General features: G+C 37.9%; 1 protein-coding gene and 1 long non-coding RNA gene across 4 annotated transcripts in view; one reads left to right on the top strand and one right to left on the bottom strand.

Annotated features, from left to right (window-relative positions):
* Positions 1-20,221: 20,221 nt before the first annotated feature.
* LOC104600903 (uncharacterized protein At4g14342) lies at positions 20,222-46,800 on the bottom strand. Of its 3 annotated transcripts, none has more exons than XM_010264061.3 (5): positions 46,662-46,800; positions 46,345-46,403; positions 36,402-36,487; positions 36,170-36,293; positions 20,222-20,548 (listed from the first exon to the last, which is right to left on the bottom strand). In XM_010264061.3, the coding sequence occupies exons 2-5, from the start codon at positions 46,348-46,350 to the stop codon at positions 20,501-20,503; spliced, it is 264 nt and encodes an 87-aa protein (XP_010262363.1). In that variant the 5' UTR covers positions 46,351-46,403; positions 46,662-46,800; the 3' UTR covers positions 20,222-20,500. The 3 variants fall into 3 exon arrangements, with proteins under 3 accessions (XP_010262363.1, XP_010262364.1, XP_010262365.1); XM_010264062.3 differs by lacking the exon at positions 46,662-46,800 and adding an exon at positions 46,481-46,655; XM_010264063.2 differs by lacking the exons at positions 46,345-46,403; positions 46,662-46,800 and having other exon boundaries at positions 36,402-36,493.
* Positions 46,801-68,122: 21,322 nt separating this feature from the next.
* The window catches only part of LOC148801219 (uncharacterized), a 7,460-nt gene continuing 3,493 nt past the window's right edge, over positions 68,123-72,089 (top strand). Inside the window, exons 1-2 of the long non-coding RNA XR_016083753.1 lie at positions 68,123-68,274; positions 69,140-69,311. This is a non-coding gene — a long non-coding RNA (uncharacterized LOC148801219). The remainder of the gene's footprint in view (positions 68,275-69,139; positions 69,312-72,089) is intronic.

The raw sequence follows: 72,089 nt of genomic DNA, 5'->3' as shown, positions 1-72,089 counted from the left end.
CAAGGGGAAGGTTGTTCGTCTTAATATAAAAGTGAAATTATGTGATCCTATCCCCATGAAAGAGAACTAGTGTAAGAAGAAGGTGGTGCAAATTTTGCTTCAGTTTTTGGGTTGTGAAATTTAAACTGTTAATTAGTGCAAATGAGACAAAAATGCAAATTATCTATCAAGTAGGAGTTACAATCTTAGTTGTAAACAAACGGATGCAAATCTGAACTGACTGTAAAATTCATTCTGCAAACAAAAAGAGCTTGAGGATTTTTTTTTTTGAAAAAAATCCATATTTTATCCTTTCAATCATGGGTGTCAATTGGATTGGATTTGGTCCAATCTGATCCTGTCCAGTGTGAGTCCATTACAAATGGACCAGGTTCAATCCAATCTAATGAATATTTTGGACGATTTTAGATCGATCCAATTCAATGTTTGGACCATCCAATCTGTTCAAATTTGTTTTAATTTATATTGGTTTCAACCCAAACCGGATCCATTGACACCTATATTCGTATCTTATATCAATGGGCCAGATTTTAACTTAATCCAATGCAATCCAATATAAATTTATTACGGACGGACCGAGTCCAGTCCAATCTAATAAATATTTTGGACCGGATTGGTCCAATCCAATATATCTTGTTGGTCTGTCCAATCCATCCAAATTCCATTGACACCCTTACTTTCAATGTTTTACAATTATTTCCCAAGGAAGCAAACACAGAATAGGGGGCCATTTCGTGCAGAGGTAGAATATCTGAGGCCGACAGACATGACAATGCAAGTGGTCACCTTGTGCAGAAAGCGCCAAATTAAGGTTAGGTCTGCATCGAATCCACCCCTCCAAGACCTTGGATAATTGGGACCAACATTAGCTAATCACCACACATTAGATTGCCCTTGACACGTCATAAAAATGAGTTTGTATGTAGGGGCCGTATCATTAGAGCTGCAAGTTGGAAATCTGATTTGAAGAATTTACACCGATTCATCCTGGCCCTTGATTGGACCCCTTCAAATTTTAATAAATTCTCAACCCAAGCCCACCCAAATTGTACCCCTAAACCTAAAGACTTATAAAAAAACCTTCCTTTTATGTTTCATATAAATACTGAAACCTCTCTTCACTTCTCAAATTGGATTAAGACCTCTCTTCTAACAGTCCATTAATATCTGTATAAATGTAACAATAATTTTTTTTTAAATACCTGACTTTACCCCCTTTATTGTCCTTTGGCCATGACTAACAACCTGAAATCTAGGAAATAGGGATATCTGAACCAACAGGGAGATGAGATTGGTACTTGTAAACCTGGTTGAGAGAGAGAGAACAATTCTACCAGGGTTAGAGAGTAAAACTCTGCAATGAGAGATGATTTACTAGAATTTTAGAGGAACTTAATAATATTGAAAATCCTTTGATTTTGTATGTATGTGGGAATTTTTCTCAAAGATCTTAGACCCATTTAGAGTGGGTCCCAGCATTCATTGTCATATGGTAAATAATGGGTGTGATAGCTCTTTGTTACCTTGCATGAATGTATCATTTAATTAGATTTCCACTAAGGTTATGTTTGGCTTGAAGGAAAATTCATAGAAAGGAAGGAATGGTAGGAAAATCTTTACAAACCTTGTATAGGTTTCTTTGTCTTTCCCTTCCTTTCCCTACCTTTTCCTTCAAACCAAACATAGCCTAAAGAGAAAAAAAAACTTTTCAATGATCCCCTTATATATAGGAAATAACTTCACCAAATTTAAAAAGAAAGGAGAGGTTTCAGTAGTATTTACGATGAATATTAGGGGGGGGGGGCTAAGTCCTTTATCTTTTTTATATCACATATTACACATTAGAGAGTAATCAGAGGTGGGGCAGAGTGGGGGTGTGCACCTAAGATCCATTGGCCATACCATGGAAAGCCTATAGAATTTGAACCTATACCTCTTATTTGGATAATGGGATTTCCTGCCCACTTCTCCCTCTCGCCTTAAATTATAGCCACACATTGCCATTTTGTATTATGAAATGTGTGGGTAGGAAATCTGAGTTCCTTGTTAGGAGGGATGCCAAGTGACCATCTCAACAACCGGATCATTGCCTCATCGGGCAATTAATTAAGTAAATCAAACACATACATGTGTAAAAGAAAGCTTGTGCAAGTGCTGCCCACACCCACTTCACATGCTTTCTTGGTTTATATCGGACATAATCAAGCTCTTATCGGCATCATATCTCCCTACCAAAAAAAAAATGCGTCTCTTTGCTTTCATTAGAATATTATTGTACTACTCATAAAAAGCAGTGTTTAGGTAACTAAAATAATAGAGAAAACTAGACAAATAAAGGGTCTTTTCCTTCATTAGGACAGTATTATGGTACTAGAAGCAAGTGGTGTGTTAGCTAATTAAATTAATAGAAACGACTAGCTATGTGATTTGATGTGGTACGTACTAAGTTTATTAATTTACTTTAGAGGTGGATCTGGTCCACTCTTATTACCTTGTTGAGCTGCCTTGTGTCTTTATAATGCTTTATTATTATTATTATTTTATTAATAGATATGATATTAGACAAAACTGAATAGTGAAATAAAATTTATGTAATCGACTTCATATGAATGGAATAAGGCTTAGATGATGATGCTGATGATGATGATTTTTTGATAAATATTAGTGTTGTAAGACTAACTGACTGGTCCGAGCTAAGTCTCACTTCTATTTTACAGTAAAAATGAGATAAATCCTTAAAATAAGAAATGTCAAATGCAGCCTAAAACAACTTCTAAACAGATCAGACTCATAGGATTAAATTTGTTATGTTTAAAATAAAAAGAAAATAAAAGTTTTAACAAACTATTTATTTTTTAACAACAATTGAATGAAGCTATATATATTTTCAATCATACATGAATCTTAATCGGATCTGAATCTAAAGGGATCGATCAAATCCACATATGATCCGATTATTAACCCATGTTGGTTCTAAGATCTGGATCCAAAATAATTGATTCAGATGTCACGTGGGGTTTCAGACTTTTAGAGTCCATTGACAGCCCTACTTGCAAGTCTAAGTCTAGACTGGTCCCTGATGATCCTTGTATTCGAGGCTGGTCCCCAGGCCCCAACGCTTTGTTTGGTTTATCAAAAAATAAGAATGAAGTAAAAAAAATGAAGTTATCCTCTAAGTTAGGCTGACCTAATACCCTCAACTATATATAAACCAATGGAGAAAATCTACAACCGATGAGAGGCTTTGTAAGCATGATAAATACCCACTCTATGAGTGGCTTCACCTAATCTCCTAAAATATTTAGTCTAATGAAATAATTTGATATAATAGTCAGTACTGTTGGATGATTAAAGAAAAAGGAGAAGGTAATGGGGGAATATCCATGCCTACTTGACATTCATTCGGTGGTAGTGCACGTTCTAAGACCATCCATGATTGGTTCTGACCACAAAATATCATCCATTTTTGTCTATAATATAAACAAATATTATATGCATTTCAAATGTTGCATTTTTTATATTTTTAAATTTAATATAGATTTCAAATCCTCAGGGTTAGGGTTAGGGGGAAGGGTTATAGATGTGGGGATGGGCTACCCATGAAGGGAAAAAAATGAATTTACCTCATGAGATGGAGAGCTTGTATCTCTTGCAAGTGAAAACTCGGCATAGACAGCATCTAGCCACATATTAGGAATATATCTCGTAGATAATACTAGTAATTAGGCAAGTGTATTGCATGCGAAAGTTTTAAATTACAATAACAACAACAATAATAATAATTATTATTATTATTAAATTTGTATTCCATTTCTGTTATAAATAAAAATAAAATTTTAACAATTATTTTTATTTAATATGATGAATATATAACATTAGAAATTGATGGAGGGTGATTTGGCTCGACCTCGTAGCACGGGTACACGTGGGCATGACCTTGCTCAAGCGATGACTCGGCGTGACAGCACAGCAAGCGCAACTGCAACTCGGTGGAAAGGGCTCACCGAGTTTAGTCTGGCAACTCGGCGGGTTAGGTTACTCGCCGAGAGCCGCCTAGCTTGCACCTCCTTCCCAAGGCTGAGGCACTCCGAACTACCTCCGAGTTCGGGGCTCTCTGACATTTCCTAATGCTCGAGCTCCTCCCAGTGGATTTTAGGCCACTCCCAAACGGGAACACCACGATCCGCCTCTAGATACCCCCGAGGTAGAGACACCTCGAGCCAGACAGCTCAGTGTAGCTTGCCACTTGCAGGGTAGCTCGGTACAGGGTAGCTCGCAGAAGAGCAGTTCGGCACATCACAGGAAGGCCTCCTACCCGACCACCGTATCCGACAAACCTGGAGACTACAACCACATCTCTCGTCAAACAATGTCGTGCCCGCCACCTTTAGAAGGTGTCTTACACCTGACAGGTACGTACCCTACAAGGACGGCCCCGCACGTGCCACCTCAGCCCTGGCTGTAACGGCTGCGGCAGGATGACAGTGGCGATTATACCTGCCCTGACAGAGGCAGGTGGGCTTGATTCGACAGAGTTCTATTATAAGTAGCCCAATCCCAAAGGACAGAGGTAACTTTCTGATACTCGCGCTATCTGCACTCTTAGCTTTCTTCCTCTCTTTGCATCTTTCACAGAACTCTAACTTAAGCGTCGGAGTGTTCCCGCCGGGCAAGCCCCCGGGGATTCCTCATCTTCTCCATCTCAGGTACCTTTCAGGAGCCATGCAAGTGCCAGTTAGGAGTGACCGGATTGCGCACCATCATTTGGCGTCGTCTGTGGGAACGCTTCTAAAAGCCTTCCTCTATGCTCTCACCATTCCTTCTTTTCTGAAAACTCAGCATCCATGGCTTCTTCAAGCAATGACGGGCGTAACATGGAGATGGACATTGCCAGGGAACAACCCCAGGTCCTCGTGGTCTACATTGGGCAGTTCACCATTCCCCTTTTGGTGGACGGAGTCCCCAGCCTGAACGTGTTGCGAGCAGTGGCACCTGTGAGTGTTCCCCTTCCCCCCTATGTTGAGACAACCTTTGCTGAACCAATTGTTGTCCCTCCGGCAACAAGCCAGAGCCAACTCGACAACTTGGTGCAGTCCATGCGGGCCATGCAAGCCCAGATGCAGCAGTTTCAGCAGTTCTAGCTCTACCAGCAGCAGGTGTTGCACCAAGTCTCTCAATATCATTATCAACAGCAGTTTCCTCAGCTGCCTCAGCCTCAGCCTTAGCCTCAGCTCCCTCCTCGACACTCGGCCTCGCGACAAGCTAGGTCTCACCGCTAGGATGAACGCCCTTCTCGCTAAGAAGAGGCTTCTTAGAACCCCCCTAAGAGCCAAGCCTCCTCTTGCGGCAAAAAGGAAAGACCAGCCACTCCGGTCTTGCTGCGGGCAGTCAGGTCGGAAGGACCCCCAGCTCGCCAGGTCTACGTTACCCCAGCAATCGAAGTTCGAAGCCCCATTTCTGGAGAACCAGTTTGAGATCCTAGCTACAGACTCTAAGCAGAACCCCTCTGTCTGCAGCCATCACCAGTAGCCCGAGTTGCTTCCTATGCATACTATTCCTGACAGTACGGAGGTGAGTAGCACCAACGCGGAGCCTGCCAAAAAGTAAAGACGCCGCCGCCGAACTCACTGAACTACTACCCACAACTAGCCCGAACTCGGAGGCAGGGAAGAGGTAAACTCGGGTGATGTAAAAGCTCCCCTCCTTTCTGTTCCATCCCCCCTCTCTCCCGAGCTCCTGGCTGTTTCAATGCCCAAAGACTTCAAGCTCCCCCCTCTTGATAAGTATGACGGGTCGTTCGACCCAAATGATCATGTAGACGTTTTCTAGTCACAGAAGCACCTGACCAAGGTCAGTGATTCTTGCATGTGTGTGGCATTCTCCACCACTTTCAGAGGAGCGGCCCGCACGTGGTATCGGAACCTAGCACCAGGATCTATAAGAAGTTGGGCACAGTTCGCGCAAACCTTCACGTCCTACTTCGTCACCAGCAAGCGGTGCCCGTGGACTGAGGAAAGTCTTCTCAGCATAGTCCAGAGAGAGGGAGAGTCCATCCAGGGCTATATCAAGTGGTTCAATGATGCATGCATGTAGATACCGCGCCTGGACCCCGCAATGTGCCTTGCAGCAGCCAAGAAGGGCGTGACGCACAAGGAATTCAAGTGGCACATGGTTGTCAACCAGCCGACGACCATAACAGAATTCCTCAAGCTCGCAGATAGGATCATAGCCACGGAGGAAGAGATCAATCAGAAGGGCGAGAGCGCGCCCGAGAAGAGAAAGAAAGAAGGAGAACTTTCCAGTCAAGGAGACAGCCGAAAGAAGAAGGACATAGCTCGGGGGGCAAAGTCGGGTCAGTCGTTCCGACCCCCTGTAGCGGACCGAACTGACTATACCCCACTAAATGCTAAGCGGGCCGAAATCCTGATGGCAATCAAGGATGCCCTGTACGTGAAGTGGCCACCCCGCCTGAGAGGGAATCCTAATGAAAGGAATAAAAACTTATATTGTAGCTTTCATAGAGACCACGATCGTAGTACTGAGAATTGTAAGAATCTCCACGACGAGATATAGGAACTCATTCGTCGCGGATATCTAAGGAATTTTGTACAGAATAACAACAATAATAATAATAAAGCAGGTAGGCAAGGGGAGCACGGTAAGGATGCTCCCGAGTCCAGCAGCCAGCCGGCAGAGCAGTCACAGAGGCAGCCTCCGGAAGAGAGGCCAGTTCGGGGCACCATCCACATGATAGTTGGAAGCTCGATCATTGCAAGCTGTACCTCGGCGGCAGCTCAGACATCAGTTCGCAAGGCTGCCAGAGAAGAGCAGAATCCTCCTAAGCGGTCGAAGACAGAGGAACCGATCTTCTTTATGGAGGACGACGTGCGCGGGGTTCACTACCCCCACGATGGCGTGCTCGTCATAAAAGTAAGGATCAATGATTTCGAGGTCAGGTGCGTCCTCGTTGACTCGGGTAGCTCGACGGATATCCTGTTCAAAGCCGTGTTCGACCAGCTTCAATTGTAGGGAAGTGACTTGAGGCCCGCTAGTACTCCCTTGGTGGGCTTCAGTGGAGAAGAAGTCAGGCCCCTCGAAAAATAACAGTACTTGTGGAAGTCGGAACATGGCCCAACATAATCAGACCCAACCATGACTTCTTGGTGGTTGCGACCCCCTCCCCGTACAACGCAATAATAGGCCGACTGATCACCCATGTCCTACGGGCGGTGGTCTTCACTTATCATTTGACAATGAAGTTCCCTAAGACTTCAAAGTAGGGATAGTGCGGGGCGACCAGCTTGAGTCTCGCAAGTGCTATGTCGCCGCCCTCGAGGGAAAGACCAAGGTGGCTGACAACCACGAACTAGAGCGACCTACGAAGCAAGACGAAGAACGAGCTGCACCCACGGAAGAAACAGTTGCCATTCCGACTTTAGCAGAAGACCTAGCTTGAACACTTCAGATCGGTGCTTCAGTCCAAGAACCCTTGCAATCCGAACTAGTAAGTTTCCTACTTCAAAACTTAGATGTTTTTGCATGGTCTGCGGCAGAGATGCCCGATACAAACCCTAGTCTTATAACTCACAAGCTCAATACTGATCCTGTAGTTAGGCCCGTTAGACAGAAGAAACGCAACCTAGCCTCGGAGCGATGGAAAGCAGTCGACAAGGAGGTCGCGAAACTCCTTGTAACTGACTTCATAAGAGAAGTCCATTACCCGAGCTGGGTAGCCAACCCCGTTCTGGTAAAGAAGGCTAACGGCAAGTGGCGCATGTGCGTCGACTACACCGACCTAAACCGAGCCTGCCCAAAAGACTGCTTCCCACTCCCCAGAATTGATCGCCTGGTGGACGTGACCTCAGGGCACGAGTTGCTGAGTTTCTTAGACGCCTATTCGGGCTATAACCAAATCAGGATTAACCCGACGGACGAAGAAAAAATTGCCTTCATCATAGAGTTCGGTCTATATTGTTACAAGGTTATGCCCTTCGGGTTGAAAAATGCTGGGGCAACCTTTCAAAGGCTTGTAAATAAAATATTTGAGCCATTAATTGACAGAAAAATAGAGTTTTATGTAGACGACATGGTCGTCAAAACTCAATTCTCACACGAATTAATACAAGACCTGCATTCTGTCTTTCAAATTCTACGACAATTTAACATGAAACTAAATCCAAACAAGTGTGCCTTCGATGTCACCTCGGGCAAATTCCTAGAATGCATTGTTAACCAGCGCGACATTGAGGCCAACCTGGACAAGATTAAGGCCATCTTAGATATGAGACCACCTCGGAAAGTGAAGGAGGTTCAGAGGTTGAACGACAGAATAGCCACTCTAAGCCGCTTCATGTCCAAATCGGCAGACCGTTGTCTGCCTTTTTTTAAGGCAATTAAAAGCAAAGGGTTCGAATGGACCCAAGACTGCCAGCTCACGTTTAACAAGCTCAAAAAATACCTCGCTAGTGTGCCAATCTTAACACGGCCCGAAGAGGGCAATGTTTTAGAGCTGTACCTCTTGGCAAGTGACAAAGTGGTCAGCTCGGTACTGATAAAGGAAGTAGATCGGGTCCAACGACCCATCTATTATGTTAGTAAAGTATTGTAGGGAGCAGAGACGAGATATCCAGAGATAGAGAAGCTAGCCTATGCACTGGTCATCGTAGCTCGGAAGCTCCGTCCGTACTTCCAGGCTCATACTGTTATCGTCCTCACTGACAAACCTCTGAGGCAAGTCTTACTTAAGCCCGAGGTCTCTGGTCGATTGACGAAGTGGGCCATTGAGCTCAGCGAGTACGACCTCCAATACAAGTCGTGAACTGCTATTAAGGCCCAAGCCTTAGCAGATTTCATTGCCGAGTGCACTTTCAACTCCAAAGTCCCCAGGCCGGTTGAGCACGAGGCCCCCAGTCCGAGCGAGCCCGGAGCTCCCAGGCCAGTTGAGTCCGGGCCCCGTGAGATAGCAGCCAATGTAGCATCTCTCCTAGTTAGGCCAAGCGCGAACTGAGATGAGGAGCCCTGAATCCTTCACGTAGATGGCTCCTCAAACCAGCAGGGCAGCGGAGCCGGAATAGTTCTGCACGGCCCAAGTGGCATGAAATTGGAGTACGCATTATGCTTCGAGTTCGCGGCATCCAACAATGAAGCGGAATACGAAGCGTTGATAGTTGGACTAGCTTTAGCCAGAGAAGTAAAAGCCAAGCACATCATCATCCGCAGCGATTCCCAGCTCGTAGTCAACCAAGTCACAGTAGATTATGAAGCTCGCGAACCAACCATGGTTGCTTACTTAGCCAAAGTAAAAGAGGCTCTGCTCAATTTCCAGTCACACTTCATCAGAAAAATCCCGAGGTTGGAGAACGCTGAGGCTAATGCCCTGTCCCGGTTAGCCATCACCAGCGATATCACCATGAGAACCGTGGTCATAGAGGACTTGCCTCGACCTAGCTTTCTCGAGGGGGTAGAGGAGGTCGCTCCCGTCATTCAAGCAGAGCCGAGTTGGATTGACCCGCTCGCGAGCTTCTTGCTACACGGGACCCTCCTTGCAGATCGCAATGCGACCAAAAGGGTAGAGCGCCAAGCAGCCAAATACGTCATAATAGACGAATGGCTGTACCGAAGATCCTACACGCTCCCTTACTTGCGTTGCTTGCAACCTACCGAAGCCGAGCTCGTACTGCGCGACACTCATGAGGGTCTATGCGGCAAACACTTGGGGGGCAGTGCCCCCGCCCAAAAAGCACTACAATAGGGGTATTATTGGCCAACAATGAAAATAGATGCCATCAAGCTCGTCAGAAAATGTGACAAATGCCAAAAGCATGCCAATATTCACCATCAGTCTGCTGCCAACCTCAAGTATCTCACCAGCCCGTGGCCTTTCGCACAATGGGGCATCGACAAACTTGGACCATTCCCGCCAGCGGCAGGCTAGAGGAAGTTCTTAGTAGTAGCAGTGGATTACTTCACCAAGTGGGTAGAAGCTGAACCTCTTGTAACGATCACAGCCCGGAACGTCCAAAACTTCTTTTGGAAGAACATCGTGTGCCGCTTCGGGCTACCTCGAGTACTAATTTCTGACAATGGCAAGCAGTTCGAGGACATCAAATTCCAGAATTGGTGCCAAGATATGGGGATACGGCAGAAATTCACTTCGGTCACACACCCTCAAGCAAACGGTCAAGCAGAAGTCACAAACAGAGCCACCCTCCGCGGACTGAAGGCATGTTTGGACCGAGCTAAAGGATTGTGGGAAGACGAGCTACCCAGTGTTCTATGGGCTTACCAAACCATGGAGAAAACTGCCACAAGAGAGACTCCCTTCAATCTCACCTATGACTCCGAAACAGTTATCCCAGCAGAGATCGAAGTGCCTATGCTGTGACTGGAAGCATATAATGACAAGACAAATGAAGATGAACTACGTACCAACCTCGATCTACTGGACGAAGTAAGGGACCTCGCGTACAACAGGACTGCAGCTTACCAGCAAAGAGTAGCTCGGTACTATAACGCCAATGTCAAGAAATGGAACCGCCGCGTCGGTGACTTGGTCCTTCGTAAAGTTATGGTATCTGAGCCCGACGCTGGCAAGTTCGGGTCCAACTGGGAAGGACCTTACCGAGTGAAACGAGTGCTCGGGGAAGGAACATATGAGCTCGAAACCCTTGAAGGGAGACAGGTACATCGGGCATGGAATATTATCAACTTAAGACAGTATTACCTGTAACAACTGAGTAGACTACGAGTCACTCTCAGAGCCTAAGGGCCAGAATGCCGAGCTAACATGACCTCGGCACTATATGACCCCGTTGCCTCTTCGGCATGGGTGAACTCTAGGAGAGCGAACTATAAGCCGCTTCCCCAGCCTAAGGGCTAAAGCGTCGAGCTAATGAAAGACCTCAGCACCATATAAGACCTAGTCGCCTCATCGGCATAGGCTAAGTACTTGTAATGCCTAAGGTACAGGCAACTCGGGTACGAACCTTGTGATGCATAGCCCACCCCAGCATACAACAGATTGAACCCGTTAGGGACAACCGATGTCAACTTAACCCGGGTGCAGACAGGTCGGGCATATACCCTACTATGTTGCTCACCTCGGTGTACATAAGGTTACCCCTGCTAAGTACTGGGAGACAGTTCAGGGTGATGACAGTCGAGAAACCCCCGCTTCGGGTATTTAGCTCGATAACTTAACAGTTCGGGGTAAAATAATCACTTCAGCAAATAAAGTAAATTGCACAACACTTAGCAAAGTGTATTTTCATTACAAATATTTCATTATAAAAAGTTTGTTACAAGAGGGGAAAAAAGATCAAGCTCGCAGGTATAGGGGCTGAACTACTTCGAAGGCTCATCGCCTTTGCTAGATACCTCCTCAGGGGCATTAACCGGACCGGTGGCCTCTGCATTGTCATCGAGGCCTTCGTCCTCGGAGTCCTGATCATCCGCTGACTGACGCACTATGTCATTAGTGATCCGTGAAGTGGTGATGACACTCGTATCAAGACCGAGGTAGATGTGCCTAATTAACCACCAGTTGAGCTTGAAACCCTTGCGGTAGGCCTCGGTCATCACGTCGTCGAACCTCGAAGACTTAACGTAGTCAATGACAGCTTGAACCTTGGTTTCCTTGAGGGAATCCTCGAAGATTTCGGTCTTCTCTTTTATGTCGCCTCGGAGGTACTCCACCTCGTGCTCCAACTTCACTTTTGCTTCCTTGAGGACATGCACCTCGAGCTTCAGGGCATCCCGGTCTGCCTTGAGACTGTCCGCCTCGAGCCTCAATGCCTCTTGGCCAACCTTGAACTCGTTCACCTCGGCCCTCAATCTATCATTGTCTTGGGTAGCTCACTCTTCTCCGCCAGCAGCACCTCGATGAAGCTCTTCTGAGCTGAGGCATCATTCTACAAGCGGTGGATCTGACCGCGAGCTGCTCTACAGTTCGGTATGGGCTGCATAGGATGAGTTCTCAGCTTCCAAAGCCCATCTCAGATGCCAATCAGATTGAACAGTCAAGGCACGCACAACTGAGTTCACCTACAAAAAGGAGACCAGTCAAAAAAAAAAGAGAAGAGAAAGAAAGAAAGAGAATCTTTCACAGGGAACTCACCACCATGGTATGAGAAGCAGCTCAAGCACCGAGCTGACCAGGAGTGAGATTGGCCCATTCTGTTACCTCCTCCAGGTATGCAGCCTCCTTACTCTTCTGAAGGCTGCAATGGGGGTTCAGAATGCTTTGACCCTCCTAACTCCCCGAGCTAGATACTGACATCTCTGCCGTATGGGTGGACTCCTTGGAAGCTTCAGCGGTGACGCCCACAGGACAAGCCCCGGCTGTAGCCTCTGCAGGGCGAGCCTCAGCGGCAACTTCAGTGGCGTCCCTGGCAACAGTCTCGACAGGCTCGGTGGTGGGCTCTGCCGCCATCTTGGGGCTCTGAGGCGCCATGTCTCCCTCCAAGTCGATGACAGGTTGAGCGCTAGGGTGCTCGGGCTCTGAAGCCGGGGCCTGTGGAGGCTGAACCTCGGCAGAGGCCTACAGGGACTCGACACGCGCCTTCTTGGCTACGTGCTTCTTCCTCTTCATCAGGCGGAAGAGCCTCTGACCGTCTATCTTTTCCGCCTCCATTGGACCTGCAGCGAAGCTCGGCGTTAGTAACCCTGAAGTAAGTATGCGAACAAAAAAGTCGAAGTAAAGACAAGACCTACCCGGGCTCAAGCTAGCCTGGATGAGCTTCTCCTCAACTGTGAAGTCCTTGTAATTCAACCCGAGCTGAGCCCACGACTGAAGTGACTTCTTAGTCTTCCCATCAAGGATAACACCGGAGTCTTGAACGGCCACCCTCCAGTCAGTGGGGAAGGGCCACCCTGTGCTGCTCTGAACTACGAAGTAGTCCCATTTCCAGGCCAGGACTTTACTCAGGAGCTTGTGCATTAATTTAAAACCCGGGCTGGGAGACAGATAATAAGCCCTTCTGTGCCTGGGGAGAGCGCCCGAAGCACTCTTCTTTATTGCCAAGATAGAACAGAGGATATCTAGGTCGATGGAGAAGGCACGATCGAAGCAGAGGGAAATGGTCCCATCCACGTTCCGTATGGAATTCAGGTGAAGCTGGTCCAAGGTAATGTTAAAGTGCACCAGCACCTCAACAATCAGGGGGTGAAGAGGGAGACGGAGTCCAGTGACCAGTTGCTCCCTGAAAACCACGATCTCATCGGGACCGTGCTCCCATGGAAAACTACCGGTAGGAAGGTTGTAAGAGTACTCCCTAGGAAGGTGGAACCTCTGTATGAGATCCTGAAGTCTCTCCAGAGTCATGGTGGAAGGGCCGAACTGATCTGGCACCCGACCTCGGCGGGAGGTGGATGCCAGATGACCCTGAGCCACCCGTACATCGGATGGCTGGGTGGCAAAAGAGCCACCCTGAGCCGAGGTACCCACCTCGGGCTCGTCAATAAGGCTATCTACGCTAGACGACATGAAAGCACGAAAAGAAAGGAAAGTTTAGAAAAGAAAAGGAAGCTCGGGAACTCACCTTAGAAATCGCAAACCGAACTAGGGAAATAACAGAACTAGAAAACCAAGCTAGGAACCTCAGACGCGAGCTCAATACTGACGCTGAAGACTTTGTGGCGAAGAAATGACCAAGGGTCCCCCACTATTTATAGCCATTGCATCCAAGCGCTAACGGTCATGATTGAGATGATCCAACGACTCTCAAAGAAACCGGCTACGGGTTCCTTGAGGTGAAATTAGTTTAGCGCATTTTTTGGCGTCCGCGAAGTCCAAATCGCATGACTGCGCATAAACCGAATGCGACCCGGGTTTCTTTTGATCGAGTCAGGCACTGAACCGGTCCAGCTAGGCGAAGCGCACGACGGAGTGGCATGAGTACCGAAGCCAAATCCACCTGATGCATCATGAACTCCCCGCATTGGGTCAACACCGCCAGCACAGGGAGTGGGGGCAATTGATGGAGAGTGATTTGGCCCAACCTCGTAGAATGGGTACACGTGGGCATGACCTTGCTCAAGCGATGACTCAGTGTGACAGCACAGCAAGCGCAACCGCAACTCGGTGGGAAGGGCTCACCGAGTTTAGTCTAGCAACTCGATGGGTTAGGCTACTCGCCGAGAGCCGCCTAGCTTGCACCTCCTTCCCAAGGCTGAGGCACTCCGAGCTCGGGGCCCCCTAACCTTTCCTAATGCCAGAGCTCCTCCCAGTGGATTTTAGGTCACTCCCAAACAGGAACACCACGATCCACCTCTAGATACCCCCAAGGTAGAGACACCTCGGGTCAGACAACTCGGTGTAGCTTGTCACAGGTAGCTCGCCACTTGCAGGGTAGCTCGCGGAAGAGCAATTCGGCACATCACAGGAAGGCCTCCTGCCAGACCACCGTACCCGACAAACTTGGAGACTGCAACCACATCTCTCGTCAGACAGTGTCGTGTCCGCCACCTTTAGAAAGTGTCTTACACCTGACAGGTACGTACCCTACAAGGACGGCCCCGCACGTGCCACCTTAGCCCTGGTTGTAACAGCTGCGGCAGGACGACAGTGGCGGTTATACCTGCCCTGTCAGAGACAGGTGGGTCTGATTCGACAGAGTTCTGTTATAAGTAGCCCAATCTCAAAGGACAAAGGTAACTTTCTGATACTCGCGCTATCTGCACTCTTAGCTTTCTTCCTCTCTTTGCATCTTTCACAGAACTCTAACTTAAGCGTCGGAGTGTTCCCGTCGAGCAAGCCCCCGGGGATTCCTCATCTTCTCCATCTCATGTACCTTTCAGGAGCTACGCAAGTGCCAGTTAGGAGTGACCGGATTGCGCACCATCAGAAATGTTCCCAATTTTTTTGACAAAATTTTGTACTTTTTCATTTTGTGTTCTATATTTTTTAATATTTATTATTCAATTATGACATCAGTTTTAAATTATATATGCATCTAAATTATATAAATAACTTTTACTTATCACGCTTAATTTTTGTTTGATATAATCAATATATCATTTTTTATATATTCTTTTGATTACTTGTAATTTATTTATCTTTTAAAGATTTGTTATTTAACTATCATATCATTGATTAATCCATTTGAACTAACCCACTGCCCAAAAAGAAAAATAGTTTTATTTTTATGTTAATATTAAATTTTGTATTACATTTCCATCATTGATAAAATTATTTCTTATGTATAATACTTATTTTTGTTCAATATAATGAATGTATAATATTATAGATGTACCCAATATTTTATTTTTTATAAATAAATAACATTAGATATGTGCCCAAATTTTTCTCTACTTTTTTATTTTTGTGATTCTTTGTATTTTTTATTTTAAAAAAATTATTATTTGACTATGACACCATTTCATCTCCAGGTTGATTTTACATTTGCTTTCATCATTAATTAAAATATTTCTTACATTTCATACTTATTTTTGTTTAATGTAATGAATATACAATATTATGCCTAATTCTTTTTTTGTATTATATATTTTATTTATTTTTACTTTTATTATTTAATTATGGCATTATTTATTAACCCATTTGATCCCAAATGGTTGAATTGCTTACCCACCACTAGGAAGTAAGAAAATGGTTTTGTTTCCAAATTACTTTTCAAAATATTTATTTTTATATTACTAAAATTAATATTGTGGATATAATTAGTAGAATTTAATGATGAGAAAAATGTATCTTAAATACAGTATTTAATGAGAGAATATACTTTAGATATGGTATTTAATGATAGAGAATAAGAAAATAGTTTTATTTCTAATTGGTTTTAAATTTTACATTCCATTTTCATCATTAATAAAAACATTTCTTATTTATCATACTTATTATTATTTAATATGCCAAATATGTGATGTTAAAAATGTTTCCAATTTTTTTAATTTCTATATTTTTTTTGCATTTTTATCTATTTTTGTATTTTATTATTTAATTGTAACAACATGGATTGACCCATTTGACCCAAAATGGTTTAATCTTTTACCACCACCTAGATGACAACACTATTTTTTTTGTAGGTAGATTTTAAAAGTATAAGTTTTTATGTTATTGGAATTATTAGTTTGTTATGTATGAATTTAATTAATAGAATTTAATGATGGAAAGAAACAAAAAAAAAACTTAAATATATGATTCAATAAAGGTGAATGCAAGTTAATACCTTGAGGCCATGTTTGGTTTGAAGGAAAAGGTAGGGAAAGGAAGGGAAAGACAGGAGAACCTATACAAGGTTTGTAAAAGTTTCCCTACCTTTCCCTTCCTTGCATTTTCTTTCAAACCAAACATAGCCTAAATGTTGGATTTAATGAGATGGAATTGAATACATTGAATATCTTAAAATTACCTCTTTTTAACTCATTTAATATCAATAACCCATCATCCTATTTGCCTTCATTTTTTATCAATACATTTAAATATGAAGGGATAATTTTTGTCTACAAAAAATTCCAGAAATATTTTTAAGGGTATTCATGCTTTTTAAAGGGGCGTGTGTGTGTGTGACATATTCCCAATATGTGATTGGAAGCCCTTGCTTTGAGTGTGTGCAAAGTTTTTGTTTGTAGCCTTGTAGGGAGATCCGGTCACCATAGATGTGGTATCATTCAAAACATTTAGATTCAACTACACCAAAGTGAGCCTTGTGGATTCAACCACACCACTCCTTTTAAGAGATTATAATGCCAAATAACCCTTTATATCATTTGAAATTTGGATCATTATGGATTGGTTCTGTCAGTTTAGGCTAATGGCATGTTCATTTGCATTAAAATCTAACATTTGAATGTCTCTAAAATTTTAATAATTACTTTTAGAGGTGTATTGGAGTTGTTGAGCCTTTCTTGGCTTGAACTTTGAATGTAGAGAATATTATTCTGAAAATTGAATGCTAAGTTTTGAAAAATAACAATTGACTTATTTAACAAACTAATTACCAATTAATAAAATGGACATAAAATGATTTATAAATAATGTAATTGATAAAAATATAAATAATTAAATAGTTTTGAAGAATAAAATAATTTTAATTAATTAATAAATATTTGAAACAAATAATTACAAAATTAATAATTAATTAATTATGCAACTAATTATTCATTATCTAATTCACAATAACAACAAAAACAACAATAATAAATATATTGATAATTAATTAACTAATATATTAAAATAATTGTTATTTACTTTCGTAATTAATTATATAAGTTAATTAATAACTAACAATTATGTATTGCATAATTAGTTAATTAATTTTTAACTTGTAATCATTAAATAATTTAATAAATATTACTGTATACTAAAATAATTAAATAGATAACTAAGCAATACATGGATAATTAATAAAATAATAATAATTTTTAAATATTACTTTTACTATTATTATATAGGATTTTCAAATTGTAGCATACTTAAAGGAGAAACACGAAAGCTTTTGGGAGTACTTTTTGGAAAATAAGAACTGGTGTCATAGGAAAATGAAAGATGGATGAGACATTAAGGCTGAACTGAAATGCAGAAGTGGAATCAAACGTTCTGGTTGCCTCTGAAAACGTATGAATGCTTTTCGGCGTTCAGTGTTAAGAGGCAACGAATGGGGCCCTAAGTCTGGCTACGAATCAAATTTGATCGTGAAGAATCAAAGAGACCCTAAAATATAATAATCCATCTCTAGTCCATGTTTCGTTCTAGCATCCCATATAAATCAGGATCTCCCTCGTTTAATGTCCTAGACAAAAATTCAGATTCATGAAACAGACAGACAAAAAGAACTGCTTAAATTTGACAACCTACGTTGTTAACAGGGTTCTTCTCAAATGACACATTAGTTCACACAAACTCCATAAAACAGTAACAATAATGGATGCATTCTTGGGTGAACTAAGTATCGTGCAAAGAGAACCCTATTAACAGCCCAGGCTGTTGAATATAGGCAGCCAAAGTTTTTTCTATAAAGCACAGGCATACTATCAATAGAATTAAAAAGCAGTCCAGTGGAACTTTGACCCACAAACACTATAGCCACACATTAGGAACATCTTTGTGACTAACATCAGGTGGAACTTGGATATGCTATCCACATATACCCACAAAACACTATAATTTCCTGAGATGTTCCTGATGTGCAGCCGTGTTTCATTGGAGGGCCACGAGGGAGTGTTGCAACCACCGATGTGCTATGGAGGTTGGAACCCCTGAACATGACTCACAAAAGTTGTAAAAAAGCAAGGCTTGGGGATTAAGGTTTCACTAAAAAAGAGTAAAGGGTTTAAACATACCTTAAATTTTCATCAATTTACTTGAGCATTCCCTAAGTTTTGAAATAAATTTAAGTATACCTTGGGGGCTAACCCCATTGGGCTTAAATGTGCCCTCCTTTGATAAAATGTTAGGCCTTTTTTAATATTTTAAAAATCCTATTTTTCCCATTAAAAGAATTGACCTCCTGCAAGGCAACGAAACCTGATCACCCTTTGTACCAGCATTGGTTCCTGTGATATTGAACAGCTGAGATGTCTAGGTTGTCGGATTTACATTTGCCATGATTTTGAGGATTTGGTCCATTGTTTTTTTTCTCTTTTCCTGCAAAGACAAACTCAGAACCTATGTAAAGAAAAAAAAAGAAAGAGACTACATCATGAGGAGACCCTTTCAACACTTGGAGAGCAATACCATTTAACAATCTAGGAACATAATTAACAGAGATCCCAGCAAGACAGTCAATAAGGTCTCACATCATACTCCAAATTTTCCAAGGGACCAAAACCCTAGGCTTCAGCAACAACTGGTTCATCCCCATTTACAGGTCCTGAGAAAGCCTTTATGAACTAACCTGAGCTTGATAAAGTAATATAAGCCATCCCAGGCCTTGCTTTTTTAAAAGTACCATCAAAATAAACCGAGGCTCCACAATCAAGGTTCTAAATGTTAATACTGGCCGTCAGAACGGGCCGTTTGTTCGAATCAAACAGTCAGACCATTGACCCGAAAACCAATGCCCAGAACAGTTCCATTTTCGGGTCATTTTTTAAAACATTGGTTTAAAGGCCAGCTACCCTCTGAACCAGTGACTGACCCGATACAACCCCCTGTAGGGGCGTATCAGAAAACCACCGGCATGATACGTATCAATTGATACGGGCCGATACATATCGATACTTTGAACCTTGTCCACGACTCAAAACTTGAGAAGATGACAAAGAAGAATCAGCCATCGTCAGCATCTCCAAATGACTAATTGCAGCAAAAAATACATCATGAAAAATCTATTCACTGCCCAAATGACTTCATCAGGGGTCAAACGTTCTATTTTCGAACACCTTGGATTCCTTGCCCGCCACAACTTCCAAAGAGCACAATACTAGTATTGGAAGAGCTCTACCTCAGCATCATCCTTGGTATTTAGAGTGGAAATACAAGATCAAAACCATTAAAGCAAACTTATAGACTGAAAGCCAATAGTGCACATGTGGGCCAAACCAAAAAACCCTTTAAAAGAGATGCTCAATGTCCACCTCCAAGCAACCAAATACCCTAAGTTTTCAAAAATCTATCGGTGCCTTGGAACAAAACATGGACTGAAGGGTAAAAGTAAAACCATTGAATAAAAGTTTAAGCCATTCCATCCTTCCCCAAGACAAAGAATAGGCCTACAGAAAAATCCATACAAAAAAGTTAATATAAAATGGGCAAGTGAAGGTTGGATGGAGATGAATGTCAGAGTTTTATTTATTTTAATTTTATCTCTTCTTTGGTTTTCATTGAAAATTTAAAGAATGATCAAGGACAAAAAAGTCTTTCAGTTGATTCCATCAAATGTAGCGACAAGTATATTTTAAATCAGTTTTCAAGAAATCAAGTATGTTAAAATCCATTTATGAAAACTCAAGGTATGTTTAAGTCTTGAAACACATGCAGTGGCTCACTGACAACACTAAGGCTGTATTTCGCTTGAAAGAAAAGAAAGCGCAAGGCGCCTGCCTATACCAGCAGCATTCTCCACAAATAAAGGGATGCCGAGCGACCAACTGAACTACTGGTTCATCACTCAATATAGTCCCAATGTCGATCCACCCACCAAACCTACTCTCTGCACCACAGCACTCTATGTAGTCTGTACCACAGAGATTGCCCTTTACTTTTTTTTTTTTTTTTTTTGCAAAGGCAGATATCGCCCTTTATTAAATTTCATGGAATTAATCAACTACTATTAACTTCATCGCCTCAATAAATTCAGATTCAGTAAAAATTACCAATGTCAACTACTCAAGGTTCAGTAAAGTTTGCAATATCAGCTAATCCTGATACAGTTTAACAGAAACCCCAGAGGCTGAACTTCACCAATTCCCTATCTGCTGCTCCTCAAAGCAACTGTACTGAGGACAAGAAAAATATCTTACATATTAAAAAAAAAAAAGAAAGTTCCCTACTAGAAAGAAATCAAAATCTACTAGATGCCTAATTTCAAGATGCAGCCACTACTCAATCTTCTTCTCTTTCGGGGGGAAGACCACAAGGCAATAGCATTTTCTGCACAAAGATAAAACCAAAAGCATTATATGTTTCTTGAATCTGGTTCACATTAAGCTAGGATAACATCCATATATAGACAAACATCCACATATCAAACAGACCAAGAATTTGTTGGCTCAGTTTGGAAGGAGTACAAATACAAACATGTAGAGTGCAAAACCTTACATTTTGTATGTATTTGTACTGTACATATTTGTACTTGTACTCTTTTCAAACTAAACCTGATGTATCAGCCATAGTATTAGCAGTCCTTTTAACCCATTTCACTCTCGTTTTCACATCTTTTTTATTTTTGAAGGATAAAAGGAAATTTCATTAAACTGGAAAACACAGTACATCTCAAAATGCTGGTTGTCTAGTTGACAAACCAACTTCAAAACAGAGATTACAAGAAATAATTTCTTGGAGAAGAACCACCTCTGGTTTGGTACTTCGAGACAATTCCTCACTAACGTCCTCTCCTTCCATTCCTTATACCCCTTACAGATCAACTAAGAATCCTTATCTTCCCTCCCCCATTCCGTCTTCCCCTGCCCCCCAATTCACTCAATCTCGTCCATCCCCTCCTCTTCTCCTCCTTCCTCGTCCCACCCCTTTCCTTTTTCTAAGTATTCTTCCCTCTTCTTTTTCTCTTCTCTTTTCTTCTTTTCAAACTTCTCAAATGTTATTTTTGTGAAACCTTCCCCTCCCCAAAAAACTAGGCCGAGAGACTTCCCAACCTCCACCTCCCTCTCCACCAGTTTATTAATATTTGCTTTCCCATTTTGAACTATTTCCTTGATTTCTTGATCCTTTTGTGTCTGTTCTGCTCTATCTCTCTCTCTGTCCCTATCCCCAGTCTCTGAACTTCTTCCCCTTGTTTCTCTTCTTCTGAACTCTGAGTAGTGCCTACAGGCCTTCTTTTTCTCTTGGAAATCCTATTTTGTGCTCCGCCCCCTCCCTCCTCCACTCGAAGTCTTCCTTTTTCTGTTATTTTCTCTCCTATCTCTTCTTCTAATCTTTTTTCTTCTTTGCCCTCCCTGTTGTTTGGAGTTTCAAGCGCTAGAATGCTCTACGAGCCAGACTGACTCACCTCCTCACGTCTGTGCAAAGCCACCAGGTTGCTTGGATCATATCGTACAAATATTCTTTCTTTTCTTCCTTCTGTTGCCTCTGCTATATTCTCTGTAGAGCTTAAAACTTGGCTGCCCAGAGCTCTCTTTCGTCCTTGAACATACAACCTCCCCCAAGACCCCAACTCTTCTTCACTGGCTTCTTGAGAGAATCCATCCTTATTGCTTTCTGTCTTTGAGTTAGAGTTGGAATCCCCTTCTTTCAGCTTGTTGGAATTATCTTTTTCGAATTTCTGGGCTTCTGCTTCTTTATTTCTCTCTCCATCCGCAATCTTCTCTTCTATGTCAATTCTTAGCAAATCTCCTTCCATTGTCAAGCATATCACCGTCCTTTTGTCTCTCTCTCCTCCCAGGATCTCGACCTTTCTTCCATTCTCGTATTTGGTCACCACCCAAATCCAATCTTCTTCCTTATCCCCTCTGCAGACTTGTTTCCTGGAACTCAGGTAAACTATCTTCTTCAAAGAAGAGAATGTTCTTCCGACTTTACCCCTCTTGTTCACCGCTAACCTGTTTAAGCGGTAGACTCTTTTCACATCTTGCTCCTTGTCCTCAACTGGTGACGGTTCCATTCCCCTTCTAATCGCCCCTGCCCCCTTTTTGAAACAATCTCCTCCTTATGGTCCAGACCCATCAACCTCAAGTGTCCCTTCTCCGAGAAAACTATACGTGGAGAGTGCATCTCCTCCAGGTCCTTTCTCGGTGAACTAAAAGCTTTCTCGAAAACAACCCCCTGTTTAAAGACTCCCCCCACATCTTCCTTTGCAAAACAAGACCCTTCAGTTCCCAGCTGTGAAACTACCTTTTATCCCACCCCCCCCCGGTTTTTCCCGTGTCTCCCCTCTCTCTTTCTCTTGTCCTTCCGACTCCCCGACCTTTTGCTTTCCATCGTCTTTCTCCTCCCGACTTGCGTTCTCAGATTTGCAGGGTAATCTATCTCCTGGATTCGGTCAGGCAAGACCATTGAATCCTCCTGAATCCAACGAAATGGGATGCAGCCTTCAATAACCAACCTCAAATCGTACCACTCTCCAGCAAAGTTTAACGCCAAACTCAGGGGTATAAGATGTATGTTCTCTACTTCGACCAAAATTCTTGCTGCTTTGGGCGTCCACTCTTCTAAAGCAGCCACAGGCATTTCCGACAGCACGAGAAGACAAGACTCTTGCTACCCACTTCTCTAATTGCCCCCACTAGTGGATTCCATCTAACCAACCTGAGCTTTAATGATTCTCTACTCAGAATTTTGTCCGCCTCCTTGCTACGAAAGATGAAGAGAAAGAAACCTGCATTTAACTTTCTCACTTGCACTTCTTCTTTTGAACTCCATTCCAAATTGACCCATTTCGCTTTCACATCTTTTGTCAACCAGGCCTGAACATAGAGCAATTATTTGGCCTTCTCCATCTTTAATACACCGCCTATCCCTGTCAACCCTAGATTCTATACAGAAACCATTAATATTAAGCTTAATGGGCCTATTTAGCAAGTCTTTTCAGAAGATCTTTTGGGCTTTTCAAAGACTGCTAGACCAAAACATGATCTTTTTTACCATTTGGCAACAAAAGACGAGAAGCCAAAAAGACCTACATCCCAGAAAGCTCATAGAAGCCTGAAATGGCTGAAAATCAGGAAGCTTCTCATCTTTCCATGCCTAAAATCTTTGTTTTGACAGCCTGGTAGACCACAGTAGACCAGGATACTTACCAAACGATCTTGATCTTTAAAGACGAGCTTAAAAGCTCAGTATGTCTTTTGGCCATCCAGGCTGTCGGAAGATCTTCCTAAAAAGACTTGCCAAATGACACTGAAGTTTCTTCTAGCTGAGACTAACAAGTAAAAGTGATAGCCTTGTTAGAGTCGGCTGTACAAGGGTAGTACAGTCCTTTTATGTTTAGTTATATATGTACTGCTCAGCTGATGTGGCTCACTTAAGTGAGGGCACAATGGTAATCCTTGTATATCTTAGAAGAGTATAAATAAAAGAAGGGCCGACTAGAGGGTTTTGATTTTTCTCTCTAGTTCGGCTGACTTTTCTCCTTTTTCTTCAAACCTCCTCCTCTCTCTTTTCCTTCTCTTTCTTCTGATCTGAACCTATACAAACATCTAATCTGAGTGTTATCATGGTATTAGAGCCACAATAATCAGTTCATATCAGTTGTCTCCTTTTCTCTCTGTTCTGTGCATTTCTCTCTAGGGTTTTGCAGAATTCTCGTTGATATTTAGAGAGTTTTCCAGAAAGAAAGAAAAGGACTGGTCGTTTTCTCCTTTTGGGGGTTTCCATGCCTCCAATGAGTGCAGTCATTGTGGTTTTGTGTGGTTGGTAGAAAACCCTCTACTCACAATTCGAAGAGGGCTGGTTTTGTGATAGTGACAGTGCAGACTTGGTACCCTCTACTCGACAGGCACATGATCTTCGAACTAAGTTGTGGTATGTAGCAAATTTCTTTTATATGTTGCAAAACTGAAAATATTATTCGTGAGGTGTGTTGTGAGGGTTTCTAGTGCTGACAGTAAACGGCAACAGTAGTGCTGTTGCTAAAAGTGGTGAACAGTTGTGAATATTGTTGTTGAAACAGTGGTGAAGAGTTGTGAGTGTTGCTGTTGAAACCTGGTACTAGGAACCCTAGTGGTGTTCAGTCATTCGTGTGGAGTGTAGTGATTTATTAGGGCAGTAGGGTAACAATTTAGTGGTACAACTTCCCACTGTTTTTTTGTGCAGTTATGGGAGACAACAGTGAATGCAAATCAAGTGTGATGGTGCCTTCTGATAATCTGAATGTGCAAATGACCTCTATAAAACTGAATGGTGAGAATTATGTCCCTTGAGCTAAGTCTGTTGAAGTTTTCCTGAAAGCCAAAAAGAAAGTGAAACATGTGAGGGAAGATAAACCCTCAATTGATTCTCTGGGATATGATGAATGGGAGCAGGAGGATGCTCAAATTATGACTTGGCTATGGAACAGCATGGAGTCCAAAATTAGTATGAACTTCATGTTTTTAGATACAACCAAGGAAGTCTGGGATCATGCAAGAAAACTATATTCTGGACAAGATAACACTACTAGGGTTTACCAACTGTACCAAGAGTACTTCAATCTGCAACAAGGGAATCAGAGTCTTGAGGACTATTATGCCAGTATGAGAAATTTACAAAATGAGTTGAATGTTTATCATCCTCTTGCACCTGATGTCAAAATTCAGCAATAGAGAGAGCAGTTGGATGTGACCAGATTTTTAGTAGGGCTGAAATCTGAGTATGAACCCGTAAGGGCACAAATATTAGGTGGATATGCTCTCCCCTCTCTTGAGGAAGTGTTTGCTTGTCTTCGAAGGATTTCAACTGGATCCACAAAGACTTCCACTATGTCAAATAGGTTTGCATTTGCAATTACGAGAGGGGGAGGTCGTGGTGGTAGAGGAGGTCAGCATGGTCGTGGTAGTGGTGGTGGACCCATGTATGGTCGTGGTGGTGGTGGAATGTATAATCGTGGTGGTGGTCGTGTTGGAGGACAAGACTCAGGGGGAGCCCGTGATAGGGGACATGGTAATACTCAGAGAAGGTGTACTCATTGTGGTATGGAGGGACATACTATCAACTTTTGCTACGATCTCCATGGCCCACCTTCAACCGGGGCGAATCATGCAATTGTAAATGGTGGCAACTCAAGATAAGAATCTCAAGTCACTGATCAGATCCCCACTACATCTACAAATGCTTCCAGAAAGGAGATGGCGAGTGTTTCACGGGATGAGTATGAGCGGTTCATTCAGGGTACATCCCAACAGAACACAGCTACCCTTGCACACACAAGGTACGACTTGTCTAGCATCCACATCTTCCCATTGGATTATAGATTCTGGAGCTTCCGATCATATGACTGGAACTCCAGGTGTATTTTCATCCATTTCTCCGTCCTCCACTCCCCAATCTGTTACTCTTGCCAATGGCTCTACATCAGCCATATGTGGTGTTGGTAATGTTGAAACCGACTCATTATCCCTCTCCTCAGTTTTATATGTTCCCAAGTTTCCCTTTAATCTGATGTCTGTTAGTAAATTGACTCGGTCTCTTAATTGCTCAATAACTTTTTACCCTTCCTCTTGTGTGTTTCAGGATCTCAAGACGGGGATGAATATTGGTGGAGGGCATGAAACTAGCGGACTGTATTATCTTGATGGAGGTGGTTCGGCAATAGCTCTTCAGTCATCTCTCTCCCCTCATCAGTGGCATTGCAGACTTGGTCATACGTCTCTTAGAGCTCTTCAGTTACTTGTTCCGTCATTGCGTCGTCTTTCTAATTTAAATTGTGAGTCGTGTTAGTTTGGGAAACACCATTGTGTCTCCTTTAGTCCTAGAGTTGATAGTCGTACATTGAGTCCTTTTTCTTTAGTTCATTCGGACATCTGGGGTCCAAACAGAGTAGTGTCTTATAATGGTTACAAGTACTTTGTAATTTTTGTTGATGATTATTCAAGGATGACATGGCTTTACCTTATGAAAGAAAATAGTGAATTGTTCTCTATCTTCCAGAAATTTTATGCTGAAATTCGCAATCAATTTGGTGTACATATTAAAATTCTTCGTTCTGATAATGGCCGCGAGTATTTTTACACACATTTTCAAGAATATTTGGAACAACATGGCATTATCCATCAAACCTCATGTACCTACACTCCTCAACAAAATGGGGTGGTTGAAAGAAAGAACCGTCACCTTTTGGAAACTACCCGGTCCCTCTTACATCAGATGAATGTCCCCAAACCCTTTTGGAGTAATGTTATACTTATATCTTGCTTTCTTATTAACCACATGTCCTTGCCTATCCTTGAAGGTCAGTCTCCTTTCTCTGTTATGTTTCCCACGTTATCTCCTTTAACCCTTACTCCCAGAGTTTTTGGATGCGTGTCTTTCGTTCATAATCTTGGGCCTGGAATGGACAAGTTAGATGCTAGATTCACTAAGTGTGTCTTTCTTGGCTATTCCAGGACTCAAAAAGGGTATAAGTGTTATAACCCTCGTTCTCGGCGTTCTTTTGTGTGTTCTGATGTTACATTTTTTAGTCTGTTCCTTTCCTCTCCAAGTCGGATACTTCCTTCTCCTCTGTTGCCATCACCCCCTCTTCCAGTTCTTGTTGAGGATCCCATTCCTCTTGTTCCGATCGTGACCCAGTCTTCGCCTCCAGTGCAGCTACCTGAGAGAGGACCACCTATCCGACAAGTGTATACACATCGTCAGGCATCGGCTCCTCCTGGTAAGCATGTGGTTGGTTGTAAGTGGGTGTACACGGTTAAATACTTACCTGATGGAAGTGTTGAATAGTTGAAAGCTCGATTAGTTGCCAAAGGTTATTCACAGCAGTACAGTATTTATTACACTGACACCTTCTCTCCGGTTGCCAAAATTGGGTCAGTTCGTGTTCTGATTTCTCTTGCTGCTATGTTTGATTGGCCCTTGTTTCAGCTTGACATCAAGAATGCTTTTTTACATGGTGATCTTCTTGAGGAAGTGTACATGGAGCAACCACCAGGGTTTGTTGCTCAGGGAGAGGGTGAGAAGGTCTATAGACTTAAGAAGGCTATTTATGGACTTAAACAATCTCGCCGTGCATGGTTTGGGAGATTTAGTGAAGTGGTGAAGAAGCTTGGAATGAAACAATGTCAGGTTGACCATTCCATATTCAGCTATGAATCAAATGCTGGGAAGATTCTCTTGGTAGTATATGTAGATGACATTGTTATCACAAGCAGTGACAGACCAGGAATTGACAGGTTGAAGACTTACTTGCATGATCACTTCCAGAGAAAGGATCTTGGCAAATTAAGATACTTCCTAGAGATAGAGGTTGCAAGGTCCAAGAATGGTATTAATTTGTGCCAGAGGAAATATGTTATTGATTTGCTAGAAGAAACAGGGTTGTTGGGTGTCAAACCAGCTGAAACACCTATGGAACTGAATGCTAGATTGGGTAGTGATACAGGCGAGGAACTTGAGGATCCGAAAAGGTACAGAAGGCTGGTGGGTAAGTTTAATTACCTAACCATCACTCAACCTGATATCTCATTTGCGGTCAGTGTAGTGAGTCAATTTATGTAGAATCCTAGAATCCCACACTAGGAGGCAGTCTTAAGGATTGTGAGATATTTGAAGGGTGCTCCAGGTTGTGGTTTGTTGTATAAGAGTGGAGGAAGTCTTGAAATAGAGGGATACACGGATGCTGATTGGGTCGGGTCCATATCTGACAGAAGGTCCACTACAGGGTATTGCACTTTTCTTGGTGGGAACTTAGTGACATGGAAAAGTAAGAAGCAGACAGTGGTAGCAAGAAGCAGTGCAGAAGCTGAATATAGAGTTATGGCTCACACAACATGTGAACTGGTGTGGTTGAAGCATCTACTAGAGGAGATGGGATACTTGATTGACACTCCTATGAAGCTATACTATGATAACCAAGTTGCAGTTCATATCTCCTCTAATCTAGTGTTTCACAAAAGGACGAAGCACATAGAAGTGGATTGCCACTTTGTACGTGAGAAGGTGCTTAGTGGAGTGATAAGTACAACATATGTGAACACAGGAAATCAATGGGCAGATCTGTTTACCAAAGGGTTGAATCGAGGAAGAGTGGATTACATATGTAACAAGCTGAGACTATATGACATATACTCACCAGCTTGAGGGGGAGTGTTAGGGTCAGTTGTATAAGGGTAGTACAGTCCTTTTATGTTTAGTTATATATGTACTGTTGAGCTGATGTGGCTCTCACTTAAGTGAGAGTAATCCTTGTATATCTTAGAAGAGTATAAATAAAAGAAGGGCCGACTAGAGGGTTTTGATTTTTCTCTCGGGTTCTGCTGTGACTTTTCTCCTTTTTCTTCTCTTTCTTCTCCTTTTCTCTCTCTTTTCCTTCTCTTTCTTCTGATCTGAACCTATACGAACATCTAATGTGAGTGTTATCAAGCCTTATTTGTGGAAGTACTTGCTTTCCAGAATAATGTCCAAGTTGGTTTATAAAACATTGAAATGAAGTGAAGCAACTGTTGAAATAACTTAGTTTATTTTAAGTTTAGTGCCGCAAGGGCACCTTTGTAACTTTAGCTTTTCTTTTTTCTGTATGGTCACCCTAGTATATATACTATATAAATTGGTGCCGCCAGTTGACTTTTTGCCTCTTTCAATTCTGTCTCTCTTCTCTTTTCTCTCTTCTCCCTTCTCCTTCTCTTCTCTCTGTTCTGGAATCACACCATCTCAGCACCAAGAAAACATGGTATCAAAGCGGCAGATCCAATCTTAGGACCAAGGTGACACTTCTTTCCTTTTTTGTCTATTGGTGATGGAACCAAAGAACAAGATCTCTGGTGGACATGTGAGGAAGCTCACTGCAAGACTGTTCCTCTTTCTTGGTCGTGAGCCCAGAAACTATCAAAAAAAAAATCGAATGCTGTGAGTTTTTTTTTAGTTTTTCCATCCTCAGTTTGTGGATTGAACTGATCCTTTTTTTTGTACCTAGATGTGTGGATTATGTGGGTCTAATGACCTGCGGCTGGTGTGAGAGTGTTTTCTCTCATTTTACGTGGATCGAGTGATCTTTGTTATGCCCCAAAAGGTGTTATATACTTCAAGACTACAGATCTGTAACTGCTGTGACAGCAGTTTATTTCCTTCTTCTATTCATATTGAACCTAAGTTACCGTGTGAAAGCTGTTTTGTTGCTGGAGGGAATGGTCAGATCTGTTCTTTGATATTCCTTACACATCTGAAATGGTGTGTGATCAGTCTGAAAGGGTTCAGTAGGGCCGAAATCTGAGAATAGTAATGGTGTGGGACCAGCTGTGATTTCCTTGTGTGAGAACAAGTTCTCTTTGTGTCCAGAAGTGTAGCTGAACTGAAAACTTGATCAGATTGCTGCAACCTGTTTTTTTACTGTAATGTGGATCTAAACTGAACTGAAAACTTGTTCTCTAGCTGGTTTGTGACTAATCAGATTTAGCTTCTATGTCTTTAGAAGATTCTGGTATGTTTGGTGTTACCTCTAGTCAGAGTAGGATGAGTGGAGGTTTTGACATGAGTTTTCCCATGGCAGTGATTCCCTTTGATGGCCTTAATTACTTAGAATGGTCAAGGGGAATCAATCTTTACATAACTGCAAGGGGAAAAACAGGGTATATCAATGGCAGAATTAAAGAACCCCAGTTTAGTGGCATGGAACATGATAGGTGGGACCAGGAAAACAGAATGGTGATGTCATGGCTGTTGTTGTCTATGCTGCCACAAGTGAGATAAGACCTTCATGTGGGCAGAAACAGCTCAGGAGATATGGGAGCAGACACAGTCTACATACTCCGAACAACATTATGCTAAAATATATCATTTGCAGGCTGCCTCCTCAACTTGTAAACAGGGGGAGAGGAGTCTCTCCGTCTACTATTCAGACCTGACTTTTGTTTGGAAGGAACTCAATCACTATCAGAATATAGACTGGAAGTGTGATGCAGATGCCAAAGCATACAAGTCTTTGGTTTCACAGCAACGAGTCTTTGCCTTTCCCTTAGGGCTGAATCCCATATATGAATCTATCAGGGTTCAGATATCGGGGGGTAAAGACCTCACATCCGTACAAGAAGTATATGCTTTAGTGTAGTCAGAAGAGAGCAGACAAAATGTGATGAATAATCCTGAGGGAGAGAATGTGGCTTTAGCAGCTAAAGGGAGTGTTGCTACAGGTGGTGGAAATTCCTTCTCAAGAAGGGTGACTTCCAGAAGAAAGGTGATGACAGATAAATTATGGTGTGCACACTATCAAAAGTCGAGGCATACTCGAGAGACATGTTGGGAGCTTCACGGGAAGCCAAAGTGGGCTCAGGAAATGAGTAAAAAGCTGGATCAGAATAAGAAGCCAAGACAGCAAGGTCAGATAAAGTTGAATGCAACACATTTAGCTTCTCAAGAGCCCCAATCATCTACCACCACTATGAGTCCTTCTGGGACTGATCCGAGGGAAGATATCATTAATTCTTTCCGTGACCATTTAAGGTTGTATGGGAGGGCAATTCGCCAGATGGATTCTACTTCTCCACCCTCGACTTCCTTTGCATCTACATCAAGTAACGGCAATTCTGCCACAGCTTTCCATGTGTCCTCTCATCCCTCAGACTCCCCTTGGATAATAGATTCTGGAGCCTCGAACCATATGACGAGTAAGTTCAATTGTTTTTAATCTTATCATCTATTATCTGGTCGGGACAAGGTGAGACTTGCTGATGGTTCTTTCTCCACCATAGCTGGTCAATGAACCATCTCCCTTCCTCTTGGACTCACCCTCTTTGATGTTCTACATGTTCCTAAACTGCCCATAAATTTGTTCTCTGTTAGTAGTATAACAAATTCGTTGAACTGCCCAGTAACCTTTTTTTCCTTCCTTTTGTATGATACAGGATTTGGCCTCGGGAAAGATGATTGGTAAAGGTCATATGGTAGGTGGTCTTTACATGCTTGAGAATAAAGCTTGTCTTGCAGCTATCGAGTCTAAGAGTTTGTCTAATAAGAGTCAAGTCCTTTTATGGCACAGTTGTTTGGGTCATTTATCTTTTGAGTCATTGAAAGTTTTGTTATCGTATTTATTTAAATCAGTGTCAGTGTCGGATTTCACATGTCAAACTTGTCAGTTGAGCAAACATTATAGAAATCACTTTACTTCAAGAAATAATAAATCTGATTTTCCTTTCCACATTGTGTATTCTAATGTTTGGGGCACTATTACTTTAACAACCTATTCTGACTATAGATATTTCTTTACACTTATTGATGACTACTCTCGATATACATGGGTGTGCCCTATGCGGTCCAGAGACGAAGTACCAAAAATCATTAAAGATTTCCAACGCTTGATATTCACTCAATTTCAAACGGAAATCCAAATTTTCCAATCAGACAATACCAAAGAATATTTCCATAGTGATCTCACGGAGTTCTTTGCTTCATGCGGATCTATACACCGTAGCTCTTGCGCTAGAACCCCCAACAAAATGGTGGTGTTGAAAGAAAGAACCCCCAACACATGAATGTTCCTAAACGTTTCTGGTTGGATGTTGTGTTATGTGATGCCTATCTCATCGACCGTATGCCATCTCGCTTGTTAGGGTACAAGGCCCCCCATCAGCTTCTTTTTCCCAAGGCTCCACTCTTCTTTATTCCTATCTGTGTGTTTCGTTGTCATTTCATTCAGGACCTTTCTCTTACTTGTGGAAAACTTGATCCTCGTACCATTCCTTGTGTCTTCTTGGGTTATCCTTCTTCCCAAAAGGGCTATCGATGTTTTGACCCCATTTCCAAGAAGTACTATGTCTCTATGGATGTGTCTTTCTTTGAAGGTGATCCTTTTTCCCCAATTTCTCCTCAAGGGGAGAGTAAGGTGGAGGAAAAATCAGTTCAGGTTTAGGTTCAAGTCTTCCTCCTTTGCCTGACCCTCCTCCATTCCGTGTTTTTCGTCGTCACAAGGGCCAGCTAAATTCGAGAGCTGTGAAGCAACTTGCCATAGAAATTCCATTTGGTGATGACCTTGACATTCCTATTGCAAAAAGGAAGGGAGTTAGGTCTTGTACCACCAAGTATCCTATTACCCATTTTGTTACCTATGAGAACATCTTACCCTCCTTTCGTGCTTTCATTTCTTCCATTGACAGTGTCCTTATCCCAAAAAATGTGGCAGAAGCTCTCTTAGTACCTGAATGGACAAATGTAGTGAAATAAGAGATAAATGCCCTACATAAAATTGTACGTGGGAATTAGTGGATCTTCCTGAGGGTAAGGAACCGGTAGGGTGCAAGTGGGTGTTCACAGTGAAACACAAGGCTGATGGCACAATAGAAAGGTACAAGGCTAGGTTGGTGACAAAAGGGTTTATCCAGGTATATGGTGTAAATTATGCAGAGACATTTGCCCCAATAGCCAAGATGAACTCCATTAGAGTCATTTTCTCCCTTGTGGCAAATCTTGATTGGGATCTTCACCAGCTAGACATTAAAAACGCCTTTTTGAATGGAGGCCTTGAGGAAGAGGTATACATGGTTCAACCTCCTGGCTTTAGTGCCCTAGGCAAAGAGCAGAAAGTGTGCAGACTAAAGAAGTCTTTGTATGGTCCAAAGCAATCACCGAGAGCCTGGTTCAACAAGTTTCATCTGGCTATACAACAGATTGGCTGCAAACAATGTCAGACTGACCATACTCTATTTGTGAAAAGAGAGGAAGGAAAAATTGCAGCCTTGATAGTGTATGTTGATGACATAGTGATCACAGGTGACTGGAAGGCTGAAATTCAGAGACTAAAAGATTTTTTAGCCACTCAATTTGAGGTGAAGGATCTAGATCCCCTTTCATATTTCCTTGGAATTGAAGTGGCCCACTCTCAAAAAGGGATCTTCATTTCTTAGAAGAAATACATCCTAGATCTGTTACAGGATACAAGAAAACTAGGGGTTAATCCAGCCAATTCTCCCATTTATCCAAATCACAGACTGGGTGTCTGTTGTGGTGAAGTTGTCAAAGATGTAAAACAATTCCAGAGGCTTGTGGGAAGGCTCCTATATTTGTCCATGACCAGGCCAGACATTGCTTATGCAGTAGGTGTTCTTAGTCAGTTTATGCATGCTCCTAAGATCACACACTTAGAGGCAACAGAAAGAATACTCAGATACCTAAAGAGGTTTCCTAGAGCTGGTTTGTTACACCAAAAGAATGGTCATTTGAAGATTGAAGTATATACAGATGTTGATTGGCCTGGACCAGTTGATGACAAAAAGTCTACTAGTGGGTATTGTTCCTTTGTGGGAGGAAACCTAGTCACAAGGAGAAGCAAAAAACAAAATGTGGTGGCTAGGTCTAGTTCTGAAACTGAATATAGAGCAATGTCCCATGGGGTGGCTGAAGGCATGTGGATAAAGAATTTGTTGAACGAACTAGGTTTTCCTGTTGATGGCCCTATGTCCTTGTATTGTGATAACAAGGTTGCCATTAATATTACAGCCAACCCAGTTCTTCATGATAGAACTAAGCATATAGAGGTTGACAAACACTTCATTAGAGAGAAAATTGTTAATGGGGAAGTGTGCACCCCATATGTGAGTTCCAAAGCGCAATTGGCAGATATATTTACAAAAGGCTTACATCACTCGCGGCACGATGATTTATGTGACAAGTTGGGCATGATTGATATCTACGTCCCAACTTGAGGGGGAGTGTTGAAATAACTTAGTTTATTTTAAGTTTAGTGTCGTAAGGGCACCTTTGTAATTTTATCTTTTCCTTTTTTTTTTATGGTCGCCCTAGTATATATACTAAATAAACTGGCGCCGCCAATCGACTTTTTGCCTCTTTCAATTCTGTCTCTCTTCTCCCTTCTCCTTCTTCTCCTCTCTCTATTCTGGAATCACACCATCTCAGCACCAAGAAAATAGCAACCATGAAGGGAAAGTGTCATGTCAAGGTTTTAAATTCTGATTTCTTTTCTACAAGGTTTCAAAATTGGAGTTTCAGGTATTTCCATACTAAGGTAATGACAAAAATATTTGGTATTTGTGATCTCAGTTCCTAATTTTTTGGATTTTCCACTATTTCATCACCATCTTCTAAGTTTGACATATATTTTTCTCTGTTTCCATCAAATTTTGTGGGATAATATTCTCCACAGATCTCCAGAATCCTCAATTCCCAAAATTTTTCTTTTTAAGCTTTAAGTCTTGGTCATTTCTCATTTTCCATCATCTAAAAAGAACATTACCCAATGTTAGTCCTAGCTATCTGGGGTCACAACAGAATGGGTAATGCACTCGAGGATAATTGTTTCTTGGGCCAATAACAGAATGGGCTTGTGGAAACACAGAGATATGTTGATAACCACTCTGTCATTGGGAGAGGAGATCAGCTAATGGGCTGGCAGACCTAGCAAAGCAAGGGGTGCATAGGGATCAATTATTTTTGGCTCAATTGCAATTCTGCTTTGCTTTTGAGGCAGCATCTCGCACCTCTTTGTGGGAAACTTTGAGCTGTATCCTTTGATAGTTTGAGACTAACCTTAATAAATTAGTTATTTTTACTTATCAAAAAAATTGGAGTCCAATTTAGGTGGATTCCTAGATCAGCAAACTACCTTGCTTATGGGGTAACTAGAAAGCAAATGTTTTGGGGAACTAACCATCAACCCCACCCACAGATACTGACATGAATCTGAATGCAAATACAGCAGGTTCAGGAATGCACATGCACATGTACACACACACATCCAAAACAAGAAGAACCAGCAGTACAGGGCATGAACCTATTTTAGCAATTTTTTCCTGGGACCTTTAGGAGTGGGAGACTCCATAAGAGCTGAATTGCTAGCTGTTCTACAAAAATTAGGGCTGGGAAAATCACTGAGACTAAGAAACCTAGTGGTGGAAGTAGATTCAAAGGTTGTAGTCATCTGGTTAAGGAATAACAACCAGGATTCATGGTAATACTGACATGTCCTGAGGGTAATCAAGTGTTTCTCTGGAGAATTGCCTACTACTGTTCCATGGGTGCTAAGATCAACAAACAGCTTGTCTAATGCAATGGCTAAGGAGTCGATAGAACAGAGTTCTTTTGGGGAAATTTAGTACAGTAATGTAAATGAATTTTGGGCTTGTGTAGCCATGGCTAGCCCAACTGGAAATTCAAGCAATCTGTTTTAAATATAACTATTTTTTGTTCAAAATAATAAAATTCCCAACTGTCATCAATAAATTAACAGCAGAAATAGTAGAATACCATGGACATGTGAGGAATGTATGTATCATAAAATGCATATAGAACAACTCTTAGGGGCTGTTCGATAATTGGATGAAGTTGCTGAACGGAAAGAATTATTGCTTTGCCTTTTAGTGGATAAGATAATTAAGTAATAAAATATTCAAAGGTATATTAGTCTACCCAACTTCAGCTTCAGGCTTCAGCCATTAAGGAGCCCATAACCTCCTTCAAGACTTGTTCACTATGGCTGTGTTTGGTGAGAGCACAAATGCAGAACCAAAGCAAATTTGCTCTCCAGTTCAGTTTTGCAGGCGTTTCGTAAGATAAGAATACATATTTTTTTACTGAAAATGAAAGTGAATTTGTTTTTTCAACTGTTTTTTCATTCAAAATGAGAGCAAAGTTGCTTCCAAAACTTTCCACTGAAAATTGGTAAATGTAAAATAGGTTGGATCCAGCCTTGAGATTCGTGCTTTCACTCTCACATCCAAATAACAAACTGTAAATTTATGTGTGCAAAATCAAAACAGGTTTACATCTTTCTGAACAAATTTTCATTCACATCAGTGCATTCACTTTTTGCACTCTTACCAAACACAGCCAATAGCAATAAGCTTTCCAGTTCAGCCACTTCAGCTGTTATCAAATGACCTCTTAATAAATAAGCATGAGCATGAAGTAATAGCAGATTAGCAATGAAAATAAACAAGTTGTTTTATTCATGATAAGAACAGGTACCTGCATAAAATTGTAGCGTTCTCTTCCTATTGATTCATTTTCTGCAATTGCAAAATAAGCAAGTATAGGATAATGACCAATATATGATGCATAGCTGTCACGTTGGATGTTCACTGCCCACTCACTATAACCAAAAATATAACAGAGAAAAGAATCATAAAAAGAAACAGACTTAAAAAATTTCCCAAAAAAGAGAAGCAAAAGAAACAAGTTTTCAGCATTATGAACTTACAATCTATTCAAGTCAGCATGCCCAGTTCCAACATATTTAGCTTGGAGATGCTCTAGCTGGGAATTAATGTTAAACCTATCACTGGCCTGCATCAAAATAAATATAAGCAATCAATAAACAAAAAAGGGGGAAAAAGGAGAAAGTAGCAAGCTAAATCCTGCAGCAATGAAATTGTAAGCTCCAAAAGTATAATCAAAGAAATTCAGAATGTACTAAGTAAGAACAAACTAATCAGTACATTCAAATTTGACAAAAAGTAAATCCATATTAAAACTAGTGTAAGAGCATGTGATATACACATGTTGCAAGTAACCATCAGCCATATATGATATATGGTATTGAGATTTAACTTTTATGACCTGCACTGAAACCAAGGCAAGTATCCACTTTATATAGTACAGAAGATGAAAGCCACCATTGCCAAATTTACACTGGAGAATTATGTTACTTAAGATGACAAAAACACAAACAAAGGATTAAAACAATATCACATCCACAAGTAGATGACGGAGTGTGTCACAAAGTTTTACCAATAGTAAAACTTAAACTTGTCAAAAGAATAGGTAAAATTTACACTGGAACATAAAATCAAGTCAATCAACAAACAAACAAACAAATGACAAATATGCATCAGCATCAATGATAGTGTGCCACAAAGTTTAGGCTTTAATGTGCCAAATCATTATTAGCTCAATTACGCTGCATTTGGGTTATATTTTTCATTAACATAGGATAAAAGAAGCTAACCTATATACATAATTACATGGTGTAGTAGTAGCATATTAGAGGACTCAAAAGTTGATATCCTATAGGTGCTTGAACTTGAATCCTCTAATTTTTTTTTCTTTCATTAAGAAAGACATACAATAGATGAGAACAATATGAACTACTAAAGTTCAGGACCAAAGAAAGAATATCCTTGCAATTTTGCTGATTCCATTCCAAGGACAACTATTCCTCACAGAAAATGCAGTATAAGCACTCCGTGCATGAATTCTAGCATGCCATGAAAGGGGATAAATCGAGAAAATATATCCACCGTTGCTAAAACCTCTTATTTGGAAATTGACTAGAACAACCAAACAGCCTCACAAAGTAAATCAATACTTTCACCCTCATAATAAACCAAGCGATGAGAGATTGATCTTTTTTTTAATTCTCACACAGAGCACGAGTTGACTACATTTCTCCAAATTGAATGTTCTATCTTCCGATTATCCACTACACCATATGCTTTCCACCTAATGATGAGTTATCTTGCAGGAGAAAACCAATTGAACTGTCAGGGCCTTTGAGGAGAATGAATTCCAGGAAATGATTCATAGAATGAACATAGATAAAGCCCCAGATCCCATTAAATTCACTTAAGGATTCTTCCAAGATTCTTGAGATATGATCTTGGTTGACTAGGTTGGATACCCTAAAAATATCAAGACGAAGTTATTAACAAAACTATGAAGGCACCTTAACTGCACTTATCCCCAAAAAGGACAAAGCCACCTTAATTGCACCTGGTTTTTTATTGGAATAGTTGCACCTGAATTTGATTAGAAGTATATATAGATTCTTTCCAATAATCGCAATCAATAGGCTTAACATGTTTATCTTTACTGCTTAAGGTGCCTTTTATTAAGGGTAAATGGATTCTAGATCAAATTCTCATTGCTAACGAGTGTTAACATCTAGAGGGTACCCTACAAAAGATAAATTAATGATCAATATAAATATACTCTACCTTTTCTCCAAAAAAAAATGGTATTAATGTAATGATCAATATAAATTTACTTTACCTTTTCTCAAAAAAAATGGTATTAATGATCAATATAAATATACTTTACCTTTTCTCAAAAAAAAAAAAAAAAGATTGAGTATCATCTATTGGCATCAAATTAATTGGTCTTCGAAAGGATTCTTTCTACCCAATAGAGTTTTTTTTTTTGGATAATTGAAATAATTTTATTAATCAGCAATAGACAATAGTACAAAGTCCCCAAGGAAAGGCACGAGTTGCAACCTCTCTAGGCTAGTTAAGTACAGATTTCCAGATTCATAACAACTTACAAAGAAGCACAAAAAAGGTCTTCCCTAGAAACCCCCTGTTTGGCTAAAGCATCAGCCATAGAATTAGCAGACCTACTAACCCATTTTACCTCAACTCTCATATTGCTGGTTAACCACTTTACTTTTTTGACGAGATCTTTGTAGCCCCAAATGGTGGTATCCGGGTTTAGAAGCCACCTTGTCACCACCTGAGAATCCCCTTCAACTAGGAGATGCTTCCACCCCAAGCTGGTTAGCGATCTGAATTCCTTGTACTGCAGCAAGGATTTCTGCCCTTGTGGAGTCCCTCACTCCCACCGGTCCTGAGAATAAAGAAATTATGTTGCTGTCATTATTTCTCAGGATACCCCCTATACCTGAAGGCCCGGGGTTGCCTTGGCTGCTTCCATCAAAGTTCAGCTTGATGACACCTTCCAAAGGCGGAACCCATTCTGACAGAATTCTATTCTTCTTTTTTTGATAAATGAGAATTCTATTCTTCTTTTTTTGATAAATGAGAATTCTATTCTTCTTTTTTTGATAAATGAGAATTCTATTCTTCTTTGTTGAAGTGTTAGCTATTACTAGCCAATTCCTCTTCAAGTCGTCAAAGGAGAAATCATCAAAAATATCCACGGTTTTCAGCCAATGGATTGCTCTTGTTAGGATGCAGTCCTTCACTTCATCTAATCCTCTTTCATTCTCTAAGAAAATTCTTGCATTCCTTTCCCCCCAAAGAGTCCACAAAGTGACTGCCCTGACACATTTCCACTAGAAGAAAATTCTTCTAGTGTGCCAAACAAAAACAGATGGGTTGAATAACGAGCTTAAATCAGAAGGCATAGCACACCTACCTCCAAATAAACAAAAGCTCCAACTCCATATAGTTGTAGCAAAGGAACAGGAGATCAACAAATGGAAACAGTCCTCATTCTCGGCCTTACACAAGGAACACCAATTTGGGGAAAGACAAAGAGAGGGTCTCTTTTTCTGTAAGTTTTCCAAAGTATTGATTTTCCCATAGAAGACTTCCCAGCAGAATACAGCAATATTTGGGGAAATAGGTGACTTTCTTTCCATGTTCCTCTGTTAATTAGCATTAGTAGGGCATTTGATCACCCCCATAAGGCTAACAGAATTGGCTGACTCAGGGATTTCGGATTGAAAAGAGAGAAGGTCATTGTCTCACATGTATAAGTTGCTGATTATACCATAATTTTTTACAAGAACCAAGGCAATTAGGATATGGTCCCCTCTAAATATCTTACTATGCTATTGGGAGGCCATAACTCAAAGTCTATATAAGAGCCGATCATTGAAAGATTTGATAAAAGACTGAAGGCTGAGAAGACCAAGTAATTATTCAGGGCTGGCATGGTTAAGTTGTTACAAACTGACACTGTAATCTCAAGTTTAATGACTTATTTTCTTTCCTTATTTCCTATACTGGCCAAGGTAGCAGATACTTTGGAAAAATCTATGAGGGATCGCTTGTGAAAAGCATGGAAGGAGGAGCTTAAAATGGATATGGTCAACGGGAATAGGATTTGCTTACAAAAAGCATAACATGATTCAATAACTATTAACACTTCCCTCTTAGGAAATGGTTTGGAGGTTTACAGAGGAAAATGGAAGTTCATGGAGGAATATAGTATAAGATAAATAGTCTTAGATCCAACAAATGAGACCAGAGAATTTAGACAGACTTATAGCTGTTTGGTGTGGTATGACATTGAAAAGGCCTGTGCCCACTTTCCCAAAGGGATTAAACACAAAGTAGGTGATGACCAATGGGTCAGATTATGGATAAACACATGGTGCACAGACTGATCCCTTATGGAAGTGTTTTCAGTTCTTTGCTTTAAGCCCCCAACTATAACAACTAATAGAATGGATACGATTATCAGGGATTTGCTCCTGGATTTTGGGGATTCCAACGGCAACCTTTTTATGAACAGAAGAAGGAGATCAAATTCAAATAAGGGGACTAAGGGATTGCAGGAGTGATACAGAAGAATCTATTTCTCCTTGGGATATAGTTGTTAAAATTCCTGAAGGAGCATTTTTTTTCGAGAAAAGATAAATATTCTTTTGAAATTGGGAAAGCTGGGTTTTTTGTTTATAGAGTTCTACTGTATTCTCATGTTAGCCAGATAATAATATCCTGCAAGTTTGGCTTATAATAGCAACAAAATTCCAAACAATAATAACACAAATCCACTGATAGACATACATGATGTGAGCAAACAGCAAGTTTTGCTTATCTCCTGCAAAATTTCACCTTACAAACATGGTAGGACCTATAAACAGAGTAGCTAGTAAGACAAATTGCCTAACTAGAATTTGTCTTTTCTACCACTGTCACCAAGAGATTGACATTGAAAGGAGCCAAATCCAAACTAATTAGCACCCATCACAATATAGCCAAATCCAAAAGAGCTTCACATTGACACCCATTGGTCCTTTTGATTTCTTTAGTTTTGCTTAAGAGGGAATGGTATTCAACTATAACAAAGAATATTTAGGTACATTGCTAGGTACAAACCAATGTTTTAAAACACAGAGGTGTGATGCGAAGCGTTCTACTACCTAGAGGCATGAGGTGTAGTTTAGAATGCAAGAGGCGTAAGCCTCCCGAGCACAAGCCTCCTTAAGAGGAGTGGGGTTAGGAGGAGGAAGGGGAGGAGGATGAAGAGGAAGGGGGGATTTTATTTTTTCTTTATTTTTAATAAAAATCTTTTATATTAAGAAGAATAAAGATGCATAACATTAGTTGAAAGGGGGGGTCTTATCGAAGCGGAGGTGAAAGAGTGAAATTCAGACTTCTCTTCAGGGCTGCATACCTTATGGTACACAATAATCAAAACAGGTATAGCATACACTGCAACAATGAGATGGAAGACCTATCAATAGAGTCACCCTTTTGCCCTTAGAACCCATTAAGTTGTAGCCACCTCACTTTTCTGTTTTGTTTAATTATAACAAAAAAAAAGAGGAAAAAGATTATGTAATAGAAGGTAGAGTGTTGAGATAACACTCAAATCATAAAGCCTCAACATCTTACATAACCAAAAAAAAAAAAACATAATTGCTGGAGCACTGAAGAGACCTTTTTCTCCTTGGGATTGAACCCCAGGCTACCACCGATATCCTTCTTCATTTAACGAAGTTCTCTCTAGCAGTTGCTCCCATCACCATTACGACTGAAGGTAAGAAGGGATTTTTGTTGCCAATCTTCATTTTAGCATTATTTAGTTGACAAGGGATCTGGGTTAGATAAGAGAATGACATCAGAGTAGCCTTCTAGGCTCTAGCAAGTAGCAACAGAGATAATCTTTAAGGAAATAACACTTGGAGAGGCTTCCAACGATAGAGTGAGAGCCCATTATCACTGATAATCATCACCTGTAACAAAGATTAGCTAGACACAGATGGAAAGAAAGGAGCTGGTAGGTTTTAATATATTTCAGATCAAACAAACGAAAAAGCTATTAGAGAATGAAGAGAGTGGAAGCCAAGATTCTTGAAAGATAATTCAAGAAAAGATGGGTCCAAGTTCATTCAAATCCCTAACTAGCAGGATTATGCAATTGGAAGCATCCAAAATTGGGCTCTACAATAGTAAATGGGTAAGATATAGCAAAAAGTTATAAGTAGCTTGGTGAGATCTTTTATCATCTTAATATTTAGCCTTTTCCTGTTCTCTTTTCTTTTCTGATTGTATTCTTTGGTTAAATTTCTTAAAATATTGTTAGCTTCATTTATCGTCTTTATTTGATTTGCTGTATTTGATCCCTTGTAGCCTTGTAGTCAGTGATTTAAAAGGTGCGCCTAGGCGCATTTTGGGGTATGCGTCTCACCCAGGTCCTAGGCGCACCCCTTTCAAAAGGCGCACGCCTGGTGCACCTCAGCCCAGGCATGCGCCTTTTTAAATTTTTGCGCTTTTTTGCTGTTTTTTGAGTCTAACGGCTGAGCTGTGGGCTCTGCCCCCGAACCCCCAACCACGCCCCTCGAGGCAAACCCAAACAAGTCTATGTTAGGGTCTGAAATTCTTATTTCTCACATAAAAAATAATGATTTTATAACTATCATTATTTTTTATGTGAGAAATAAGAATTTCAGAGCCTACCATAGACTTGTTAGGGCTTGCCTCGAGGGGCGTGGTACAAAGGCGACTCATAGAATCAAGATTGCAATATGTTTTACATCACATTAGCTACTTGAAGCAATGCAATTAAGGAGAAAAAGATATTGTGAGTTTTACATGCTTGAAAATGCTTTATATGTTTGCTTTTATTTTTAAATTTTCATTTGAATAGGCTTTACATGTTATGTTTATGTATTTTAATTTTAGATAATAGGTTTTTTAAAACATTTATTTTAAAATTTAAGTTTATATTTTTTATTAACATTGTTTAATATTTTTTGCAATTTTTTTAATTTTTGGCATTTTTTAATTTTCTGACTTTTTTTAATTTTTTAGCTTTTTTTGTAATTTTGCGCCTTTCTTAAAAAGGCACGCGCCTCGCCTTGCGCCTCAGGCACAAATTGGCCCTTGCGCTTTTAAAACACTGACCCTACTTCAAGGTCTAAAGATGGTATCTCAGCAAATAGGAATAACAGACTTAGAAATAGAAGGAGACTCACTACTGGTCATTTCTTGGGCAAAAAACATCACATCAGTACCTTGGAAGCTCAAATTTATCTTCAAAGAAATTGACATACTTACATGGAGGATCAACTCTCAGTTTGGTTGGGTCAAACGGAGTGCAAATGGGATGGTGGATACCCTAGCAAAACAGGGGGCAAATAGATCTACATTGTATTGGGCAGTACTGTAGCTGATTGTATGTGGGTGCAGATTAGATTAATGCTTTTCTGCTACCTATTACTTTTGTAACTGATTGTAACCTTTTCTATTTTATTAATTAAAAAGTTTCTTGCTGATAAAAAAAAAGACAGGAAAAATAGATATCTTCAACAACAATATTAAGGGTACACCAAAAATTTGATGCAAACTACATTCTTCCATGTCATCAAATTCTGGACAAACCAAAACCAAATCTAGGATAAGATTTTGCAAAAGATGGCCATGTAGAAAATATATCATGAGGATTTAAAGGCTTGAAAACTAGTTTTCCAAAAGGAGAAAAGTGACAAAATGAAATCCACAACCTACAAGAAATAAATTAAAAAAAAAAAGATATTTTTTATATTGTAATTTGATTAGACAATATTCTTTACCATTCCACCAAAAGGAAAGAGAAAAAAAAAGATGTCTAACATCTTTTTCAGTCTTATTCAAGGTTCAAATTTTCATCATTTATCAATTGATGTATCATATCATATTGGTGGGTCACTGATACGCCAAAATTTGAAGCTTTAGTATTTTGACCTATTTCAGGGGGCAGAGAAGCCTTAGACTGACACCTCTGAACAGGTTTCAGGGAAAAAATAAAAGGGGGGGATCTATGGGGTTGAAACACCCAATATGCCCCATCCAGCATATCGGGGTGTATCAATATTTGGAACCTTGCTCTTCTTATACAGGAAGCAAAGGCTGGTAATCCTGGAACCCCTACTCTTCAAGTAATCAATTGTAAATATGCTGTCAAGAGCAAGCAACCAAGCAAATCTTGACCCTTGGAAAAATAGGACTGTTCCAAATGCCTTTAATATCATAATGCTCCAACTTGTTTCTAACTATTGCATTATAATATGACTTTACATAGAAACATCTATTACTGCTGCTGCAGTCTTTCCACCATCTTGAATCTGGAGCAGAGGGATAAACATTTTCAGCTCCTAACTTGCTAAATGTTGGATGTGTTGCTTCAATTCTTTATCCAATAAAGGTCTTCTGAATGTTGGATACCAATACCATGCAACTTAATCATTTCTGATCTCAAAACATTGTCTACTTGTAATGTCCACGAGCTGAGTTAATGAAGTGAGGGACAGGTATCACATAGTTTCTCAATGCCAGTCCTCTTTATGATGATTTCTTCTTTATTGTTTTGTAGCATCATAGCAGCTTTGGCAAATGCATTATTTTTTGGGGATTTGAACACACTGAAGTGGAGAGTGAAGCCAAGGTGGTCATAAAGGGAAGCAAGAACCCTAGGTATCTAGAGTAGACACCATTCCACCAGATCCCTATGTCTGTAAACTTGTAAGCCTCGTCAGGATGAAATCAAGAGAAGTGAGCAACATAATGGTTTTTGTTCCCTTGATAATATTATTTCTTGTTTCCTCTTTATAGGCATTGTTTTCCTTTCCATGATGTTACCTCTTACTTGATTGGTACCCTGTTACACTTTGTCTTTGAATCTGTAGTTTTCAGACTTTATTCTCCTTATTTTCTTCTAATAAGTTTTTGCATAAGTTTTCACTTCCTTACCAACCAAAGGAAGAAAAGGCATAGAAAAATAAAAGAAATGCTTACACTAAGTTCACCACCTTGGTTCCAAGCAGAGAAAGGGATAAGAGCACTGAAGACATAAAACCAATTACTTGATGGTTCCAAGCAAGCAACTTTGTTCAAGGGAGACAAATCTAGGATGATGTCCTAAATACTAAAGAGTAATAGAAACTCTGAGGTGGATTTGCAAGATCGATAAGGAGAAGTCTGACCATGCGAATTCAAAATTTTGGATTGCATATTGAATCATATGAGTTTTATCCTTTTAGGTTAAGTGGAGAAGATGCATGCAGGCTTGCATTTCTATACCAATTTACCTGTCCTTGTCAATAGGTGCTCATAGGACCATTTTATGAACCCAAGGATCTTTTTAAAAGGAGATCCTTTATCTCTATACTTCTTCAGATGTGTCACACAGGTGATTGGAAAGTTCACTTGTGGACCATGTTGATGGTCCAAAAGGCATCTAAGCAAGCCCCAGCAATGTGCAAATTCCTTTTCTGTTCCTTCAAGTAAAAGTGTGGTCAACCTTTGGCTATTTCCTTGTATTGGCATCTTCTTCATCTTTGGATGCTTTCACTCCATTTTAATAAACTAAAATTGATGTTACTGATAAAAAAACTTCAGGTTCGTCTTGGAAATCTTCAAATGAGAATCCAAGATACTTATCAAAATCTCCTAAGGCAGTTTCCAATTCTATTATGTCCATTAGTTTTAACAAAAAGTGAGGTTACCAATCGGTTAGTGCTAAACAAAGTAGAAAAAAAGAGCACTTTATGATGTTGGAAACTGCTGCTTCTTTGAAAGATATGGAGAATTATTCTCCTGGGAAAAGGTTGGTGTATGGATAGAAATTACCACTCGGTTGCTTGTAAAATATTATTTATTCCAAAGGTCAAGAATTTCAGCCCTTGGCATTATTCTTTGGCAGATGGCTCTAAAGATTTCAATAGGAAAGGATGAAAATTTATTTGGATGTTTCAAAGGATCCTAAGCAATAAAGAACTAACTTATCACACCATTGTATTGCAAGTTTCCTTGGAGCATGTGGAAAAACTTCACAGGCACTAAATCTAAAACCTATACGGGTCATGTAGGAAGTATTTGGACCTTCTAAAAAGATTCTCTTTGAAGCCACTTCAGATCTTAGTGCAGTAGATATTTTAAAATTAACCTCTATTGTCATACCTTTTAGGTCTCCCACAAGACCACAACACTTGGACCACAGAATGGATTGATAAGCCATGTGAAATGCTAATTAACAGAGATAAAGTCTGGCAGTTTCATCGAACCTCTTTTTTCATAATTGGGAGAACAGTCCAATTCAATATCTAATTTTTAGTACAAACAGGTAAAGGAATTAAGCCATTAACTCCATACACTTGTGCATAATTTCTGTAAACGGGAAAAGGAAAGCTCTATATGTTCTGCGGTTGCACGAAATGAGGAAAATAAAACCTTCATTACAGATCAGGGACTTACCTGCATGTTTACTTATAGTCGAAAACCACCAACAGATAATCCCAATAGTCTGCTTGAACCTGCCAAAACAAAAGTATGTAAGCTTCGTTCCCGGACGCTACCTTACAACAATTGATGCGTTTGTGTTGTTACAAACCAGCCTGACAACTATAGATTGCAGAAATTTTACGAAACAGACGAGCTTAGTGAAGGAAAGAGAAAACCGAAACTAGGGTTTTTTCTACACAGCTAACGAAACTGAAACAGCGATGAACAAAGGTAAGGTTTTCAGTAAGCAACGACCAAGGGGAACAACAGAAATTGTGAGAGGAGCGTACCTCGCGTCAGATTGAATCGATTAAATATGGCTTCCTCGCTCCGGAGTCGGTGAAACTCGGAACTAGCACACACCACCTTCACACCTTGCAGGCGCAGCGTAAACGGTCAGCGGGCTCAAGCCTCAGGGTTGATGTGGAGTGCCCACTTGCGAGGAGTTCAAATCAGCACCCCACACGACGTCCACGACGTCCCACAGCACATCGCCCCCCACGACGTCCCACTTGCGAGGAGTTCAAATCGCCCCCCACGACGTCCCACAGCACATCCCCACCGTGTACTGGGAACATCTCCCGATGAAGTTTCAGGTACCGGCTTTTTGAGGTTGGCCCCACCCGGACAGCTATAATAAGCTTACAAGCGGAAACCCGAGGGAAAATCTGAAAGATTTAATAATTATATTTATTATTAATTAATATTAAATTAATAATCAAAATCTATTGTTACTTAACTAAAAGTATTCAAATTATTATTAATATATAAAATTTTAATAATTGTATTTTTCATTTAATGTTAATTTACAGAAAATAATTATTGCTAATTTAATATGAATAAATATTTTTTTATTAATAATTTGTAGTAATTTTAATACTTTTTATTATTTTTAAATGAAATTTTGATTAAATTTTTAAAAAAATAAAAATAATTACAAAAGCTAAAATTTTTATTAATTTCACCAATAATTAACAATTATATAGGAATGACAATGGGGTGGATTCAAAGCAGGGCACTCCATCCCTATCCCTGCCCCGTAGTCAAAACATTCTACTCCATCCCCACCTCATCCACAGTGTTAAGCGGGTTCAAGGTAAGAAAACCACTCCTCAATGTTGGGCAAGTTCGGGGGCAAGGCAACCCCACTCTTCATCAAGGATGGGGAATCCTCGAATTTCCTTACTTTGTCCCCAGTATTGGGTGGGTTCAAATAAAGGTGTAAATCGGGTTGTGCTAGGCTAGCATGGCATGACCTGCATGTGGCATGCACAAAGTGCGGGCCATGATGTGTTAGCCCACAGGGTATCCCAGGTCGAGCCTCCCTCATTGAGGATAATTTGGGGGTCGATTCGGCATGGCCCATGGCTCGAGCTCGCACGGGCCCATGCTGGGCTAGTCTATGGGCCGAGCCTTGGGCCAGGTCAGGCTGCGGACCAGACCAAGCTATGAGAGGTCCATTTAAAAAAAATGAAAAAGGTGTTTAAATTTTTATTTCTTATGATTTTTTATGTATACAATTGTTTATACATACAATTAGACCAGTTCATGGGTCGGGTAGCTCGATGGCCCGGCCTAACCTCACTGTTATTTTTTCAGGCTTACACAAAATTTCAGGCCCGTAGGCTCGAGCTCAGGCTTTCTCAAATAAGCCCGGCCCCGATATTATTACATACATAAACAAGTACTTATGTTATTAATTTATTAAATTATTACTAAATTAATATAATATTATTTTATAAAAGTATAATAAAAATAAGACATTTTGTGTACAGATCGGGATTCGGGCTTGGGCTCGAGCTTCGGGCTTTATATAAGGGTCGGGCTCAGACTCAAGATCTAGGCCCGATGGTTGGGTCGAGCTCGGGCTTGGGCTTGCACATTTTTTGTTGATAAAGAGGCCTATGTTAATTATAGAAGATTTTTTACAAATAAAATTTTTTATTTAATTCTAGTTTAGTATAAAAAAATATAACATTTCTATATATACTAATATAAATTTTGTTATTTCAATATTATCTCTCTCTCTCTCTCTCTCTCTCTCTATATATATATATATATATATTAAAATTGGTCCTGCCATATCAGCAGCTTCAAACCCCCCTTCCTAATTTTCTGTTTTTTTTTTTTTTTTTGAATTGTTAATTCCACATAATTACCCATTAAACCAATAAGGAAATCACATATGCTTAACTATTTCTAACAACGATAAACAAAGAGGGATTTGTTTTTATAATGTTTAGCCAAGTGGCACCACTTTCCCCCCATTTCCTCCTAAATTGTCTCTAATTCCTATTTATCTCCTAAATTATCTCTAACTCATATTTATCTATCAAATTATCTATAATTTAGTAGAGAGATTATCTCCTAAACTATATCTAATTCCTATTAATCCTCTCCCCCACTTTTTATCTATATCTATCTAAAGAAAGTTTCAATTAAAAAAAAATCAGAACTATTTAAATGTTATAACAAAATTATATACTAAATTTAAAATATTTACTCAAAACACAAAAAGTTAATAGATTTAATAATATTCATATTATTAATAATTCAATATTTTTACAAAATTCATCATGAAATTATGTAGTGACAATATAAATTATAATTTTATGAATTATTCAATTTAAATGTTATTCAAATAATAAAAATTTAACATTAATAATTATAGAAAATAACTATCAACAAAATTATATTTATTGGTAATAATTTTATAATAATAGTGTATATTCATTACATATTTATATATACTATATTTAATATTTATTTTATTTTCAGTAATTATTTATTGTTTTTTATAAATATGATTTCAATAATTATTTATAAATGAATTTTTATTTTTGTTATTTAATAGGAACTTATCAATAATTATTGGAGATTAAACAACTATTATTTAACTTTTGAAATTTAATTCATCCTATTTATTGTATTTTTGTTATAAATTTATTTTTAGTAATTATATATTTTTTATAATTTATAGATTAATACTTATTAGAGATTAAGCTATTATTTAATATTACACTATTTATTGACTAATTTAGTATATTTTTAGTATTTATTATATTTTTCTAATTATTGTATTTTTATTATATATCTATTATGTTTTCATTATAAACTTATTTTCAATGATTGTGTACGTTTGCTATAAATTTTCAATAATTATTGGAGATCAAAATATTGTTATTTATTAGAGATTAGACTCTAAATTTAGTTGAAATTATGAGTGTTCAATGATTGATTCAGTTTAGTTGTAGGATGTTTTACCAACCAAATCGCGTTGGTCAAGTCTGCAATTTGTCACTCGAAACCGATTGACCATTCCACCAACTTGGGTTGTATCGATTTGGGTCTATTTTCAGTTTTGTTTGTTTGTTCAAAATATTTAAACTTAAAAGTTAACTTTAAATTTCATAAATTACAATGATATTATTAAGAAATAAATTACAATAGTTAAATCTATGATATAAAATATTTTAGACTAACAAATATGGGAAATTTCCTACTTTCCCGTATTAAAAAAATAAGTTTAAAATATAAAATATTAATATATATTTATTAAACCAAAGACGATCTGAAATACTAGAAAAATCGACCAACTCGGGTTGAGTTTGATTGGATTGTTTATTAATAAGTTAAAATATAAAACAATCACACACTCTTATGTATTTCTATTATTTAATTTTCGCTTAACAAAGCTTGGGCTCGGGCTTGCACATTTTTTTTTTTATAAAGAGGTCTATGTTAATTATAAAACTATGATTTTTTACAAATTAATTTTTTATTTAATTCCAGTTTAGTATAAAAAAATATATAATATTTCTATATATACTAATATAAAATTTTTTATTTCAATATTATCTCTCTCTCTCTATATATATATTGATTTGTCCATGTCACCATACCTCTCCTTTGCTTCAAACCCCCTTCCTAATTTTTTGTTTTTTTTTTTTATTTTTTGAATTCCACATAATTACCCATTAAACCAATAAGGAAATCACATATGCTTAATTATTTCTAAATTCTAACAACCATAAAGAAAGAGGGATTTGCTTTTCTTATGTTTAGCCAAGTGGTACAACTTTCTCAGTTTCCCCCACTTTTTCCTAAATTGTCTCTATTTCCTATTTATCTCATAAATTATCTCTAACTCTTATTTATCTCTTACATGATCTCTAATTTAGTAGATAGATTCTCTCCTAAACTCTCTCGAATTCCTATTTATCCTCTTTGCTTCAAACCCCCTTCCAAATTTTCTGTTTTTTTTGAATTTTTTATTTTATAATTTCACATAATTACCCATTAAACTAATAAGGAAATTACATATGCTTTTCCAACCTTTATCCAAGTGGCACTACTTTCCCCCACCTTTTCCTAAATTATCTCTAATTACTATTTATCTCATAAATTATCTTTAAGTCCTATTTATCTCTTAAATTATCTTTAATTTAGTAGAGAGATTCTCTCCTAAACTATCTCTAATTCCTATTAATCCTCTCCCCCAAATTTAATCTATCTATCTAAAGAAAGTTTCAATTAAAAAAATTCAGAACTATTTAAATGTTATAATGAAATTATATACTAAATTTAAATATTTATTCAAAACACAAAAAAATAGATTTAATAATATTCATATTATTAATAATTAAATATTTTTATAAAATTCATCATGAAATTATGTAGTAACAATATAAATTATAATTTTATGAATTATTCAATTTAAATGTTATTCAAATAATAAAAACTTAATTTTAAAAATAAAATATTATTTAAATATTTCATTAACTAAAAATCTTAAATAAGAAACATTAAAAATAGATAAATAATATAACAAAATGTTTAATATTACATAATAACATTAAAATAAATAAAATTCAACTAATGACAATTTTTAAATATTTTACATATTATTTAAATGTTTAACATGACAAAATTTTAAATAGTTAAAATAACGAAATTATGTAATAAATTTAAAAAAAAATCTTAAAAGTGGAAAAATAATTATAATAGAATTCATATTAATATTATACAAAATGAATAACGAATTATATAATAATAGTAAAATTATAATTTTATGGATTATTAAATTCAATAAATAATTAATATTTTAAGAATTTTAATAACAATATTATTTCAATAACTAAATAATATTGTAAATAACTAATTTCACTTATATCAATTAATAATTATAGAAAATAACTACCAACAAAATTATATTAATTAGAAATAATTTTACAATAATAGTGTATATTCATTGTATATTTATATATACTATAATTAATATTTATTTTATTTTTAGTAATTATTTTTTTTTATAGATATGATTTCAATAGTTATTTATAAATCTTTTATTTTTTATTTAATAGAAAATTATCAATAATTATTGGAGATTAAACAACTATTATTTAACTTTTGAAATTTAATTTATCGTATTTATTGTATTTTTGTTATAAATTTATTTTATATTTATAGATTACTACTTATTAGAGATTAAACTATTGTTTGAGATTACACTATTTATTAACTAATTTAGTATATTTTCAGTATTTATTATATTTTTGTAATTATTGTATTTTTATTATATATCTATTATATTTTCATTATAAACTTATTTTCAGTGATTGTGTACGTTTGTTATAATTTTTAAATAATTATTGGATATTAAACTATTGTTATTTATTAGAGGTTAGACTATAAATTTAGTCAAAATTAAGAGTGTTCAATGATTGGTTCAGTTCAATTACAGGCAGTTTTGCCAACCAAATCGATATGGACAAGTCCGTAGTTTGTCACTCGAAACCAATTGACCTTTGGTGAAAACCCACCAACTCGCGTTGTATCGATTTAGGTCTATTTTCTGTTTAGTTTTTCTGTTTAAAAGATTTAAACTTAAAAATTAACTTTAAATTTCATAAATTACAATGGTATTATTAAAAAATAATTACAAAAATTAAATCTATGATATAAAATATTTTAGACTAAGAAATATGGGAATTTTCCCACCTTCCCGTATTAAAAAAATTAAATTTAAAATATATATTTATTAAACAAAGTCGATCTAAAATACTAGAAAACCAACCAACTCAAGTTGAGTTTGATCGGATTGTTTATTAAAAAGTTAAAATAGAAAACAATTATATACTCTTATGTATTTCTATTGTTTAATTTTCACTTAACAAAGCCCCTACATTGCACGGGTCCCCGTCACCATGCCTCTATCATCAAATTGAATATTGGGTTGATGGGGACAATGTCTTCAAAACTGGATTAAACTAGATGGGTAGACCGAGAAAATTAGGCATCGGACACCGTTTCACCTCAAAACCGCTTTTTGTCCAAAAACCGTTTATTTGGTTAGCAAACCGCTGACTTATGTAGTCGAACTGTCAACCCAGACAAAAGTTTGTGGCCTTTTTTTTATTTTTCTAATTTTTTATTTTTCTATCAAAGCGGGTCATTTGTTCAGACCGAACAGTCAGACCGTTCGACCCCATAATGGTTGCCTATTCATTCCAATTTTAAAAACTTTAGACAGGGAGTGGATGCCTTGCCTTGAGCTTGGCTTGGTGTGTAGCATGGCTTGACCCAAGGCCCAGCCCATGGACTAGCTCGACACATGGCATGGCACGGGCCCGTGCGGGCTCGGGCCATGGGCCATGCCGAACCGACCACCCAAATTATCCTAGAGAAGGGAGGCATGGCCCAGGACGCCTCATGGGCCAACACGACTCACATTTTGTGCGAGCCACATGCGAGTTGTGTCGTGCTGACCCAGCATGACCCAATTTACACCTCTACTTGAACCCGCCCAATACTAGGGACAGGGCAAGGAAATTCAAGGATTCTCCATCCTTGATGAGGAGTAGGGTGCCTTGCCCTTGAACTCACCCGATAGTGAGGAGTGGTTACCTTGCCCTGAACCCGTGTGACACTAAGGACGAGGCGGGACAGGGTAGAGTGTCTTGACTATGAGGCAGGGAAAGGGATGGTGCCCTGCCCTGAACCCACCCGGTTGCCATTCCTATATAATTGTTAATTATTAGTGGAATTAATAAAAATGTTAGCTTTTATAATTATTTTTATTTATTTATTTAAAGTTAATCAAAATTTCATTTTAAAAATAATAAAAATTATTAAAATTACTATAAATTATTAATAAAACTAAATTTATTAAAAAAATATTTGTTCATGTTCAATTAACAATAATTATTTTTTATAAATCAACATTAAATGAAAAATAAAGTTATTAAATCTTTCAGATTTTCTCATGCATCACATGGGTCCCTACTAGTATAATAATATTTACCATATATGCACGTAACTTGTTGAGCTTATTAGGGGTTGTTTAGTTTGGGTCCTATCTGCTAAAGCCATCATTGGACTCCAAGAGTTTGATACCCAATTAGACTTAAAATCTAATTATCCATGAAAATGTATGGGCATGGTGCATATCTCAGCTAGACCTAAATCAAAAGAAAATAGTTGCTTGAGATTGCAAATTTATAGATATAATCGGGTTAGGTTAAGTTATAAACAACTTGTTACTTTTTATTAATTATTAAAATATTGTAATAATTAAATTACTATTTTTATTTAAAATGCAGTATTTTCTAGAAATTATCATATTTTCAGAAAAGTATTGCCAAATTCTTGGCTAAAACTAATTAAATGTAATTTCCTGGTAATTAAATATAATTGTTTGGTAATTAAATGTAATTTTCTACTATTTATAGATTAAATAATAATTACAATAAATTATAGTTTAAAAATAATTATTGTTAATTATATTGCTATTAATAATTAAAATACATTATCTTTTTCATTTTTGTTTAGAAGTTTTGCAATAAAATACAATTAAATTATTTTTTGTGTTTAACTAGGCTTTAGGTTTTTCAGATTTTTTGGTGTTTTTTTATTATTATTTAGTAAATTTTGCATATGGGTATTTTTCAATAATTTTCAGCATTTATTTTTGTATATTAGTCACATTTGCTTTTAGTAAAAATAAATTAAATAACTAAATAAATACCATAGTTAATAAAAAATACAGATAATTTTTAATATTTTTCAATAATTTCTGGTTTGGGTATTTTTAATAATTTTTTTGTATTTTTTATTAGTAATACTATTATTTGTACATTTTAATTATTTTCAGTAAATGCCCTTATTAATATAATATATTGTTAACTTTCAATATTTTTAAGGGAAAATTCCCTATAGGTACTCTGTACTTTAGGGTGAGTGCCAATTTAGTACCCAAACTTTAAAATGCGACAGTTTAGTACCCAAACTTTCATTTTGTGACAATCTAGTACCTATCGTTAATAGACCATCAATCTCATGTATGATTTAAGACTTTTAAAAATGTCAAAAATACCCTTAGAAATAAAATACACTGTTCATCATTTTCTTGACAAAGAAAATGATACAGAATCTAGCTCGCCGTTGGCTCCATCTCTCTCTGTATTTCTATTTTCTTGGGGCTTCTCTCTCTCTAGTGTGTAGCTTTGCAAAGGTACCGGGAGATGAATTTCACGATGTCTCATTCTTATAGAGGAGGAGATTTTGGATTGGGATTGCACAGTGCTTGGTTTAGGAGTCGGGACAAACAAACTAGGTTGTTTTTCTTTGGGTTACGAAAATGCCCTCGAATTAATTAAAAGCTCTAGATCTCTTTCTTTTGCCTCACGGATTCCAGCGATGGAGCAGAAGTAACTATTAAACCTGTTCATCACTACTACTGATGTTGGCTGAAGAGATGGGCTTTGCGATGAATGTTGGCTCGTTGTCTCTGGGCATGAGGACAACAACCTTGTACTCGGTGTTGGGTGGTGAGCTGGTGGGATTTGTTGTTTTCTCCTCAGTTTCATGCAATGAAATGGTGGAAGGCTTTTGGTGAGCAACCCTTTCAACCAAAAAATCAGCGAACGCTAAGCAAAAACAGAGCAATCTCGATGAAGAAACGATCTTTTCTAATCTATCCTAAGATTTGCTAACGTAAACCTTTCTTGCTTGATTCGGCTAGAGAAAGAAAAAGCTTGAAAGCCACTCAGGAACCTTTCTTTTCTTTACACCTCAATATAATTCGAGCTTATTTACCACAAAGTATAAATCTATTTCTCGCTAGAAAACAAGATCTTCAACCGATGCATTCACTCGAGAAGGCAGAAGCTCACCAAAAATGGCATTCCCAATCTCCCATTCCCAATGGTCTGTGAAGTGAATCCAAACAAATTTTCAGAATTTCATAGCAAAAGTCGGGTGCATTACCGCAAAGGCAAATGAGAGAACACACAAGAACTCGCCTGAAAAACGAGAAAAGGCTAAGCTCGAGAATCACAAAACTTGGAGATTTTGAATCACAAACTTTGTTTTGTTTCTTCGAAAGAAAAAGAATGGAGATCCAAAATTGGTTGAAGCTCAGTGACCAATAGGATACATATATCTCAGATTTGAATTGGATCCGATCGCTACCTCCAAAGAAGCAGGAGAACAGAGAGGAATGAAAAAAAAATAGTTCAACAGAATAGGAACAAGAGCAATAAGAGAAGAAGACATGAGAGGTGGGGGGAATTATTAAGGGAGAAAAGTCGACGCACATAAGTATCGGGAGCACCACGTTTTAAGGGAAAAGGGAAACTACATCAACATCGAATGCAAAGATTCCCGTCGATGAGCAACTCTGATTTTAATTTTAGACGTCCTATAACGTGTCCTCCTCCTCCTCCTTTCTTTCTCTCTCCCTCTCTCTCTCTCTCTCTCTCAACTCACAGTCTCATTCTTATAGAGGAGGAGTTTCACGGTGGCAAGCTAACAAAAAATCTACTAGAGATTAGCGATTTTTGTAGCTCTTCTATCTCTTTCTTAGACGTAGGGAAGGATGGAGTTTGGTTTCCTGTGCCATTCGTCTGACACTGTAAACGTGGCAAATGATTGCTGTCTATATGTAATGTCGATTATTAGGGCACAAGTCTGAACCATGGTAGCCATCTCCGTCGTTAATTTTGGTGTTTAGTTTTGTTTCTTAGCTCGGTTTTTCTCTGGTTTTCTCTTCTGTGTCTTTGATGTATTGGTTTGTGTTTCTGGTGTGTTTGTTTTTGGTTTTAGTTTTTAATGAAGCATTTGGGTTATGTCCTAACCTGAACTCAGACGATGCGGCAAGAGACGATTCTATTAGCTTTGTTTTGATTTTTTTTTTCTTTAGATAATGGCGGGGTTCAACGAAGGAGCTGATGAACAGTGCCGGTGAATAATAAAAAATTAGATGAAACTTAAGGGGCATTTGTGTCTTTTCTCATGACACTTAACAGTGAGTTAACGCCAGGTACTACATTGTCGCAAAATGAAATTCGAGCTAGTACTAGATTGTCGCATTTTGTACTAAATTGACACTCGACCTAAAGTATAAGGTACCTATCGGGAATTTCCCATATTTTAATTATTTTTAGTATTGTAATTATGTTTAGGTTTTTCAGAACTTTCTAGATTTTTGATTAATTGTTGGTATTTTTTATTGTTATTCAGTAATTTTTGCAATAAAATATTTTTAATAAAACATGTTATGCATTTTTAATGAGTTTATTATGCACAATAAAGGTCTCAACTCATAAAAATTATTAATTAATTAAAAATGCATTAATTCAAAGTTATCTAATAATATTATTAAAACTATCTATTAATATTTTATATTTAAATTTCTTATTTTTAATTAATTGTTGGTATTTTTCATTATTATTTAGTAATTTTTGCAATAAAATACTATTAATAAAATGGGTTATGCATTTTAAATTTTCATTAGTTTTTATCATTTTTAATGAGATCATTATGCACAATAAAGGTCTCAACTCATAAAAAATATTAATTAATTAAAAATGCATTAATAAAAAGTTATCTAATAATGTTATTAAAACTTTCTAATAATATTTTTATATTTATATTTCTTATTTTTAATTAATTGTTGGTATTTATTATTATTATTCAATAATTTTTGCAATAAAATACCATTAGTAAAATGGGTTCTGCATTTTAAATTTTCATTAATTTTTATCATTTTAATGAGTTCATTATGCACAATAAAGGTCTCAACTTGTAAGTTATCTAATAATATTATCAAAACTATCAATTAATATTTTTATATTTAAGTTTCTTATTTTTATTAGCATTTATTAAGTTTGATTTTAAGTGAAATTGAAACACATTTTTAATATTTAATATGTTTTGTTAATATTTATTTTTAGTGAAAGTTTAGTGGATTTTTAAATTAATAATTTTTTTATTGTTTAACCTCAACCTATTTTATATTATTTGATTTATATTACTACTCTCTCTCTCTCTCTTAAATGTAATAATAACACATTAACATGCATTAAAATAAGAGGCCTAGAAAAACTCAAAGGTCTTCTCTCTAATAGTGTGCAACTTTATTAATCTAATTAAGATAAACAATCATTTCTGTTTTATATTTTTAAAATAAAAGAAAATAAGAAAAATACAAAAAATGGAGAAAATAGATAAATAGCTTCTCTCAAAGGAGAGTCATGTTGACATGGACCGCTCAATTTTAATATAGAAAAATCCTTCGGCCATAGAAAGCGTAGCATTAATTTACAGGGTGTACTTTAAAACTATAAATACTATTTATCCTAATACAAGAATAACCAAAACAAGAGGAATGACTACCTTGTTCCAGACCAACATTAAAAATAATGTTACCATTCCTAGACAAATCACGTGGAAAGAAGTGAAGTTGCTAGATAGTTGGTTAATAGCTAAAGCTGAACCTCCCAGACCCATGGAGTCTACTGAACTAGCTTCAATATTCAGTGAACAAGATGGATCTGTAGTGCTAAGGATCAGAAGAGCCTCGATTTCTTCAACTCCGTTGCGACGGCTATAGAAAAAAAAGAAGTTGAGAATAGACCTGTTCATGGGCCGGGTTGGGCTTTGTATATGTATCAATAGAATACACTCAGGCCCGAGCCTGAGCCCGACCCGACCATGGGGCCTAAGTCTTGAGCCCAAGCTCGACCCTCATATAAAGCTTGAAGCCCGAGCTTGGCCAAAAATTTGAAAACAAATTTTTTCTTTTTTATTCAATAAAAAATGTTATTTATAATAAAAACCCTTTAGAACTCAAAAATAATAAACATCACACTATTACTTGGAAACAAAGAGAAGAAGAACAAAGAAAATAATATTGTATATTTTTTATTAAATAAAATATATTTTTATTATTTAATATATAGTATCAAGTTGGGCTCGGGCTCGGACCGGGCTTTTTTGAGAAAACTTGAGCCTGACCCAAAAAAAAGTTGGACCCAGTGCTTTAGGTCTGAGCCTGCAGGCCTAAAATTATGACCAAGCCCGACTTATAACGGACCAGGCTAGGTCAGCCCATCGGGCTACCTGACCCATGAATAGGTCTAGTTGAGAAGGTAGTTTTTTTTTGAGTGAAAGTATTTTGGAAAAATGTTATTTAAAATAAATAAAAATTTATGGGTAATAATATATGTAATCTAATAAAATAAAACAACAAATAAATAAAGAAGGAAAGCAAAAGAGGGGAAATTACGTCTAGTAGCATATTTTTATTTTATTAACTACTATAATCATAAGGGAAAATTCCACTTTAGTACCTTGAACTTTGGGGGTAGTGTCAAATTAATATCTGAACTTTTAAACATGCCACTACAGTACCTCAACTTTAAAAAAGTGTCAAGTTAGTCCCTATCGTTAACCGACCATCAATTATTTGTGAAAAATGTCAAAACTACCATTCAAAATAAGACACTATTCATTGTCTTCTAACTGAACAGGTTGAGGTATTTGAGATTCTTCACTAATGAAGTCATTGCTTTCTACCTTTAGATCTGAAACACATTCTTGTCTAGTTATTTCTTTGCTTTCAATTATTGTTTATCTCTATCATATTTCATGTTTTTCTCTCTTTTTCTTTGAAGATAACTAGTTCAGTTTCAAAGTAGAAGACAATGAATAGTGTTTTCTTTTGAAGGGTAGTTTTGACATTTTCAATAAATAATTGACAGTTGGTTAATGGCAAGGACCAACTTGACACTTTTTGAAAGTTTAGGTATTGCAGTGACACATTTGAAAGTTTGGGTACTAACTTGACACTACCCCCAAAGTTTAAGGTACTAAAATGGAATTTCACTAATCATAAATAGTCAAATAATAACCTATTGATTTAATTTAATGAACAAATGAATCTAGTATAGTAAATAAATCTATTTCAGATTCTAGGAAGACGAAAGCATTGCATGATAAGAGAATAAAATGAAATCGAAGAAAATGTGATTCGAGACATCTTAAGATATAGGGAATTCAGTCCTTCACCTTGAATAGAAATAGAGACAGGAAGCAGAGCCACCTGAATTTTTATCTTCAGCCAGGGTTACCCTCGCCATCGGAAGTTTCCCAATGGCGGCACCGGTGCTATTATCGTTTTTGTTGTGGTGATAAACCCCATTCAAATAATAAGTCACCAAACACACAGTTAAAAAGAGTGAAGGATGGAGAGGCTGAAGGCCGTAGAGCAACTTCCATGAATTACGAGGGAGAAAGAGAAAGAGGGAGATAAACGAAAAGAGGAAAAACAACAAAATGGAAATACAAAGTTGAGGGAAAAACGGTAGGGTTTCCTTAGCTCTCATTCTTGGTCAGAGTAGAGGGAGAGATAGAGTTGAGGGGAAAACGATAGGGTCTCCTTCGTTCTTCCTCGCCCGAGGGAAAAAAATGGTAGAGTCGGAGGGAGAGAGAGAGAGTAAAAAGTGAGTGGGGAGACTCGTACGTTTGAGAGGCTCACACATGCAAAAAAGGTGGACTCCTACTCGCACAACATTTTATGTTCCACTGGTGTAGATACCATTTTCTCAATGGTGAATGCATCTATGTATCATCATTTTGTAATATATATACCAGAGCACCGCCAAGTAGCTTGAACTCATAATCAGTTGGGGTGAGGGTATCAACCACTTGAAAATATAAATAATGTAAATACCCAGTTTATGAACATTGAATGGAGGTGGAGTGAGAGTATCAATCATATACTAACCGTTCCAACGATTACTTTCGGGCAAATTCTTTGCTGTTGAAGTTGCCATTGTACCCCATGTTGCTCCACTTCAACAACCGTGGCCTAGTAGTAGGGTTTGATGGCCTAAATGTTGTACTATGCTCGTGCAACCGATAGTACATAAAGAATATTGCGTTCCATTACACTCAATACAAAACATGACGATCAAGAAAGGCTTGAGGTATGGGTAAACACTAGCAAAGCAGCAAGCCAGCAACATAGCCAAATAAAGTGCCTAAATAGGACCGTCGATTGTTGTTGACAGGCTTGCTTGCACCTTCGGCAACACGATTAAGGGCATGTATGATGAATTGGTGCACACACTGCGCCCATGAATATTCCGATATGTGTGTCAGATCATTGACAAAACTAGTCCTAGAGGTGTAAATCGGGTTGTACTGCCCGTGGCCTAGCAGGAATTTGAATCGGCCCAGCACGACAAGACACAACAGCCAGTAGGCCATGCTGGGCCTAGGGTTTTAGGTCTGTGGGCCGGGCCAAGCCGACACGATTGAGTGGGTCGTGCCGCCTGCGGCCCATATATATTATATATATTTATATAATATTATATAAATTATAATTATATAATATATTAATAAAACAAATATTTTTTTTAATCTTATATACTAATTTATTTAATTATTATATATATAAGCAATTGTATACACAAAATTCATATAAAATTAAAATTTTAAGTTTTTTTGTCAATTTTTTTTTAAATAAATAGCTTTGGCTTGATGCACGGACCGACCTGGCCCAAGGCTCGGCCTGTGGCATGGCACGACGCAACACGGGCCTGCATGAGCCTGGGTTATAGACCATGCTGGGACAATCCCTAAATTTTTCACTAGGGAGGGCGGCACAGCTCGTGACGGCTTGCGGGCCAGCACGACACGGCCCACCCTTTACGCGGGTTGCCCAGCCTGGCATGACCCACTTTACACCTCTAATTGGCTCAAACAAAGCTCACCCGGGGCCCCCCTGTGGAAACAAAACCAACCCAAAAAGGTGCAAGAGAATCGACTTCACCACATCTTCTATTGATTTATTTGATTCCTCGTGCACTATACTAAGAAGCTTATCCTCCACTGTGCTAAGCAATAGTTGCACGGAGGAATCAACGCTAACTCCAAACAAACGACTAATGAACCCCGGACTTGGTGGGTCCATGTACATAATCATGGGACGTCCTTCTAACCTCAGTCCCAAGATTAGTGCAATGTCCTACCATCTCGAGGATAAGCGCCTTATCAAAATTATTTGGTGGAATGCCTAGTAGCTGTCCAAACGGGGTGGCATCGAGAGCTTTAATGTGCTCTCTCCTTAATGACAACTTTGAAACAAAGTTGTTGAAGTGTTTTAGCGAACATCTAGTGCAAATTCCCCTCGATACCCTTGGTTTCAAAATATTTACCTTCATGAAATTGTAAATCCACAAAGCATTCGTCAAACAACAAAAATACATACATACAAATTACTGAACATAAAAAACATGGACTAGGAATGGGTGGGGTTTGAATGCGAGTGTGGGTTATAGGCTACACACTGGAATGTTGGGTTGGTTCAAGTAAACACAGTATTTTAGACCAAAAAAAAAAGGGATGGAAAACTAATTTCTTCGATAAAAAATAGTAGGTGGGCAAGAACTATTCTTCGTAATCCAAAGAAATTTCAGCGTTAGTTATTTCTTCCAACAACAAGCAATAGGTAGTATGAGATTGCCCATTTTTTTTTAACATTGCAATACAAACTTCAAGCAGCCAATTTAGTTGAAATACTTTGTTTGAGTGTAATTTAGGGAACAACAGAAAGTTCACCTCGTTGTCAGTCTTCTATTTGCGTTCGTGCAAGGAGCGAAGGTTGATGGGAGACGCTGTTAAAAATGTCGAGAGGTAAAATGCCAGTGCAAGGGAAGAAGGATGTTCGTTCGGTCAGAGGCTGAAACAAAAGTGAATAGGGAGGAGAGAAAAATTACAAACAAGGGGGAGAGGATTTTCTACTTACTGTTTGGGATAGTTGGGATAATTGAGAGTTATTATGGGTATTTTATAACAATGGGTGAAAGGGGCATTTTGAGTATTTCATAACAATGTTACAGTGTAAATGTGGGCCACTTGAGTGAATGAATGAAGATTTGAAATTCCAAAGAATTTTATACACACACGTAATGCTGCCGGGCCAGCATGGCACGACAATATTATGTGTGTGGGCAGCCCACGGGATGGGCCGGGCCATGTCAGCATGGTCTACTTTACATCTCTACGCAATCCGACTGGTTAAATGCCATATTGTACTAATCGAGGGGATGGCTCATTGGTATGTTAGATGGTTCACTCTAGTATTGACACAGAATTGATTCCCGCAACCACCAATTTGGAGAAGGGGGGGTTATTAGTGGTGTGTGGCACCAAATACAAAAAAAAAAAATTTCATATTGCCATATATTCTATAAATTCTTATAATATATAGTAAAATATTATAATAAAATTTTATACCAAAAATATAAAATATGGCCCGCATTACATATACAGGCCTGGTGCAAGTCTGGGCTGGGTTGGGCCAGAGTGAAATATGCTTGTCCAGGCCTGAGAATTTATGGGTCGAGCAGGCAGCACCAGGTCCGGTCATAAATGATCATCCCTACTTATGGCTATGAGGCTAGTCCTATTTAAATTTTAACAAAGTTTCAACCCGAACCTCCCCAAGTTACTCCAAGTCTCCAAGCCCCTACTGTAGGGACCCGTGGAAACCGTGTCTCACGTAACCCTTCAATAGTATGGACCAGGTGGAAGTACATAGGGGTGTCCATGAAAAATCGAAAAACCAAACCGAACCGAGAAAATCGAACCGCAAAATGCGGTTAATTGAATCGATCAGTTCAGTTTTGGTTTGAATTTTTGAAAAACCGAAGGACCGGTTTTATTTTCGGTTAACCTACAAAAAAACCGACGGTTAACCGAACCGACCAGTATATATATTTATATGTATATTTTATATATATTTTAATATATGTCACATATTTTCTATATATTATATATAAATATATATTCATTATATATATAAATATATACTTATATTATATTTATAATGATCTATTTATAAATGTATTATATATTTTAAAAATATTTTAATATATTATATAGCATTTGTTATTTTAATATAATATTATACATATATTTATATAATATATATCATCAATATAAAAAGCCGAAGAACCGAACCAATCAAAAACTGAAACCAACGGACCGGTTAACCGGTGGTACCTGTTCGGTTTTGGTTTAGAGGAATGGAAAAACTGGTACTACCGGTTTGGTTTTGGTTTAGAGAAATGGAAAAACCGGTACTACCGGTTTAGTTTACAAAAAAAGGCTATGGTTCGGTTAAGCGAACCGTGGATACCCCTAGTAGTACGCCACATGCAATTGTTTCAATTGATGCATCGTGCTTAGGATGTAGACAACCATTAGTTTTAGAGGTGTAAAGTGGGTTGTGTCATGCTGGTATGATATGATTTTGTGGGTCATTTGTGCTTTGGTGGGCCATGCCATGCTAGCACGTGGGTCTGGGTGGGCTGTGCCTACCTGGCTCAGCATGAACCTAGGTGGGCCCAGTCCAAGCCAGGTCGTGAGAGGCATGTTTTTTTTTATTTAAACATTGAAAAAATAATGCAAGCATTTAAATAAATCAACAAAATAGGCAAAAATTGAAAAAAATCTTAAAATTTTATTCTATATGAATTTTGATGCATACAATTATTTATATAGACAATAATAAAATGAAATTAAAAAATTACAATAATATATATATATATATATATATATATATATATATATAGATAGATAGATAGATAGATAGATAGATAGATATACACCATGGTAGCATTATGTTCAAAGACATGGTCTCCTTTTGGTGATTCAGTAATTGTATTTTATCATTGGTATTTAGTTGTTATGGTCATGGAATAGGAGAGGATAATTAATGGTGAATTTAACCTTCTTTTCAGATTACACCACTCTTGAAAGGGAGTTACAAAATACAAGGACCTGTTGATGAGGCAGAACATGACAATCAAAAGAATACAGTGAGACATCATTGACACTAACATGGTAATTTCAAGTCGGATAATCTCATCTATTTGTTTATGTTTTAGCATGTTCAGTTGCATCCAAATGACACCATGCAACAATTTATTTTAATTGTACTTCATTTCATGTCGGCATCATTTTAATTCTAGTGTTTGGTTCCTGAGAACACTTGTTATTTGTATTTTTTTTTGTAAAAATTGTTTGTTTGTTTATGGATGTGCAAGATATGTTATATTGAAGTTCTTAGGAAAACTGTAGATCTGCTTAGGGAATCCATTAATTTCCCCTAGTAGAGATTAATACATGGGCTCCAGAAAACTTTTTGGAACTTTCAACTACTTTGTTAGCATTGCTTGTTTTATGGTTGGTTGGTGGTTCTTAATACTTGAAGGGCACATATTATTTAATTACTTTATGTAGTTATGAGATGTTAGTTGTCACTTGCCAATATTCAAAGATGGGTCCTTATGCTCTTGCTCCCGTCTTTCTTGCTCTAGTTGACATAATCTCAAGAAGGGACAAAACCTGTCATGGGTATTAATTAATGGCCCCAGGAAAGTTCTACATGTTATTTAGAAATATAAGTTTTCCATGCCTCCAATCTTCCTACTCCCACTAGATTTGAATCACTGGTTTGGTCATTAAAGTTTAGAATTTTGAGAAAATACTTGAAAATAAAAAATAAAGAATTATAGTCCAACAATGAAAAGATTTCACCTAACCAGTACATCCATATCAAAAAAGAAGATACATTATAAGACGATTATAGTTCTAGAGGGGTTATTAGTTATTACTATTGATACTTATAAAAAAAATTAGCTATTAGTGTGGATTATTTCATCCTTTCTGAAGTAATGGAAAGAAAAGAAGAATGGGGAAGGGGTGACTTTTTATATTCATGGTTTATTGGAAAAGTAGTAGAAACTATAGTTGCAAATACAAGATCTGGGCAAAGAATTTTCAAAAAACAATTTGGGGTGTAGGGTGGAGAAATATTTAATTATATTTGGGCTGTAGGGTGGAGAAATATCAAGTAATTGGAAAATGTCAAAAATGGTTAGCATTGTGGAAGATGAAGTACATCTCTAAACACTAAATGAGGACAACTTATGCTTGGGCAAATCTCCTGGTTTACTATCTTTTAGTGTTCCAGAATCCTAATAAGTTGAGGGACCATATTGAACAATTTTACAGGAATTTTTTTATGGGATGGAGGAGAAAATGAGACCTTATTAGGATTGGATATCTATGTGCGATGAGCAATCAAACCTTTGGACATCCATTGTCTGCAAGAAATTTAGGATGAACACAAATAGGTGGGAGAGTAATATCAACTCACACCATTTTTGCAACTACAGTTTGAGCTCCTCTTTCCCATGCATATTTCAGTTCACCTTGCATAAGGATGTTGTAATTTTTGGCTTCATATTTCACGATGACAATGGTTTGACCTGGCATTTACATTAACCATCTTCATACGAATTCCAAGATAGAGGAATTTGTTTCTCTGATCAACAGTCCTAGGGATGCTTTTATTCTCCATCTTCCCTTGATACTAGAATTTGGTTGCCCCAAACCCAATCATTAGGTCTCTTACCACTAAATATTTTTCCCATAGGCTCGGACTTTGATTTTTAACCCTGATTAGCATGTATTCCTTGGAAAAAAAACTGTCTTTCTTTTGTTCTACCTAGAATATGCTTTTCTTTATGGTTGGAAACCCTAGGAAAGATCAACACCATGGTTTTTAAAACCGACACGAAGACTGAACTGGTCGGGGGTCTAGTTATCGGGTCGAACGGACGGTTAACTGCCCGGGTCAGGGGTTTACTGACCAAAATCAATGGTTTTTAAAGAAATTCTGGTTTTGGGGAAAACTGAAATTGGTCACCTGACCTGTTCCCGATTTTTTCGGTCCGGTTTTAAAAACCATGATCAACACTTTTGATTCAGTTCTAAAAACAAAGGATGCCCATCCTATGGTTAATTTGGGAAGATAGAAAATAGGATCTTCCTAGGGCAAGAAAAATCCAAGGAAACACTTGTACAATCAAGGTTGTCACCATCAAGGTTATGCCAGTGAATTTTTTACACAATCAATTACAAGCAATTTCTTAGAATTTTGTACGATCTATTGGTGTAATTGAATCATTTTGATCTTCGATCTCTCAATGGAAGTTTATACTTTGAAACCTGTGATTAAGGAGTGCTTTCAAGGATCAAATTTTATTGCCTTCTTTTCTTTTCTTTTTTGTGAAAATGTGAACTCCGACAATGAGGATGATAGATATCATGACTGTTAAGTAGGTAATTGTCATAATTTGTCAAAATCATCTATATTCTTGAGATTATTTTTGTTTCTTTTTTTTTTTTTTTACCGATGTTACGAGTGTTTTGAATTTAAAGTTAAGTAGAACATTCATGAGTAATTCTTTTCCTATGAATTAGGTAGTAATTTTAAATGTCTAATCTGCAATGCATGGGCAACTGGACTTCTAGTACGTACGAATCAACTTGGTTAATACCTCTCAAGAGAAATTGGCCTACAAGTGTGCAACAGATTAAAGAAGCTCAACCATATTGGTAAGCTTTACTCTGTTTATGTTTGTTCTAGCTCTCCCCTCCTCTTCATTTTCCCCCTTGATTGTCATTATTGGCTATCCGAGGTGTCTATATTAGGGTGTTGTTTTGCTTTCATTTTTATTTTTATTTTTATTTTTTGGTTGATTACAATTCACTGCATTCTTATATAAGTGCTATCTAGCATCAGGATTAATGTAGTAAGCTTATTTATTTATTTTTAACAAACTACACACATCTTCTAAGATTGGATGAATGAAACATGCTAGGTTTATTTTGGCCGATGCTTTGTCATTGATGAGGAACCACCACCAAGGCAAACTATATGTCTTAGTTTCGCTGATCAGAAGAGAGATATCTCTTAGTTTCGTTGATTAGAAGAGATATCTCTTAGTCTCCAATTAAGTTTACCCTAATTTCTACTCCTTTTATCATTTAATCCATATTGCATATATTCTGCTTCTGTTATGGTTATTTAAAAACCCTTTGTCTCTAAGGAATTTATCCATACTCATATATAATTTTAAGTTGTGAATTATCCATAACTATTATTTATGAAAATTATTAAATTAACAAAAAATTGTGATAATTATTTCAATTTACCACACTTATCATTAATTTATTGCAAAGATAAAAAATAATAAGAGTAATTTTTAAAATATTTTTTTGTTTCTTTTGTAATTTGATAATTATGGAAATTCCAGTATTATAGTAATTTTGTTATTCACGAATTATTTTAAAATTTTCAAAATTCTATAAAACTTACAACAACAATTATCATTATATTATTTGTTATAACTAACAATAAATTACTTTTAGTTATTGGTGAATTATTAGAAACTATTGAAATTGTAAGAATTATTTGTTTCAAAATTAGTTTTTACCAATTTCATAGAAGTTAATCTTATTAAAAAATATAAATAATAATATAAAAATGTGGATCCCTTCACCGACAAAAGAAACACAGACAAAATGTGGATCCCTTCACCGAAAATGTGAAGTATTTAGGTACCCTGGACAGCTTTGGGTAGAATTGGAGCTCAGAATGTGTCACCTCTTTTTATTATCTTCTCCATGAAAGAAAATTTCGTGGTCAATCAAAGTTTCTAAGAATCATGCATTTGGATTTTGGACAATCATGCATGCAAAGTAACAATTTACATGCTTATTTGTTTTTTTTTTTTTTGAATTTATTGGTTGAAGGCATGATAGATATACCTCTATAGAGTTAGGTAGGCTAAGAGAAGGAGCTTATCTTGTTTTTGGTTCTTGATTGTAGTTATTTGCTGTATTGCTGTTTATTAGGAAATTGTTAGGTATAGGATTTCTATCACGCATAAAATTGTGAATGAAATACTGAATCTGTCTTTTAATCTTGAGAATGCAATCATTTTTATTACTTCTTAAACATAAGAATTGCATTTGGTATCCAACATGGACCAGTTGATGATCCTGTAGTTGCAAAATGGCCAAGATTTCAGGTTCTCCAATTTATTGATTCTAAAAAATAACTAGGTTTCTCCCATATATTATAATGGTGGTAAATATTGTTTTTGGGGTTTGTGCTAGCCTTTCTTCCAATGATAATTTGAAGTCTGATGTTGAGTAAGCTCTAGATTTGGTTTGGTGGGAGTAGTTTCACTATTTAACCTTGTCTTAGATTGCATCCTCCTTCACATAGCTCTGGCCTTGGTTGAATCTCCTGCAAACAAAACTGAACATTCCTCAGGTACTTTGAGGAATGTTAAGTTGGGATACATCAAAGAACTGAGATATGAAGAAATTATTTTTCACTCTCCCATATATTAAACAGCCAGATTATACCTTCCTCAGTTTTCTATTTTCTTTTTGATAGGTAACAATGAAGTTTTATTAACTAAAGTCAAATGTGTACAAGATGTACATACACCATTATAGTAGATTCTGTAGCATGCAAGATATACAAAGATTGATGAGGAAAGGATAGACATTTGCTTCCTTTATGATTATAAATGGGGCCTTCTTGGTGTTTCAGATGTTGAGGAGGTGGAAGGTTTGACAAAATGGCCTCAGGTTGGCAAGATAGACCAATTTACTAGGTTTTGTGTTTCCATGTATGTGGTACTATTGCCATAATTCTCTACTTTGGAAATTACTATCGCAAGGATCCAAGAGAGCGAGTAAGCCTTGCTGTTTCTGCAATTGCGGTACTCTCTCTCTCTCTCTCTCTCGCGCATGCGCGCACACACACACCCCTTAGTTTTTTTTTTGAAATTGTCTGTCTTTTTATCGCCTTGGCTTTTAATCTAATTCTGACATGGTTCCAGGCATTGATCTAGAAACAAAGAAACATAGACTCCTCCAGTGTAGCTCAGGGGCCACAGTTTGGTTATGTCGCCTCCAGTTACTTGAAACAAAGAAACAGACAAGTTTTTTCAAAAGGAGAGTATTAACTGTTTAATTCCTCCTCTTACCAACTTGAGACCGGTTTTCAACTCTTACAGATTTCCAAAATCCTGTAACAAAAGTTTAAGCTATTCTCAAAGTACACTACAAATGCATGCTCTTGCCATCTGGTGATGAGTATAGAATGGTGCCTTGAATAAATGATGGGGGGAATCAGATATTATTGGACACAAAAAGGTGCAGCCGTGCAGATAGGCAAATAATAACAGCCTAAATACATTCATATATGCTAGTTTCAGTTAGTGGCTTCTGATGCTTATTCTATCATATTTTTATCATTAGTTTCACATGTTAACAACCTTGTGAACTTCCACTGATTAATTACATTCTCATAGAGACTGGAGTTTATATTGAAACCAGGAAGTAAACCTCTGCCATAAGACCATAGACACTCCCAAATGATTAACAAATAAACTGATGGATGATCGGGAAGAATTATTTAAATACCATAGTATGTAGAATGGATTAGTAGGAAAACTTATTCAACTATTACCTACTGAAAATATTTGCACTTGGGACCTAATTGAATATGTACACTTGCAACTGGAGTACTTATTCAACTTTTATTGCAAAGTAGTTTCATTCCTTGAGTTTGTCAGTTATTCAGCTTTTACAGTAGAGACAACTATTGAAATCATGTTCTTGGAAGAGTGTATCTCTGACTTTCAGTCATATCTTAGGGGTAATGTGAGTCATGGGACAAAATGCAATGTGATCCTTTTAATGAATGATAGCAGCACATTTCATGATGGGTTGTATAGGGTTGTCCATTGGATTTAATGGAAGGCCGAGTTTTAAGAAATTTGGTCTTAGGTGTGGTGGTGTTCAAGTTTTGAAACTTGCAATTCCAAAACACATTAATGTGCACAACCTTCAAAAAAAAGTTAAAAAAAAAGGGCAAGGATACGTCAGAAAATTTACAAATAAATAGGTTAAAACAACAAAAAGCAGCCTATGAAGAAATAGTTAAGGCATTTCACTATACAAAATATCCCTTCCCAAGCCAGATTCAGCTAAAGCATCTGCTGTTTCATTTAATTCCCTGGGGATCCATCTAAGGATGCAGTTTAAGGAAGCAGACAGTTCAAGATTTCATAGAGGAAGCGAGCAAGCCTCCACAGGCCAGTCCCTATATTATTGGACCAACCTATCTTATTCCTCAAATCACCCTCCACCAGAACAGAGGTAGCCTGTGTGGATTGAGCAATCCGGAGGTCAACATGAAGGAGATGGACCTCAAATTCAGATGCATCAGAAGCTGAAATAGGACGATACCCATTCCAAGTTCCCATCAGATTTTCAAAGTAACTCCCTTGATACCTTCTGTCCAAAGAGACTCAAGAGAACCTTTACAGCTGCCATCAAACTGTAGCCAGGTCTCAGAAAAAGAGAGGGATTGAGCTGAGTAGCCGCCTAAGGATGGATGGGAGAAGAGTGAAGAATTGAATATTCTTGGATATTGCCATCACATTACCCCTAATTGAAGTTCTTGATTTATGGTAGGACAGGGTGGATTAGGGGTCTTCTTGGAAAGATATGTGAGAAACAAGGGATACCCTTTGAGTACCAGTTTGTGTTTGACTGTACAAGGACACAATGCTCAGACTAGATGGGAAGGGACCAGCTTCTATCTTTTTTCTTATTTGCAGCTTTATCTATGCAGTAATTCCAATCTGATGGTTGGGGGGTATTTCCAGTGCTACCAATGCCTTTAAGATGAAAGCAAGCAGATCTAGGGGCTCGGATCATTGTTGATCATTTTGGTGTGGTCTCACATAGCCTAGCCTGTCTTGTTCCATCCTAGAAATTTCTAGGCCCAAACAATCATTTTGGTGTGCTCTCACATAGCTGCCTTTTCATTAACAATGCTTCCATCACTGCGTGTCCGACTATCTATATAAATTTGTGCACGAGTAGGTGCCACCCCATGGGCCTCTTTTGTCTAACAACATGAAGGTAAAATAACTTCAAACAATATACATATACTGAACAAAAAATTTATCATCATTACTGCAAATATGTAGAACTAACCTTCTCTTCAATGAGCCTAGGGAATCCTTTTGTGCCAGTGCAGTAAAGGTCTTCTAGCTTGGCTCGATTACTTTTATTAATATGGCTAACTCTCTACAAAAAGAAAAACAAAATAAAAAATAGTTAAATACTAATGTTTAAATTGATTCATGATAAATATAATAAATTACTCTACCTTTCCCTCCTCAGAGCACCAATAATGAACCAGTGTACGATATTGGTTTCCATCTACCCGATCATCTGGAACATTAGCAGCCCCTTTGCCTTTGCCTTTATTTCATTCTTCCATTGCCTCCACTTGTCAGATATAATTTGTAGGAGAAGCTTTTTTGTTTGTTCAGTGCATCTAGGCACAAATTGAAACTTTGACTATAACCAATGACACCGAATTCAGACTTATCATCATGATTGTCAAAACTTGAATAAATAACTTAGATAATCTTAAACAACTTTTATACCTCTACAGTTGTCCACATATCATCTTTGTA

Source organism: Nelumbo nucifera, chromosome 3 (assembly GCF_055504915.1).
Source record: "Nelumbo nucifera cultivar China Antique chromosome 3, China Antique-T2T, whole genome shotgun sequence".
Classification (NCBI taxonomy): domain Eukaryota; kingdom Viridiplantae; phylum Streptophyta; class Magnoliopsida; order Proteales; family Nelumbonaceae; genus Nelumbo; species Nelumbo nucifera.
Note: the sequence above shows the minus strand (reverse complement) of the source record. Positions and strands in the feature narration are given on the sequence as shown.

What these genes read in the sequence shown, in the direction of transcription:
- LOC104600903 (XM_010264061.3), bottom strand. An exon ending in CATGCTGACTTGAATAGATT is followed by an intron (nt 36,294 to 36,401) that starts GTAAGTTCATAA and finishes TTTTGGTTATAG; the next exon opens with TGAGTGGGCAGTGAACATCC. An exon ending in AACGCTACAATTTTATGCAG is followed by an intron (nt 20,549 to 36,169) that starts GTACCTGTTCTT and finishes ATCTTTGTGCAG; the next exon opens with AAAATGCTATTGCCTTGTGG.